General features: G+C 40.3%; 1 protein-coding gene and 1 long non-coding RNA gene across 3 annotated transcripts; both read left to right on the top strand.

Moving 5' to 3' along the window:
* The first annotated feature begins 30,549 nt into the window (after positions 1-30,549).
* On the top strand, positions 30,550-68,933 carry LOC103697790 (GATA transcription factor 19-like). Of its 2 annotated transcripts, XM_039118807.1 has the most exons (7): positions 30,552-30,915; positions 34,003-34,089; positions 34,162-34,277; positions 58,552-58,674; positions 58,832-58,937; positions 68,269-68,337; positions 68,442-68,933. In XM_039118807.1, exons 1-7 carry the CDS (start codon positions 30,679-30,681, stop codon positions 68,532-68,534), a joined length of 831 nt encoding a protein of 276 aa, XP_038974735.1. In that variant the 5' UTR covers positions 30,552-30,678; the 3' UTR covers positions 68,535-68,933. The 2 variants fall into 2 exon arrangements, with proteins under 2 accessions (XP_038974734.1, XP_038974735.1); XM_039118806.1 differs by having other exon boundaries at positions 30,550-30,915; positions 34,003-34,277.
* On the top strand, positions 38,157-42,554 carry LOC120105993. The gene is made up of 2 exons (XR_005508243.1): positions 38,157-39,120; positions 39,453-42,554. It is a non-coding gene; the product is annotated as an uncharacterized LOC120105993 (long non-coding RNA).
* Positions 68,934-72,089: the final 3,156 nt, after the last annotated feature.

The following is a 72,089-nucleotide window of genomic DNA, read 5'->3' as shown; positions in this document are numbered from 1 at the left end:
AACTTGCTATAGTTTTTAATTAATCATCCACAAAGTTTTAAATATTCAAATTATTTTAAAAACCCAATTCACCCCCCCCCTCTTGGGTTGTCTATCTGGGCAACAAGTGGTATCAGAGCCAAAAACTCTTCCACTCAAGAGTTAAAAGATCAAAATGACAACCCCATTTGGATCTTCTCACATTGAGGGTCAGTCCACCCAAAGACTCCCTTTCTTCAATGGATCTGACTACTCATACTGGAAGGCTAGGATGAGAATATTCATCCAAGCCCAAGACTATGAGATGTGGTCCATTGTAGTAAATGGGCCATACATCCCATCCATTTACGTAGATGGTGTTAAGGTACCTAAACTAGAAATGGACTGGGATGAACATGACATGAGGAAGGCACAATTAAACTCTAAAGCAATGAATGTCTTCTATTGTACCTTAGACCGTAATGAATTCAATAGGATTTCAACTTGTAATTCAGCAAAGGAAATTTGGGACAGACTTGAAGTGACCCATGAGGGCACGAATCAAGTCAAGGAATCCAAAATAAACATCTTGGTTCATAAATATGAACTATTTAAAATGGATTCAAATGAAACAATCACATGCATGTTCACTAGGTTTACTGATATTGTCAATGGCCTAAAAAGCCTTGGCAAGAACTATACTAACAGTGAACTTGTCAGGAAAATCCTTCGGTGTCTACCAAGGTCGTGGAAAGCTAAAGTGACGGCAATTCAAGAAGCCAAGGACTTGAACAAGTTACCACTTGAGGAGCTCCTTGGATCCCTTATGACGCACGAGCTCACCATGAAACAACACAACGAGGAAGAGTCCTCCCATAAGAAAAAGGTAATAGCTTTAAAATCTACTTCATCTAACAAAGATTTATCTTGTAGTAGCAGCAGTGAAGAAGAAGAAGATGAGGAAGATGGTGGTGAGGCACTTCTTGTGCGAAAGTTCAAGAAATTCATCAACCACAAGAAGTCCTATCATCAAAGGAGAGGCACCTCAAATTCCTACCGCAAGGACAAAGGTAAGGAAAGAGAAAGTGAGGGGATCGGGTGCTATGAGTGCAAGAAGCCGGGACACATCCGAGCTGAGTGTCCCTTACTAAAGAAGGGTAGCAAGTACAAGAAGAAGAAGAAAGCCCTTGTCACCATCCTATCGGACTCCGACGCATCATCTTCATCATCGGATGAAGAACAAGAAGAGAAGGCCAATTTCTGCTTCATGGCCAACGAAAACGAGGTAATTTCCGATACGCATTTTGATTTTACATTTGATGAACTTTATGATGCGTTCAATGAATTAATGATTGAGTATAAGAATATAAATGTTAAAAACAGAGAACTAAAAGTAACTAACCAAACTTATATTCATAAGCATGATTCATTATTTAAGGATAAAGATAATCTTACCAAAGAAAATCTAGAACTTAAGACAAGCAACCAACTCTTAATTAAGAAGACTAACACCTTAACGAAAGATAATGAAAAACTAACTAAGGAACTTTCAGATCTCAAAAACCATAAACAAGTCTTAAACAAGGATCTAACAAAAGAACTAAATGATCTAAAAGCCGAAAATCAAACATTAACTAAAGAACTAAACAAATACAAACCCTTAGTTGAAAAATTCACATATAGTTCTGAAAAGTTAAACATGATACTTAATAATCAACGAGCCGTATTTAATAAAGCGGGTTTAGGATATAAACCAAGAAATAAACAAAAACTTCTTAGTAATTTCTTTGTTAAAGCTGGAGAAACTAAAGTTAAGAAAATAACTTGCTTTTGTTGTGGAATAGTAGGACATAAAGCAAATGCATGTGACTATAGGAAAAGGAAAACTAAAAGAAAAATTAAAAGGGTATGGGTTCCAAAAGGAACCAACTTGACTAACCATGAAGGACCCAAGAAAACTTGGGTACCTAAGATGACATAATCTGCTTGTGTAGGAGTGTCTTGCAGCCAAGGTCAACAAGAACTGCTGGTATTTGGATAGTGGCTGCTCAAGGCACATGACGGGTGATAAAGACCAATTTTTCACCCTTGAAGCTAAGAAGGAAGGTGTTGTGACGTTTGGGGACAACAACCAAGGTCACATCATTGGTATTGGTAAGGTTCAAATCACCCCTTCTACTTTTATAGATAATGTTAGATATGTCGATGGTCTTAAGCATAACTTGTTAAGCATTAGTCAATTATGTGATAAAGGATATGATGTTATGTTTAAACCATCACTATGTATTATAATAAATCCTAATGATAATAGTTTAGTTTTTAAAGGGATTAGACGTGAAAATGGATATGTGGTAGACCTAGAAGATCTTGCAAAATATAACCAATGTTTAGTTGTTAATGAAACTAAAGATAATGATGCTAATTGGTTATGGCACCGCAAGTTAGGTCATGCAAGCATGGACACAATAACTAAACTTGTTAAAAGAGATTCCGTGATAGGTTTGCCAAAATTAAAATTTGAAAAGAACAAAATATGTGAAGCATGTCAATTTGGCAAACAATCTAGGAACTCTTTTAAATCCATAAAATGAGTCTCTACCTCTAGGCCACTAGAATTATTACACATGGACCTATTTGGTCCAACTAGAACAACAAGCCTAGGTGGAAATAAATATGGCCTAGTTATTGTAGATGATTACACTAGGTACACATGGGTCATGTTCCTAGCGCATAAGGACCAAGCATTTTCTATGTTTAAAAAGTTCCATAAGGAAGTAACAAATGCTAGAGAGTCTTCAGTCATAGCCATTAGAAGTGACCATGGTACCGAATTCGAAAATCAATTATTTGACGAATTTTGTAGTAAAAAGGGGATAACTCATAATTTTTCTGCACCTAGGACACCACAACAAAATGGAGTTGTGGAAAGGAAGAATAGAACACTAGAAGAAATGGCTAGGACTATGTTATGTGAAAGTAACCTCCCTAAGTACTTTTGGGGAGAAGCCATTAATACTTCTTGCCATATATTAAATAGAGTTCTATTAAGACCCATCATAAAGAAAACACCTTATGAACTGTGGAAAAACAGAAAACCAAAGGTTAACTATTTTCATGTTTTTGGATGTAGGTGTTTTGTACATAATAATGGGAAAGATAATCTAGGAAAATTTGACCCTAAATCTGATGAAGGAATATTCTTAGGTTATTCTACAACTAGTAAAGCCTATAGAGTCTTTAATAAAAGAACCCTAGTTATAGAAGAATCTATACATGTTGTATTTGATGACTCTAGTGACATCTCCTCTAGTAAGAAAGCTAATCTTGATGATGATATTGAAATACTTGAAGAAAAGATAGATGAGATGGGATTACAAGATGGTAATCAAAAGTTGATTGAAGGAGAATCATCAAACCAAGAGCCTATAGTGGATCATGGGCTAACTAAAGCTTGGAGGTATGCTCACGGGCATCCTAAGGAACTAATTCTAGATGATCCATCACAACCGGTTAGGACTAGAGCATCTCTTAGAAATTTGAATAACCATCTAGCTTTTGTTTCACACTTTGAGCCCAAACATATAGAAGAAGCCGAGAATGATGTAAATTGGATAAATGCAATGCAAGAAGAACTAAACCAATTTACTAGAAACAAAGTGTGGGATCTAGTAGAGAGACCTTCTGAATATCCAATTATAGGTACTAAATGGATATATAAAAATAAGCTAGATGAAAATGGAATTGTTATAAGGAATAAGGCAAGACTAGTAGCAAAGGGTTATAATCAAGAAGAAGGCATAGATTTTGATGAAACCTTTGCTCCCGTAGCTAGACTTGAGGCGATTAGACTTCTATTAGCTTATGCATGCTCTAAGGACTTCAAGCTATATCAAATGGATGTAAAAAGTACTTTTCTAAATGGGTTTATTAATGAGGAGGTGTATGTAGAACAACCTCCTGGTTTTGAAAATCATCAATACCCTAATCATGTGTATAAACTGAACAAAGCACTTTATGGACTAAAACAAGCACCTAGAGCATGGTATGAGAGACTTAGTAAATTCCTATTAGAACATGAATTCTTTAGGGGAAATGTAGATACAACTTTATTTCTGAAAAAGAAAAATAAGGATATGTTATTAGTACAGATTTATGTTGATGATATCATTTTCGGTGCTACTAACAATCGCCTCTGCGAAGAGTTTGCCGATTTGATGCAGAGTGAGTTTGAGATGAGCATGATGGGAGAGCTGAACTATTTCCTCGGGCTTCAAATCAAACAATCTGAAGGAGGCATCTTCATCAATCAAGCCAAATATATCAAGGAGATGCTCAAGAAGTTTGATATGGAGGGAAACAAATCAATCAGCACCCCCATGAGCTCATCGTGCAAGTTAGACCAAGATGAATCAGGTAAATCTGTAGATCAAAAACTTTATAGAGGTATGATAGGTTCTTTACTGTATCTTACTGCAAGTAGACCTGATATTATGTTTAGTGTGTGCATGTGTGCTAGATATCAGGCTAATCCTAAAGAATCACACCTAGCTGCAGTTAAAAAAATCTTTAAATACTTAATAGGAACTAAGAACATAGGACTGTGGTACTCTAAAGAATCTAGCCTAAACTTAATAGGGTACACAGATTCAGACTTCGCTGGATGTAAGCTTGATAGAAAAAGTACCAGCGGGTCTTGTCAATTTCTAGGAGAAAACCTAATCTCATGGTTTAGCAAGAAACAAAACTCGGTTGCATTATCCACTGCAGAAGCTGAATATGTTGCAGCCGGGAGTTGTTGTGCGCAAATCTTATGGATTAAACAACAATTAGAAGATTATGGCATTAAACAAGATAAAATCTCCATTAATTGTGATAACACAAGTGCCATAAATCTCACTAAAAATCCAATTCAACACTCAAGAACTAAACACATTGAGATAAGACATCACTTCATAAGAGATCATGTATTGAATGGTGATGTGTCACTCCAATTTGTGTGTACTGATAATCAATTAGCAGACATTTTTACAAAACCCCTAAGTGAAGAGAGGTTTAGTGTGCTTAGAAGGAGATTAGGAGTGATTGATCCATCCTAGTGGGAGTTTCCACTAGATTAATTGATTTTGATGATTAGAATGAGGTTAAAATAGAGTTTCTATGCAGTGATCATCAAATCAGTCCTTAATTAGGTGATTTTCCCTCATTTGGCACGATTATGGCATGGTTTTTAGGTGCGTGCCAACGTTAGAGACGACTCGAGTAAGTTTCAGAGCCGGCTCCTAAGGGGGAGTCGACTCGCGCATTTGCGGGAGTCGACTCGCAAAGTTGGCAGCTGAGGGGGAGTCGACTCGCACACTGTCGGGAGTCGACTCGAAGTCTACATGCGCTAACAGAGAGTCGACTCGCGCATATTCTGGAGTCGACTCGACCTCGAGTCGACTCGCGACTCAGGGGAGTCGACTCGCAGTCGGGATCCGACTTTTTAACCCTAGGTTTGTCGTTTCGCAAACACTTTTCCTCAAGCCGCCACTGTTCACAAAGCCCTAGAGCCGACTCCTAGGTCATCCCCGATCGTCTCCAAGCCCTTTTCCCGTCGATTCTTTGCCGGACATTGAGTTTCCGTCCGTTCCTAGGTCATTTCCGGTCCGTCCCGAGCTTCCTCTGTCGGTCCTTCACCGTCCTCTAGGTATTTTTCTTCCCGTTTAGGTCAAGATGCCTCGTAAGACCGTCGTTAGGAAGAGGTCCCGTCCCGAGGCCGGTCCCGAGCGGCGCTCCAAGGCGCGGCACGATCCCGCGAGGCAACCACCTCCGGATCGTTCCCCGCCTAGGGTGGTTCTCGTTAGGCCGTTGGCCGGGAAGGCCGTCACCTCCGGGAGGTTTGTCGATTTCGACTATCTCTCCCGGGAAGGGTTCACCATAGGCGATAGGCTTAGAGCCCAGGGCCTAGAGTACTTCCTCACCTTGGACCTTCCCACCTATCCTGGCCTAGTTCAAGAGTTTTACAGTACCGTCCATCGGGGAGATGGAGGTATTGAGGGCACGGTAGTAGGTGTCCCGTTGCGTGTCACAGAGGACCTCATTGCCCATATCCTCCACCTTCCATTAGTAGGGGTGGCTCCTGCACATCCTGAGGATAGGGTTGAGGCCCTTACAGTGCTAGCTCACTTCCTATTGAAGTGAGAATCCTTTTGAGCATTCTGTCCAGGTCCATCTTCCCTAAGACAGGGAGATTTGATTTTGTGAATGAGAGAGACTTAGCTATTATGTCTTATATCCTTCAGGACACCCCGATCAACTTCCCAAAGCTCATTTATAGGTATATGTGTAGCCCCTAGATAGACCTAGGCTCTCACTCCCATACGGGATGTTATTCACTCTTCTTTTTAGGCAGTACGAGATTTCCATTCCTGAGAGGGAACCCTCTCGTGCCTTGCGATGGACTGATCGCTTGTGTACGGGAACCATGCACAGGATGGAATTTCGGAAGAGAGAAGGGATCTGGGTTAGGAAGTCTACTCTCACTGCTCAGAACACCAGACCATCCAGATCTTCCGTCCACTCCTCCTGCTCCTACCACCTCTGCCGGACCTTCCTCCTCAGTTCCACCATCTATGGAGGTCCGTATTGATCCAGAGCAGCTCCGGGAGCTGCGGCAGGAGATCGTCCGAGATCTGAAGGACGAGCTGCTTCGGGAGATCCGAGGCTCGGTGCCTGCTCCCTCTTCTGCGCCCACTTCCTCTGCCCTGGTCCCATCCTTGACAGCCGTGACTGACATGACGGCTCATGTACGGAAAGAGATCTACAATATCCGGAGTTTGGTCCAGGCCCAGTTCCAAAGCATGAATGAGGTCACGAGCACCACTCGACAGATGCGAGAGGACATAGGTCGTGACATGCACACCACCACCGAGGGGGCTGAGCGCTTGTCGAATGTACTCATCGACAAGCTGGACGCACTACAGACATCGGTGACTGCGCTTCAGGCGTCGGTGACAGAGCTCTCCACTACACATAGCAGAGCCACCACGTCTATTATCACGCAGCTCGGACATGTGACAGATGCAGTCACCCTCCTCATGGAGCAGAGTCGATTGAGAGGAGGAGCACCATCCTCGAGAGGAGGTGCCACATCCTCGAGAGGAGGAGCCACACCCTCCAGAGGAGGAGATGCATCCTCGAGAGGGGGAGCCTCATCTTCGAGGAGGCCATAGATGTTTTTGTGTGATGTATTGTTTTACCTTACTTATTGTATGCTCAAATGTGTTCACATTCATATCAATACAATGAGTAGACATTTTATCTTCAATTATGTGCCATTTGATGTGCCATTTGTTGATTGTGCCATTGATTGTGTGTGATTACCTCCTTTTTGGTATGATGACAAAAAGGGGGAGAAATATGTATAAAATATGGTAAAATATGTAAAAGGGGAGAAATATTAAAAAAAAATATGTAAAAGAAATCAATGGAAATAAATAAAACGATAAACTCTTAAAAACACACACAAATTTGTTCTAAGTGGATTCGGTACCTCGAGGCTCATTATCTCTCTTTTGGGGCTCCTAATGGAGTAATCTCCAGAATCTATTCAAGAGATATTCGGAGATTAGCTGAATCCTACTCAAGAACAAATTGACAGATTTTTCCTCTAAAAACAAAAAATTCAGTTCAAAAACTTCAAAACATGAAAAGGAAATTCAGAAAATCAAAACATAGTTGAATGCATATGTTGAGGGGGAGAATCTGAATTTTAATCAAACTAAATCATTAATGACATATAAGCTAAACAATTGATTGAATAATATGAAGGCTTATATAATTCCAAATGAAAGGGGGAGCTTTAACTCCAAAATTTAATGTTTCACTCCTTTCAAACTTGGATAAATTAAATTATCAGACATTTGAATTCATTTATGGATTTTACTTCATTGTTTTATGAGCAATTCATTTTACATATACTCAAAGTTTTGTCATCATCAAAAAGGGGGAGATTGTGGAGTGATTGATTAAAACCCCATTTGATTTTGATGAGCTCAAAGCATTTGAGTATATCTTGTGATTACTAATGAATTCAATTGAGTGTTTCAGTGAAAATCCTGTCCAAGTGTCTCTAGACTTGGTTCATAGTATTTTGGTTAAGTTAAGAAGTCTGCTGAACCAAAGTCTGAGACTCGAGTCGACTCCCGAGTATCACGAGTCGACTCCAAGCGTATCAAGTTCACTTGCACGAGCTCGAGTCGACCCCAGATTAGTACGAGTCGACTCCGACTGAGAACAGAAAGAAGAACAGAAAGCCTCATCTCAGAACCTGTCAACGAGTCGACTCCTGGAGTGCGCGAGTCGATTCCAATGTTCACCGAGTCGACTCCAGGAAAGTAAGGGTCGACTCCAAGCAGTCACAGGCAGAAAAATCAGAGAGCAGTTTTCGAGTCTGAGATTCGAGTCGACTCCAGTGGAGCGCGAGTCGACTCCGATGGTTGGCAGGTCGACTCCAAAGAAGGTGAGAGTCGACTCTCAGAGGAACACAAGGAAAAAGTCAGAGAACGATTTTCGGACTCTGAGATTCGAGTCGACTCCCGCAGTATGCGAGTCGACTCCGAGACTGAGCGACCATCAACAGACAGAAGACCATGTTACTGCCTCTGAGATTCGAGTCGACTCACAGACAGCTCGAGCCGACTCCGAGACAAGCTTCACGTCAAAAGGCAGAAGATCAACTTTCGGAAACTGAGAGCCGAGTCGACTCCAAGGAAGTTCGAGTCGACTCCAAGACTGGATGAGCCAAAAGACAGAGAATCGGGAGTTCGGGCTCTGAGATTTGAGTCGACTCCCAGGACAGTCGAGTCGACTCGAGTGGACAAAATTCAAAATTGGATCCACGGACTTCAGTGGATGAGCCGACTCCAAAATTGCCAGGTCAGCTCCAGAAGTTGGCGAGTCGACTCCAGGTCAAGACGAGTCGACTCCCAATCGTGACGGCAACTTTAATTCAAATTTGGAACAGTTGCCGAGTCGACTCCGGAAAAGCGTGAGTCGACTCCTGCTACAGCCGAGTCGACTCCTGATCGCGCGAGTCGACTCCAACCCACCAACGGTCATATTGTCAGGCTGCGCAGAGTGTGCAGAACGGCCAGAAAAAGCAGAGTAACGGCTAGTTTCCGTGGGGGTTGGCTTAAATAGCCACAGAAGACTGTAGCAAGGCAGAGAACAGATATTCCACTCCAAGCATTCAAGTTTTCAAGCTCTCCAAGTGCTCTTAAACGAAAAAGGGGAGATCTGCATTTACTGCTCCAACAACTTCTTCCCAACAATCAAAGCTTCCTCCTCCTGCATTCAAGTCGACCACTCTTTCAAGAGGAGACCGGAGTTCCAAAAGCCATACCTCTTCACCAGCTTAAAAGCGTTTGAGGGCTTCTAACTCCTTTACGATTATATTGTTTTAAATCTGCTTTTTGAGAAGCTATTTTCTGTTTTCTTCTATCTCTTGTATTTACTTGATTCAATCGGGGGATTGAATCAAGGGGTTTAAGGTTGGTTGTGAGCCAAGTTAAAACCAACGTGTATAAGGGTTTGATTGTCAGCCCGGGAAAACAATCGGGGTTGGTTCTAGTCGGTGAGCCTGGGAAAACCGACCGAGTTCGTTGTGAGCTCGTAAAACAACAAGTTTGGTTGTGAGCTTGCAAAACAACCGGCTGTAATCCAAGGGGGTTATAGTGAAATTCCCAAGTGAGACTTGGGGAGTGGACGTAGGAGCAAGGGTTAGCTCCGAACCACTATAAAACTTTGTGTTTGTAGTGCATTGTCTCTCATCTTCTTCCCCGCACATTACTCACAGCACTAGGCCTCAGAAGATTCCGCTCGTTGGTCGGCCAAGGCTGGCGCAAGCCGAGGCGACCGGTCGGGGCTTCAGGCTAGTCTGCTCCCGGGATGATCATCGGGTTAGCCTGGCATCCGAGGGCCGAGCCTCGGGGAATTCCGCTCGTTGGTCGGCCAAGGCTGGCGCAAGCCAAGGCGACCGGTCGGGGCTTCAGGCTAGTCTGCTCCCGGGATGATCATCGGGTTAGCCTGGCATCCGAGGGCCGAGCCTCGGAGAATTCCGCTCGTTGGTCGGCCAAGGCTGGCGCAAGCCGAGGCGACCGGTCGGGGCTTCAGGCTAGTCTGCTCCCGGGATGATCATCGGGTTAGCCTGGCATCCGAGGGCCGAGCCTCGGGGAATTCCGCTCGTTGGTCGGCCAAGGCTGGCGCAAGCCAAGGCGACCGGTCCGGGCTTCAGGCTAGTCTGCTCCCGGGATGATCATCGGGTTAGCCTGGCATCCGAGGGCCGAGCCTCGGGGAATTTCGCTCGTTGGTCGGCCAAGGCTGGCGCAAGCCAAGGCGACCGGTCGGGGCTTCAGGCTAGTCTGCTCCCGGGATGATCATCAGGTTAGCCTGGCATCCGAGGGCCGAGCCTCGGGGAATTCCGCTCGTTGGTCGGCCAAGGCTGGCGCAAGCCAAGGCGACCAGTCGGAGCTTCAGGCTAGTCTGCTCACGGGATGATCATCGGGTTAGCCTGGCATCCGAGGGCCGAGCCTCAGGAAATTCCGCTCGTTGGTCGGCCAAGGCTGGCGCAAGCCGAGGCGACCGGTCGGGGCTTCAGGCTAATCTGCTCCCGGGATGGTCATCGGGTTAGCCTGGCATCTGAGGGTTGTCAGGCCTCAGGAGATTCCGCTCGTTGGTCGGCCAAGGCTGGCGCAAGCCGAGGCGACCGGTCGGGGCTTCAGGCTAATCTGCTCCCGGGATGGTCATCGGGTTAGCCTGTCATCTGAGGGTTGTCAGGCCTCAGGAGATTCCGCTCGTTGGTCGGCCAAGGCTGGCGCAAGCCGAGGCGACCGGTCGGGGCTTCAGGCTAGTCTGCTCCCGGGATGATCATCGGGTTAGCCTGGCATCCGAGGGCCGAGCCTCGGAAAATTCCGCTCGTTGGTCGGCCAAGGCTGGCGCAAGCCAAGGCGACCGGTCGGGGCTTCAGGCTAGTCTGCTCCCGGGATGATCATCGGGTTAGCCTGGCATCCGAGGGCCGAGCCTCGGGGAATTCCGCTCGTTGGTCGGCCAAGGCTGGCGCAAGCCGAGGCGACCGGTCGGGGCTTCAGGCTAGTCTGCTCCCGGGATGATCATCGGGTTAGCCTGGCATCCGAGGGCCGAGCCTCGGGGAATTCCGCTCGTTGGCCACGCGCCTGTCGCTTGCCGCTCGACGGGGTTTCTCCGTGACAAGCTGCGATCGTGTTTCTCCTCCTCTCCAAGCGTCGCCTGGGGAACACCAGAAGGGCATTAAATGCTAATTGAGGCGTTACCTGGGAAATCGGATCGCCAGTTGCTGCTTGCAAGGAATGTCAGTTAAGCGGCCGCGATACACGCGTTCTTCGAGGCGGATGCGACCTGGGCGCGAGCGGAGATACGTGAACTGAGAGATACATGCCGCCCAGAGTGTCCTGCACAAAGAATGCAATTAAGGAGAACGACGCTTAGGAAATCGCGGGAGGATACGCCTCGAGAGCTGGAACAGCTCCGGATTCGACGCGCCCGCATTTATTGGAGCCACCCGCATCGGGACGACCGGGGGGCCACAGTTCGGCTATAAATATAGGTGCAGGTACGGTGGAGCCTGCCAAGCCGGAGCTGTTCAGGTTGCCATGGATCGTGGACCTCCTCTCCGGTGCGTGGCTGAGAGACCCCTGCTGGAGGAACGGGAGGCGCGCCCCTCGCGACTTCCGCCAACTAGTCGTTTCATCTGGGATCAACAAGGAGGTTCTCCCCGGCGGAACTCCGCTCTAGGCGTTTCATCCGGGATCACGTCTCCCCTCCTTGAAGTTCAGCCTCCCGATTGAGCTCTGCGCCAGACGCTTGATCCGGGACCGCGCCTCCATATGCTCTTCTCCCTTGTATTCCTTCTCTCCCCCAACACTGGGGAGGACCGGAATATCCCTTGGAGGTGGCGTTCCCCTGGAGGCAGCGGGAGCTTCTTCTGCGGCGGCTCCTCGTCTTTTTCGTGAGGCGTGGATGGCGCCTCTGGGTAGGAGCAGTGTGGACTTCTCCTTCGTCCACTTCTTCTTCATCCGCGCCGGCTCTTCGTCTTTTTCGTGAGACGTCGATGGCGCCTCCGGTTGGAAGCACCCACTTCCGGCAGGATTGCAGCTGCTTCGGATGGAGGTTTCGGGATCCCAGATCTTCAGTTCCTCGGAGTCTCCACCTCTTCTTTACTTTCTTTACACCCTAATTCCCCTCTGGGAATTTCTTGTAATCACACGAGCACGCCATTGTAACCAGAAATTATTGAAATGAAAAGTGTTATACATTTTTGAACTGTCTTTCTGGCATTGTCGTTCTACTAGTAATACATCCGCAGGTTAGCGGAGTTCCAGCTCCTTGGAATTTCTCGACCATCTAGGGCCTCCAACTGGTAGGAGCCAGGTCGGTTTACCCAGTGAACCCTATACGGGCCTTCCCAATTTGGCGCTAGCTTCCCACCTTCCGCAGGTTGAGATGCTTTAGCTCGCCTTAGCACCAGATCTCCGATTCTGAAAAGCTTCGGTCGGACCTTGGAGTTGTAATATCGGGCCACCCTCCGCTGATACATCGCCATCCGAACTTGCGCCATTTCCCTCGCTTCTTCCAAGAGATCCAGGTTCCCTCGGAGTTGCTCCGAATTAGCCTCGGGTCGGTGCGCGGCCACCCGAGGTGAGGGGAGTCCGAGCTCCACGGGGACAACGGCTTCCGTGCCATAGGTTAGGCCGAAAGGCGTCTCCCTGGTAGGGGTCCGATGCGTGGTCCGATACGCCCAAAGGACATTCTCGAGTTCTTCGACCCAAGCTTGCCCCGTCCGACCGATTCGCGCTTTGATTCCTTGGAGGATTGTCCGATTTGTGACCTCGGCCTCGCCGTTGGTTTGGGGATGCGACACAGATGTGAACCGATGCTCGATCCCGAACTCCTCGCAGAAGTCACGGAAATGCTTGTTGTCGAACTGTCGACCATTATCCGAGATGAGGACCCGAGGTACCCCAAATCGGACGATGATGTTCTTCTTCACGAACTTCCGGACTTGCGCCTCCGTGATAGTGGCCAGCGGCTCTGCCTCCACCCACTTGGTGAAGTAGTCGATTGCAACAATCAAAAATTTCCGCTGAGCTGAAGCGACGGGGAATGGTCCGAGGATATCCATTTCCCACTGGGCGAAGGGCCAGGGTGCAGTGATTGGTGCCAAGGGGACAGAAGGGACTCTCTGGACGTTGGCGTGGCGCTGGCAGGCGTCGCATTTCCGTACATGATCCTTTGAGTCCTCCAACAAGGTAGGCCAATAATAGCCTTGCCTCATGATCTTGTGCGCCAAGGACCTAGCCCCCAAGTGTGTTCCGCAAACGCCTTCGTGGACTTCGCCGAGGGCGTAGGCCGCTTCCGAGGGGCGGAGGCACCTTAAGAGGGGGGCGGTGAACGAGGTCCGATACAGCCTCCCTTCATAGAGTACGTAGTGGGCGGACTTCTTGACAAGTCGCCGAGCTTGATCTTCGTCTTCAGGGAGGATCCCTTCGGCGAGGTAGGCGACGAGCGGGTCCATCCAAGACGGCTCCGGATCAATCGCCATCACCGCTCCAGCCTCACCGATGCTCGGGGCATCCAGGGTCTCCAGGTAGATTGCCCTCGACAAGTTGTGCGCGTCTGCGCCCACTAAGCGGGACAACCTGTCGGCCCTGGCATTTTCACTTCTTGGGACCTGCTGGATGTCGACACTGCCGAGGTCGGGAATGAGTGCTTGCACCTTCCGGACGTAATTCTGCATGGTCGGGTTCCGGGCCTCGAACTCCCCACGGACCTGCCCGACCACCAGCTGGGAGTCGGTGAAGACCTTCAGGCGCCTGATGCCGAGCTCCTTGGTGAGTTTGAGTCCTGTGACTAGGGCCTCGTACTCCGCCTCGTTGTTGGTCACCGGAAATCCAAACCTCAAGGCATACTCGGCTATCACTCCATCAGGGCTGGTAAGGACCAGCCCGGCCCCTCCACCTTCTGGGTTCGACGATCCATCGATGTGAAGCGTCCAGATCGGGAGGTCGAGGCTGGGCATTTCCGGCGGTCTAGGTTCCACCTCCTGCACCGTGCACTCAGCGAGGAAGTCTGCGAGCACCTGGGCCTTGATGGCGGGTCGAGGCTGGTAGCGGATGTCGAACTCACCAAGTTCTATTGCCCACTTCACCAGCCGTCCCGCATTCTCAGGATTGCTGAGGATCTGCCGTAGTGGTTGATCGGTTAAGATGGTGACAGAATGGGCCTGGAAATAGGGGCGAAGCCTCCTGGTCGCGGTCAGCAGCGCGAAGGCGATCTTTTCAGCCTTCGTATACCGCGTCTCGGCATCCCGTAGGACCCGGCTGATGTAGTACACAGGCTTCTGGAGCTTTGCCTCTTCCCGAACCAGTACCGCACTGACTGCGGTTGGAGAGACCGCCAGATAGAGGTAGAGCATCTCCCCTTCTTGCGGCTTGGACAGTAGGGGAGGAGACGCCAAGTATTCCTTGAGCTGGTCGAATGCTGCTTGACATTCGGCCGTCCAGAGGAAGTCTTTCGGGCATTTCAACACCTTGAAAAAAGGTTGGCAGCGTTCGGCCGATTTTGCCACAAATCGTCCGAGCGCGGCGACCCTCCCAGCGAGCTCCTGAACCTCCTTCACTTTGGTCGGAGGGGACATATCTTGGATGGCCTTGATTTTGTCCGGGTTGGCTTCGATCCCCCGCTGGTTGACAATGAAACCGAGGAACCTCCCGGCCGAAGCGCCAAAGGCGCACTTCGCTGGGTTCAACTTCATGCGAAACTTTCGCAAGGTGGCGAAAGTCTCCTCCAGATCCGCGATGTGCTGGTCTGCATGGCGGCTCTTCACCAGCATATCATCCACGTACACCTCCATGTTCCGGCCGATTTGCTCTTTGAAGATTTTGTTGACGAGGCGCTGGTAAGTGGCGCCAGCATTCTTCAGACCGAAGGGCATTACCTTGTAGCAGTACAGCCCCCGGTCTGTTATAAAGGCAGTTTTCTCCTCGTCCTGTGGAGCCATCATTATCTGGTTGTAGCCGGAGAAAGCGTCCATGAAAGACAGCAGCTGATATCCGGAAGTCGCGTCGACCAGTTAGGGCTTCCACGGGCTTCTTCCCTTTGAGAGTTGCTAGGAAACATTGCCGTGCGGTCGGTTGGTCACCTCGGACCTCTCCAATCCCGGCCGCCGTGGGGAACCGCATGAGCAAATGGTATGTAGAGACTAGGGGGGGCATTGTTTATTTACATCTATTCCAATGAGCCATCTACCGAATCTTCATCTGAGCTCCGTCTTCTCGTAGAATCCTCGCGCTTTAAGGGCAGGAGTGGCACTAAAGAGCATTGAACCGAATCGGCGGCCATTGATTCATTAGATAGAGGGACCATTTGACTACTGACTGCATGAATGGATGAATCCCTCCGGTCGACTTGCCAAGGAAGATAATTTGTCGAAAGGATCGGTGCCCCGGTATTGATTGATACAGGAAGGTCCAGACATGAATCGGAAACGGGAACCGTCAACCCTAGGAAAAAGGCTTATTAAAAATCTTTAGACCGACCGGCCTTCTTTCATCATTCCATTCATTCATCTGCCCTCTTCGCGATAAAGCTTTGCCTTACTTTGCTTGCTGGCTCTAAGCCCACCTCCTTTACTACACCCTCTCACCGCCACTATTCAGCCCGAAAGGCTTCTACCTTCCACGAAAAACACCCTTCTAAAGCCTGCTTGGGGCAAGATTAAGAACTTTATTTAGGGTCAGCGCCGCCTTTTATCCGCCTTTCTCTCATATGCTTACAACCTATCCATAGAAATTTCATTCTTTTCTTCGGAATAGTTTCGAGGAAAGCCTCAAGTCCAGCTAGAGGAATAGTTAAAAGTAGCAGACAGAGAGGCGCTCCCGCTTAGGCATTAGGCACGAGAAAGGACCCGTCCCTTCCTTCCCGGAAAAAGGCTCTCTTGCTTCTTTTGCTTTCCCACCCGAGCCAACAGCCTCTATTCTAGATTCAGCGTCTTCGGATGCATCAGTTTATTATGCTTATGCCTAATCTTAATACTGGCTAGTTACTTCAATTACCTTACCCCACTGCCCCTCCTTAAAAGCCGGTTTCAGAGCACCCAGTCACAGCTCGTCACAAGAAAGGATTGATGGTCGAGTCCCCGTGCATGAAGTCAGTGGATTCGAGTGAACTGACCGTACCACAAATCGACATACTTTAGGAAGCTTCTTACCAAACCAAAGAAAGGGCAGCTTCTGTTGTGTTGTCGATTCCCTTCTCCCGAGTGCTTTCACACTCTGGGATGGGAGCCCCTTCCAACACGTCGACCAAAAGCTTATCTTTTTCTAAAAAGTGTCACATTTTCCGAAACGCGGCTAGACCGAGGCAAAACAAGAGTGCAGCTTCAACCGATCCCCGATCTAGCGACATCTTTGGCGGCCGATTAAGGGCGTCTCAGCTATCTCACCTGGAGAGTGAGGAAAGAAAACGGTCTCGATAGCGGATAAAGCTCTGAAGGTTGAAGTTTCTCTTGGACCGTGCCTTCCGCCAACAGACGGGACGTGAGGAGAAATGGAGACTTCTCCCCATATCTGGTGTAATCAATACTATTATTGAAAGTCTCTAGTGGGTGCGAGCGGCTCCCGCACCGAGGCGGGTCTGTAGTCTGTCGTTTTGACCAAAAGATGAAGTTTGCTTAAGTCCTCCAAATGAGTCTATTCGCCTCGTTCACATAGGTCCTTTCCACGAGGGCCAAAGTGAACCCAAAGTCTTGTGTAGGCTTTTTTCTTTATATCCATGTGGCCAAAACTAGATATATAGCTGGGATACACTAGGCGCGATTCCAGCTTTCATACTTTGATCAGGTAGCTGAAGTCGTAGTGCTGATCGCGTGCTTTGCCTCCTCTCTCGCGGCCGTGTCTTGGTCAGCGTGGTATGGAGTAGCGGTTCCTCGGTAGTCTGACTGTCTCGATGCAGCATCTCCATCTTTCGGTACATCCCGGGAAGGTCTTTCCTATTCAGTATTGTGCTCAGGTACCCGTTTTAGAGTACTTCGTGCCTTGGGTAAGGTTTCATACCCCTTCGAGACCATTCACAAAATATATTGGATTAGATAGAGCCGATGAAGAAAAGGAAAGCAGGTCAGTTTCATCGGGTTATTTCCAGTCTAGTCTAGAATCAACACCAAACGAAGCTTCATCTTAACAACTACGTACACGGTACTAATGGGTAGCCCTTACCGTCTTTCTACAATCTCCGGTTGGAAATCCCTCATTACATTAGAACTGCACCTCAACCGACCGAGGTGACCAACCGACCGCACGGCAAGGTTTCATGTTCAACTTCATGCGAAACTTCCGCAAGGTTCGTCTCTGGCGTCAAGGGACTCGACACTTAGGGCTTCCACGGGCTTCTTTCCTTTGAGAGTTGCTAGGAAACATTGCCGTGCGGTCGGTTGGTCACCTCGGACCTCTCCAATCCCGGCCGCCGTGGGGAACCACATGAGCAAATGGTATGTAGAGACTACCGCGCGAAGGGCGTTCAGTCCGGGTCGTCCGAGGATAGCGTTGTAGGCCGAGGGAACACGGACGACCAAGAATCCGAGCCGCACCGTGGCTTCTGCGGGTGCAACACCCGCAGTCACAGGCAGCTCAACGACACCTTCGGCCGAGATAGCGTCTCCAGTGAATCCTATGAGGGGGGTGGATGTTTTGTGCAACAATTGTCGGGACAAGCTCATCTTTTGGAAGGCCTCGTAAAACAAAATATCAGCTGAGCTTCCACTATCCACAAGAACACGCCTTACATCATAGTTCGCCATAGTGAGGGAGATCACCATGGCGTCATCGTGGGGGGTCTGAACCCCCTTTATATCTTCATCACAAAAAGTGATTACATTTCCGACCCTCTGCCTCTTTGCGACGACTGTTGCTCCGGATGCCTCAGTCGAGCCCCCTGCATTCCTCTCGGGTCGGGGGCAGCCCCCAGTGATGGTGTGGATCACGCCCGCGACGGGTCGATTCTGCTCCCGAGGCTCCTGAGGGGCCGGGTCGGCCGGACGCGGGTCTGCGGGGGGACGTCGGTCGTTCACATATGGACCGAGACGCCCTCGGCGGATGAGAGCCTCGATCTCGTCCCGAAGCTGGAAGCAGTCTTCGGTGTCGTGGCCGTGGTCCCGGTGGTACTCACAGTACGCCCGAGAGGGCCTCCTCCCAGGGATCTTCTTCATCTATCTCGGGACCGGGAGGTCCTCCCGCCCCCTGATCTCCATGAGGATCTGGGCCCGGGGAGTCAGGAGAGGAGTGTACCGGTTGAAACGTCGGGGTGGAAAACGAGGCCGTGGGGCACCGTGGTTCCTCGCCGGCGACGGGCTTCTGCGCCGACGCTGGGGCGTCGGGCTCCTCCTCTGGGGTGCCTCTTTTCGCCTTTTCTTCCCGAGCTTTGGAGGGATCTCAGCGGCCTCCTTGCTCCGGTGGGCGGCCGCTTCCTCGGCGTCCGCATACTGGTTCGCCCGGGACAACAGCTCCGGGAAGCTCCGCGGCAGGCGTTTGTCCAGGAAGAAGGTGAGTCTGCCCTTTCGGAAGCCACGCTTTAGGGCTGAAAGAGCCACCTCCTGGCTCAGGTTCCGGACTTCCAGGGTAGCCTTGTTGAAGCGGGTAAGATAATCCCGCAGGCTTTCTCCCTCGTTTTGCCGGACATCAAAGAGGGAGTCAGAAACCAGTCGCCGCCGGCTACTGACGGCGAAATGGGTGATGAAGAGGCGAGTAAACTGGTCGAAGGACTGGATTGAGTTAGCCTCCAGGCCGGCGAACCACGCCCTTGCCGGGCCACGGAGGGTCGCCGGGAAGGCCTTGCAGAGGAGAGGATCTGATGCTCCGTGGAGGAGCATAAGGGTCCTGAAACTCTCGACGTGATCTCGCGGGTCCGCCGCCCCGTCGTAGGGCTCGATCGCCGGCATTTTGAACCCCGGCGGATTTGGGGTCCGCAGGATCCTCGAGGCAAGCGCCGGCTGGGAGGAGATCTCCAAGTCGGCGAAGGGATCTTTGGAGTGGCCCTTCAGGACCTGGAGTTGCCTGTGGAGATCGTCCACCCGCCGGTCCAGGGAGTGCGACCGGTGGGTGGGAGACAAGGAGCGGCGTGAGGGGGACCGACTGGAGTGCGGGCTCTTCGAGGACTGGGGGGTCTGGGAACGCGCCCGGGTCTGCCTCTCGTACCCCGCGCAGCTCCGATGAGAAGGTCCCGGCAGAATGGACCGTGCTCGAGAATCCTCCTCGCGCCGGCGCTCCTCCCCATGGGAGAGGAAGGAGCGCGGGTTGAGGAGAACCGGCGAGCGCTCGGGGAGCAGCGGCTCCTGAGCCCGCTGCGGCGCCCGAGACATCACACCCTGCAGATTCTGCACTGCCTCCGCGAGGGTGCGAACCTGCTGGGCTAACTGGTCGAACTGAGCGGCTTCGACCATCTGAATGGGAGGTGGAGCGGTGGAGTGTTGCTGAGAATGTGTTGGAGACGCAGCGGCCTCCCGGCCGGAGGCGCGAGAGGCCCCGCGACCGGAGGCATTGGAAGCTCCACGACCACCTCGCCGTGCCATTACGATCGCTCTGAGATTCGGCCCTCCTTCTAGCGCCAACTGTTGCTGGTGGTCCAAACCGAGAACGATTGGCACAGCGGTGTGAACGGGGTTCCGTTTGAGTTGCCTTGGTTGGTGTTGATTGCGCTCCACCTTCCGCCGAGAAACCTGCAAGCAAGCCTCGCACCACCACTGGGGTAGTGGGGGCCCTCCGACGATCAAGTCAGAGGAGATTGGAGGAGAAGGGGAGATAATAGTAGCAAGTAAGAGAATGCTCTGGGAGTTCTTGCTTTCCCTCCCCCTTCTCCCCCCAGCCGCATATATACCAAGCTGGGGGGTCTTTCTGGGGGGTTGGTCATCGTGTGGCACGATGGAGCTGCCACTGACACGGCCGTTACAGGGCGTCGTGGGGCAGCGCTGGGTACGGCCATGACAGGGCGTAGTGGAGCTCCGCTTTGTACGGCTGTTACAGGGGATCGTGGAGCAGCGCCAGATACAACCGTTGCAGGGAGTAGTGGAGCAGGAGGCCGCGGCGTGCCTCTGGGGAATAGCCTGTCGTTGTCGAGAGATGTCCGACTCGGGGTCGGATTGCTGGATCAGGGGGCAGCCCAACTCGGGGTCGGGCTGCGGAGCCGAAGATATCCGACTCGGGGTCGGATTACTGGATCAAGGGGCAGCCGACTCGGGGTCGGGCTGCGGGGCCGAAGATATCCGACTCGGGGTCGGGCTGCGGGGCCGAAGATGCCCGACTCGGGGTCGGATTGCTGGATCAAGGGGCTGCCGTAGTCTTCCTGGGCGCGCGTGCCGGTCACGTGGGGCATGGTGGCTAAGTTCCCCCGTAACAGCAATGATATAGGAGATTGAATTTTCTTATGTTTAAATTTAAAATATATGCGTAAAAATAATGATAAGTGCTATAAGTAAGATATTAATTTATGTATTATTTAGCACTTATCACACCCCCCAACTTACATTTTGCTAGTCCTCGAGCAAAATAATAGAAAAAACTAACTCACTTTCGCAGGAATCGCGATTGCATTTACCGTATGCAATAAGGCTTAAACCCCTAGGTGGCCCTAGTAGACGAGTTTTGTCTCGTGAGGGTTTCCGGCTCAGATACCCATAAACTGTGGTCTCTTTCCAATTTATTTTATCGTTACATAAAATCTAATTTCAAATGTATAAGTGCCAATAATTTCAAAAGCACACAAAGTTTTAATTACTAAGTCAGCCCAAATCCTATGTCAGTATGCAACTTAAGTTGAAATCTTTAAGTTTCCGTTAGGGAGTTGTAAGATTTATTTATACTTGGGTGCTCGGTGATATCCGGACCATACACAAGCTAAGGCTTTAGATTTCCCAAAATACTGCTAAAGCTGGTAGTTTTCAAGAATTGGTCAGATAAAACCTAATCCTGATTTAAAATCATCCTATCTTGCAGGATTCTGAGAGTTGTGGATGTTTACTTTAATACCTCATGGGCTTTATCTGTAATATTCCAGTTTACCCGAATTTTTACAACGATGGCTTTCACACTATCATCTTTTTCAAGGTCAATATTATTTTCTCTTTCTTTTTTTTTTATGCACTTTTACTCTTGTAATGATTCCTCCATGTAACGAGCATTCAGTCAACACTCCCACACCAGATGGCATAAGGTGTTGGGCATCAAGACTCCCCTACGGACCTATGCTCGGGTTCATCATCACAAGCCCGCTGACCTTTGACAATAGGTAGCCCTTTTCGATGTACCTGACTAAATTCACTCTTTCTTTTTTTCTTTTTTTCTTTTTATTTTTTTTGAGATAAAAGTGAATTAGATAAGTATGATTCATCAGGACTCAAGGTTGCTACCAGACTTAACAACATAATGTTGAACCTAACCCTTAGAAGTGTAGGCCAAGTGTGTTGTGAAATTCCAAAGTAAAAATTATCTTACAACTCGCTAAAAGAACTTTTAATAAAAAGAACTCAAATTGACTTACTCCTGACTAGTTATTGGGCTTTTTTAGATTTTATATACTTTGTATGTTTATCATTTCAGCACTAAAGCATAGAAATTAGTTTTTTTTTGAGATAAACTTATTTAAAAATACGAAAATGTGAAAAATTTCTTCAAAAATTCGAATCCTATACCCCCAACCTAGATCAGACATTGCCCTCAATATTTTTTTATAAAATATTATATTATATATATATATATATATTTTTATTATTTTTTTTTATTTTTATTTTTTTTAGTTTGGACGAAAATATGATGCAGATGGAGGATAGAAGCATTTTACCGTAGTTGCATCAGTAATATGAGGGATCCTGTTAAGAAAATAACAAAAAAAATACGATAAGAAAATATGCAAAAATAACCTACGAGAATTGGGTTGCCTCCCAACAAGCGCTAAGTTTAACGTCTTCAGCCAGACGCAGTGCATCCTTATCAAATCATACCGGGTTCATGCCGAGTTCTCCAAGGAAGAAAATTTGTGGGAAACTAATTGTCGGGCACAGAGTTGGCTGCTTCTATGGCCTTTTCTATAGCAACGTCAAAATGGATCAAGCATGTTTTTAGAGGGTCATCTTCTAAAATATAAGGAAGGGCTTTTTCTACAAGATCATCCATTTTGTTTATTAGGAAGCACTCAACTTTCCTCGCGGGTTGATCAGAGGCACGAAATATATTTAGTTTGACTTTCATGTTCCCAAAGGATATATCCATCACCCCAGTTCTACAGTTAATGCATGCGTTGGCTGTTGCTAAAAAGGGGCGCCCAAGGATCACGGAGATTTGTTTCTTAGGATTAGGCTCATGTTCCATATTAAGGACGATAAAATCTACTGAAAAATAGAATTTGTCTACCTTGACAAGAACATCTTCAATTATCCCACGTGGTGTTTTTACAGATCAATCAGCCAATTGAAGGGATACCGAGGTTGGTTTTAACTCACCTAACCCAAGTTTCTCATAAACTGAGTAAGGTAAAAGGTTGACACTTGCCCCTAGATCTAAGAGTGCTCGATCAATAAAATTATTTCCTAAGACACAGGAGATGGTGGGAGCACCAGGATCTTTGAATTTCGGAGGAGTGTTGTGTTGGAGAATAGAACTCACTTGCTCAGTTAGGAAGATCTTTTTAGGCACATGCGTCTTTTTAGGAACTCGGAGGGGTGATGAGCTCATGGGAGTGCCAATTGACTTGTTTCTATCCATATCAAATTTCTTTGGCATTTTCTTGATGTACTTAGCTTGATTGATGAAAATTCCTTTTTTAGATTGTTTGATTTGAAGTCCGAGAAAGTAATTCAATTCTTCCGTCATGCTCATCTCAAATTCACTCTGCATTAATTCAGCAAATTCTTCGCAAAAATGATTGTTAGTGGCACCAAAAATAATATCATCTACATAAATCTGCACTACTAACATATCTTTATTTTTCTTTTTCAAAAACAAGGTTGTATCAACATTCTCTCTAGAAAATTCATGGTCTAATAGAAATTTGCTAAGCCTTTCATACCATACTCTAGGAGCTTGTTTTAGACCATAAAGTGCTTTATTTAGTTTGTAAACATGATTGGAGTATTGATGATTTTCAAAATGAGGAGGTTGTTCTACATAAACCTCCTCATTGATATACGCATTCAAGAAAGCACTTTTTACATCCATTTGAAATAATTTGAAATCTTTAAAACATGCAAATGTTAGTAACAGTCTAATTGCTTCAAGTCTAGCCACAGGAGTAAAGGTCTCATCAAAATCTATACCTTCCTCTTGATTATACCCCTTTGCTACTAGTCTAGCCTTGTTCCTAACCACAACTCTATTTTCATCAAGCTTATTTTTGTACACCCATTTGGTTCCAATTGTTGAGTATTCAGACGGTCTTTCAACTAAGTTCCATACTTTATTTCTTGTAAATTGGTTTAGTTCCTCTTGCATAGCATTTATCCAATTTACATCATTTTCAGCTTCTTTAATGTTTTTTAGGTTCTAAATGTGAAACAAATGCAAGATGATTATTTAAATTTCTAAGAGAGGCTCTAGTTCTAACAGGTTGAGATGGATCATCTAAGATTAACTCTTTAGGATGACCGTGAGCATACCTCTAAGCCTTTGTAAGCCCATGTTCAGCAATTACCTCTTGGCTTGTTGAAGACTCTTCAATTTGCTTCGGTTCATCCTCTTGCAAGGTCATGTCATCCATCCTTTCCTCAAGTATCCCTGCATCATCATCAAAAGCTACTCTCTTGCTAGAGGAAGCATCATTAGTCTCATCAAAAACACATGAATAGATTCTTCAATAACAAGAGTTCTTTTGTTGAAAATTCTATATGCCTTACTTGATGTAGAATATTCCAAAAAGATACCTTCATCAGATTTGGAATCAAATTTACCTAAGTTATCTTTGCCATTATTATGAATGAAACACCTACAACCAAAAACATGAAAGTAGTTTACTTTGGACTTTCTATCTCTCCAAAGTTCATAAGATGTTTTCTTTATAATTGGTCTCAATAGAACTCTATTTAGAATATAACATGATGGATTAATAGCTTCACCCCAAAAATATTTTGGGAGATCACTTTCACACAACATAGTCCTAGCCATTTCCTCTAGGTTCTATTCTTTCTTTCCACCACTCCATTTTGTTGTGGAGTCCTAGGTGAAGAAAAATTATGAGTTATCCCCTTTTTACTACAAATTTTTTAAATAGATGATTTTCAAATTCTGTTCCATGATCACTTCTAATAGCTATAACTGAAGTATTTTTTGCATTAGTTACTTCCTTATAGAGTTTCTTAAACACTGAAAATGCTTCATCTTTATGAGCTAAAAACATGACCCATGTGTATCTAGAAAAATCATCTACTATGACAAGACCATACTTGTTCCACTAAGGCTTGTGGTCCTAGTTGGTCCAAAAAGGTCCATGTGAAGTAGCTCAAGGGTCTAGTAGTAGAGACACAATTTATAGACTTAAAAAAACTTCTAGATTGTTTGCCAAATTGACACGCTCTATAAATTTTATTTTTCTCAAATTTCAGCTTTGGTAAACCAATCACAGAATCTCTTTTAATTAATTTAGATAGTGTGTCCATGCTTGCGTGACCTAATTTACGATGCCATAACCAACTTACCTCATTGAGCTTAGTATCATTAGCTACTAAGCAGCGGCTGTTTTTAGCAAGATCATCAAGATGTACTACATAAACATTGCCACGTCTTAGTCTTTGAAAACTAAGCTATTGTCAATTGAATTGGTTATGATGCACATAGATGGCTTAAACAAAACATCAAAACCTTTATCGCATAATTGACTAACGCTAAGTAAGTTATGCTTGAGACCATCTACAAACCGAACATTATCAACAAAGGTTGAAGGTGAGATTTGTATTTTACTGATACCAATGATGTGATCTTGGTTATTGTCTCCAAAGTCACCGCACCTCCTTTCTTAGACTCTAGGGTGAAGAATTACTCCTTGTCATCCGTCATGTATCTTGAGCAGCCACTATCCAAGTACCAACAGTGTTTATTGAGCTTGGCTGCAAGACACTCCTACACAAGAAAATCATACCGTCTTAGGTACCCAAGTTTTCTTTGGTCCTTCAAGGTTAGTTATGTTAGTTTCTTTTGGAACCCAAACATTTTTAATCTTTCTTTTAGCCTTTATTTTTCTATGGTTACACATATTAGTTTTATGTCCTACTCTACCACAACAAAAACAGGTTACATCTTTAGCTTTACTTTCACCGACTTTTACAAAAAAGTTTTTAAGAAATTTTTGCTTGTTATTAGGCTTATACCCTAACCTGGCTCTATTAAACACAGCTCTTTGACTATTAAGGATCATTTCTAGTTTTTCAGAGCTATAAGTAAATTTTTCAACAATAGATTTATATTTTTCAATTTTTTAAGTTAATTTCAAGTTTTCTTCACTCAATGATTTAACATTAGTAATTGAATTATCTTTTAAAGTATGATTACTGTTTTTAAGTTCTGAAATTTTTTTAGTTAGTCTTTCTTTATCTTTAATTAAGGTATCAATTTTTTGAATTAGCAACTTGTTGCTTGTTTTAAGTTCTAAGTTTTCTTTGATAATAGAGTTTTTATCCTTAATCAATTTATCATTTTTATGAATGTAAGATTAATTAGTTAGCTTCAATTTTTTGTTTTTAAGGTTTATTGTCCTATACTCATCCATTAGTTCATTAAAGGCATCATACAATTCTTCAAAGATAAAATCTAAATGAGTTTCAGATATTACCTCATTTTCGTTTGCCATAAAGCAGAAATTGGCATTTTCCTCTTATTCCTCTTTCGATGAAGATGATGACTTATCGGAGTCAGTCTAGGTGGTGATAAGAGCTTTCTTCTTGTTGTACTTGTTGCCCTTATTCAACAAGGGACAGTCGGCTCTGAAATGACCCGGCTTCTTGCATTCATAGCATCTGATTTCCTCACTTTTCCTTTTCTTACCTTTATCCTTATTGAAGGAACTTGAAGGAAATCTCTTCTTATGGAAGGGCTTCTTCCGATTGATGAATCTTCTAAATTTTCGCACAAGGAGAGCCTCTTCTTCATCTTCCTTATTGTCTTCTTCTTTACTACTGCTACTACAAGAAAGATCTTTGTTAGAAGAGGTAGACTTGAGGGCAATTATCTTTTTCTTATGGAAGGATTCTTCTTCGCTGTGTTGTTTCATTGTGAGCTCATGCGTCATTAGAAATCCAAGGAGCTCCTCGAGTGGCAGCTTGTTCAAGTCTTTTGCTTCTTGGATTGCCGTGACCTTGGCTTTCCATGATCTTGGTAAAGAACGAAGAATTTTCCTGACAAGATCACTGTTAGTATAACTTTTGCCAAGGCTTTTTAAGCCGTTGACAATATCAGTAAATTTGGTGAACATGCAAGAGATGGTTTCATTAGATTCCATTTTAAATAGTTCATATTTATGAACTAGCATGTTGATTTTAGATTTCTTGACTTAATTTGTACCCTCGTGGGTCACTTCAAGTCTATCCCATATCTCTTTTGTAGAGTTACAAGTAGAAATTCTATTGAATTCATTAGGGTCCAAAGCACAATAAAGAACATTCATTGCTTTGACATTTAGTTGTGCCTTTCTTCTATCATTATCATCCCAATCTTTTTCAAGCTTGGGTATAGCAATGTTATCAACATAGATAGAAGGAATATACGGTCCATTAACTATGATGCTCCAAACATCATAATCTTGGGCTTGGATAAATATCCTCATTCTAGCCTTCCAATAGGTGTAGTTAGCTCCATTGAACAATGGAGGCCTATTGGTGGATTGCCCCTCACTAAGAGAAGATCCAAAAGAGATTGTCATCTTAATCTTTTACTCTTTTTAAGGATTGGAACACCAATCGATATGAGAGCACCTGCTCTGATACCACTTGTTGTCCAAGAAGACAACCCAAGAGGGGGAGGGTGAATTGGGTTTTAATTAATTATTGCTCAATTAAAAATAAGATGAGTGATTAACTAAATATATTGCAACTGAATTAGTTAGATCACTAGATGCAAGGAGTGAAGAGAGTGAAAGAGACAAGGTGCAATACAAACATAGAAAGATTTATAGTGGTTCGGAGCCAACTCTTGCTCCTACGTCCACTCCCCAAGCCGCACTTGGGAGTTCACTATAATTTCTAGGATTACAGCCGGTTGTTTTACAAGCTCACAACCCAACTTGTTGTTTTCACGAGGTCACAACGAACTCGGTCGGTTTTGACAGGCTTACCGACTAGAACCACCTAATTATTTTCTCGGGTTCACAATCAAACCCAGTTAGTTTTTTTCGGTTCACCAACCACAACCTTACACCGTTGGTTTTATCTTTGGCTCACCAACAAACCTTACAACCCTTGATTCAATCCCCTAATTGAATCAAGTATACAAAATAAGAGTTTAACAGTTCTCAATGAAAGCTTCTAAAAAGCAACTGTGAGACAATATAAACAAAGTTGAGTTGGAAGCCCTCAAACAGATTTTAGATGAGGGAGTGGGGGCTTTTCGATTTCTGAGTCTCCTCTTGAATGTGCCGAAGGATGGAGGACAGTAGTAGAGCCTTGAATGCGAAGGAAGCACTTTTCGGTTTGAGTTGAATGCACTTCTTCCTCCTTTTTCTTGGATTCACTCTACGGAAGCTCTTGGTGGTTGAAAAATGCTTTAATGCTCAGATGGAATAGCTCTCTTGTTGTCTACTACTGTTCACTCTGGCTATTTAAGTGGTTCCTTTCGAAAACTAGCCGTCAGAGAGAGATTTGGAGCTGTTCTGTCCTGTTTGCATATCCTGACAATGTATCTGTTGGGATCGGTGTCGACTCGTGCAATCTGGAGTCGACTCGTCTGTTACTGGAGTCGACTCGCGCTTTACTGGAGACGACTCGCCCGCTGTTCCAGATTTGAATTAAAGTACATCCCTCGTCCTGGGGTCGACTCGGACCAAACTGGAGTCGACTCGCCAACAGCTGGAGACGACTCGGGCACTTAGGGGTTGGCTCGTTCTCAGAGTTCCAGAAACTCAACTTTCTATTTTTCTTCCTCAAGTCAACTCGAGTTTACTTGGAGTCGACTCGGCTGACTTGAGAGGCGACTCGATATTCTCGGGAGACGACTCGTTCTCAGAGACCGAAAAATCGATTCTCTGTCTTTTGAACATTTCTGCCTTGGAGTCGACTCGGACCTTACTGGAGTCGACTCGACTAACTTGGGGGTCGACTCTGCAACACTTGGAGTCGACTCGTTTACAGGGTCTCCGAAGCTGATTCTCTGCCTTTTGATACTGCTTTCCTCTGAAAGTCGACTCGGACATACTGGGAGTCGACTCGCCAAGAATCGGAGTCGACTCGCAACCTTTTGGAGTCGACTCGGTAACAGGATCTAAAATTCATTCTTCTGTCTTTCTGTCTGTTACCCTTTGGAGTCGACTCGGCAAAACATCGGAGTAGACTCTCAACCTTTTGGAGTCGACTCGTTAACAGGGTCTAAAATCCATCGTTCTGTCTTTCTGTCTGTTCTCAGTCGGAGTCTATTCGAAGAGTTTCAAAGTCGACTCAAGCTTGTGTCAGAAACGTTAAACCACCCGAAGTCGACTCGCAAAGTTTCGGAGTCGACTCATGATGCAGACTTTGGTTCAAATTGAGTCCAACACTTAGCCAAATTACTTTGAACCAAAGCTCGAGGCACTTAAACAGAAATTCACACATATTTGCCTGAAACACTAGATTGAATTCATTAGTACAACATAAGATATACTCAAAATGCTTTGTGCTCATCAAAATCAATTAGGGAATACTCAATTACTCCACATTATTATTTTTTGTAGACATTACTATGAGAACATATAAAAGTAAATTCTTTATTTTTTTTAATATTTTCTATTATTAAGATTAAGATCATTATACTTCAATTTTTTTTTAATATTTTGTGCATTAAGAAAAACCATGCCTATCCATATCCTCTGCATCTAAATATTATAAAAATTTGTAAAATTTTTGAAATTGCAAAGCTCTAGGACAGGTCATGTATCTAAACTTTTAACTATTATATTTAATAGATATCAAAAGTATATATTCCAAGTTGAATATACCTAAAAATCAATGTGTAGGCTAAAAATGCCAGCTACTCCAACTATGTTCATGGCATAGTAATAGAAGACCATTCTCAAACCCTAAGAAGAAGCAATCAACAAAAAAAATAATTGAAAAATTGCTAAGCTTAAATCTGTATGACTTTCAGGTAAAATCCAAAATTCAATCTGATCATCTTTTTACCTCCACTATTTTTTTTTTGGGATCACCATGGGATTATATAATATTCAAAATGTTATAATGGATTAGTTATAATGTTTTGCTAGCCTCATAAAAGAATCCTAACAATCCTAACATTTTTTAAGAAGGTAAAATTTACATGTGAAGCAAATCTAAAAAGAATCAAACATCTTCTATGGTTACAAAACTTTCTATAATTGCGGGGCCATAGTAAAAACTTATAGGAATACTTTCTCGTGTAGCTAATGTGGTTGAAATAATCAATCTACAATACCATGGTAAAATCCCAACATTTTCTCTTTTGGTATTTTACATCAACAAAAAAATTATAAGTTGTTTACATTATACAAAACTAACTACCATATATCAAATGATATAAGGTATAAATAAAATGTATCTATTGTTCAAAGCTTTGTCATATTTGGCAAATACGCATTTAATAGATTCCCTCTTTCATATGTTATTGAAAAGATTCTCAATGGCACCGATATTTTTTTAGATCTCAATTAGTTACCAAAGCTTTAATAATAATACTTTTAACTTTCAGGTGACCAAAATTTTCTAAGAAGGTGAATCTCAATAGATCAAATAGTCACAATAACACTAGACTTTTTTTATCCTAAGTTCTAGAAGAAATAGCTATTCCAATCCCTCAAAGACACGATCAATCTGACCTTTTTCGGCATGATGCTCCAATAAAAGCATCGCCGACTACAACGTAGTATAATTTGATTACCACCATTTTCTTATCACTACACTCACATAGATTTATCATCGAAAAATTTATATTATTATAGTGCTCCTTCACCATCATAAACTGCTACAGCTTCCCATAACTGCATAGAAATCCATTCTCAATGCGTGTAAAAAAAAAATAAATCCGTACAAAATAATCTTTGGCCGATACTGTACCGTTATCTTTCTTATTTTGTTTATTACTAGTTTTCTTCTATCTATTTATGTACTTTTGTATCCATATGTTTTTTAATCTGGCAATAGTATAATAATATCTCTTTATTATTTATTTTTTTAACCCAGAAGCTGTAGGAGCGGGGGAATAGGACGAAGGTAATTTCCTAAATAGGAAAACTATAATTGTTGTTAGAGGTTTTCGGGGGGAAGATATTAACAAAATATTTTTTGATTACATTTCTGAGGAAAAATATTTGGTTAAAGCCCGCCGCGCAGCGCGGGTTACTTGCAAGTGTCATCTCATCCATATCGGAGAGAAACCAGCGGCCGTGATTCGGTCACCACGACTTGGGGGGTCCTCTGCAACCCCTTCTTTCTTCTCCTCCTCGCCACCGCTCCAGCCGATGCCGGAGACCGATCGGGGGGCCCATCCAACGGACGGCCAGAATGGGCCGCCGCCCAGCGACCCACCAGCGCGCGAGAAGCAGGAGATCTCCGACGGCACGGTGGCCGCCGACGCGCCGTCGGATCAGGACGACGGCGTTGACGCGGCGGTGCCTCTGGTGAGCCCTACCTCGAACCAGCTCACGCTCCTCTACCAGGGAGAGGCCTACGTCTTCGAATCCGTCTCCCCCGAAAAGGTTTCATTCTGTTCATTTGTTGGTATTATGTATCTATTTTCCCCAAACATTCTGTCTTTGGGAGTATTTTAATTAATTTTGTTTATGCATTTGGACGTCGCAATGGGTGGTTTTCAAGTTTCAACTTGAATTTAATGAGATAAGGTGAAAGGAAGTAACCAAAAACTATAAAAAGGGAACATGCTGAAGGATTTCTTGGACGCTTTACCAAAACCAGTCAGTTAGCTTTATTTGGGAACAACGATCCATCCATGTATTCAAATGCATGCATCCATGTCATCTATAGTAAGCACCAGGTGTACTGGTCAAGAAAAGGGGAGAAAGGCTAAATGGTAGTGAATCAATACTGGACCCTGTGCACTGACGGGATGCGGGGGGTTTTGCTTGCTTGTTAGCCTAACAAAATCAACACAAGAAACTTATGTGCTTCTATGGCATTACTATAATACTTCCAAGTATTGTTTGGAGGAGATGAGCAGCGCCTGAACAAAAAAATTCATTAACCTATTTTGCAAGAGGTGGCTACAGAGGGATTATCTGTAGGTTGCAAAGTCATAGAACTAGCCCTGGGAGTGTTGGAAGCTTGGAACTCAAACAAACAAGGGGAAAATTAAAATCAAGCAAAGTTTAGCAAAAGTCTCCATCTATATTCTTGTTGATAACAGCCATTAGCACAATAACTACCATTACAATGGTTCCAGAGACATTGTACTTTACCTGTATGCATAACGAGTACTAAAGAACAGTTGTTGTTTGTTCCTTTTCCTGTTTTAACTACTACTTTACTGCAGGAATAGCGGCTGTTCTACCTTTTCGCTGCTGTTTAAATTAGAAGTAGAATTTGACTAGCGCATTTTTTGGAGATGTATGACCCCCTGAGTAGAACTGCATGCACTGCTTGGGAGTTTCCTTTTTATAGTAGAATAGATTGTATAGTTTTAAATTCAAACTTTTAGGTTAGTTGAAAAACAATATTTAATTCTATAAGTATTGACATAATCACAATGCTCCACTATTTTCACATTGTTATCCCGTCAAAGGCTTGACCGGGCAAATAACCGCCAGAATAGCAGTGACCAGTTATTAGAAAATATTAGCATCAATTACATTTTGTTTATATGGATGGAATGGCAAAAAGTGCTCTTTGGCATTTTTGATAGCTCTTCAGTCAAATAGTTGTAATCCTGTCTAAACTCTAATTTGCACGATTCTTGAACTGTGGAAACCTTAGCAAGTCCTCTAGTGTATTTAGTTTTGGCTTCTAAATCATTAAGTTATTTAATTAATGATTAAATTTATTGTCTGTTGCTTTTCCTTAATGGTCTACAACTTCTAATGAACAACTAGGACTCTGAACCCACTTTCTAAACTTGTAAGGCAACTAAGGTAAGCTCTTTAAATGCATGTTATAAACTAAAATTGTTATGTTGCTTTAATTGCCAATCAGTTGCATATCTAGTTAGCCTTGCGATGCATCAAGGCCATTCTCAAGAGATATCTTCTAGCATGGCCATTAGATAATCAGGGGCATTAAGAGCTGCTACTGGGTAGGGTGACTCTTGTGCCATATCGGTATTAAAAAGTAGGATATTATAAGAATTGACAATTTAGCTCTTCCAAAGACAGAGAGGAGGTACTTTTCCATTGCATGCCAGTAGGTTCGTTGTACTACTGGTAGATCCCAAGATAGAAGCTCTCAACAGATATGGTAAAGTAATGTACATGGTCTGCCGTACCGGTCCGTACCGGCCGGTACGGGCCGATATGTACCGGTCCGGTCTGGGATCGATATCGGATCAGTGTGGAATCCGGTACCGGTAGTTTATTGTTGAAGAACTGGTACGGGACCGGTTCGGACCGGTATGCCACCGGTACGGACCGGTTCGGACCGGTACGGGACCGGTTCGGACCGGTACGGGACCGGTTTCGTACTGGTCCGGGCCGCCACCGGTACGCCGACCGGTACCGGTACGGCGGACCTTGGTAATGTATATGCTGCATGAATTCTGTTGCATGGTAGTGTTTGGTACGTGATGTGTTTGAAGGGCTTCTGGTAGTTAAAATCATTATAGGTAGTCAGGTACCATAGTTAGATATCCTTAAGTTGTTCAAGGGGAGTGTATGTCATAATCATAAACTCACTTTATCTTGATGATTTACGGCATCTGATATGTCTGCTGCATATAATTTATTGTTTTCTCACCTTGTAAGCTGATTATCCAATGTTAGATCCAATTTGGCAATTGGATTACTGGATCTTATATATCAGTCAATGCTCCATATGAACGAAATCATTGCAGTTGAAATTTGTTTAGAACAATTTATTTTATCTTCAGTTTAGCGATTCAAATCATATCCAGAGGAGAACTATCCATTATGACAATCTGTTCCAGTTTATACTTAATTTAGTATTAAAAAAAGTATTTTATGATAGTGTGAGCAAGCAAACTAGTAGTATATTTAATTCCTTGAAATAAAATTTTGTGCCAATTATTTTATTGTGATTACCTATGACTTTTTAATGTCATCTCATAAAATGGTTTAAAAAGGGTGCTGTTATTATTTCACCATTTAAGGACATAACAATTTAAGGACAGTCCAGTCATCCTTTATCATGTTGGCAGGACTTGACATAACAATAAGAAACTACACAACTAAGGGATAGTGAACTTGACACAACTAATGGATAGTGAACTCGAGTTTTTTTTTCCTCCTACTCTTTGTTCTTTCTTTCTTTCTTTCTTTTTTATGACGTTCAGATCTGTTTTTATAATTTTAAATATATATTAACACATTATTACTAACTTTAATAAGTATAGGCATTTTTTCCTAAAATCCTCTCATTAGAACTAGCATTGAGAACATTCTGTAGAGTGGAGACATTACGGATAGCTTAATCCTGTACTCTTTATGCTACTATCATTAATTTTCCACTTCAGATTTACTTTGAACCTTTTATTTGTGCATGATCTTGTATATTAATAATGTTCTGTGAGCTTACTGCCCCTAAATGGCAATTTATTCTGCCTGCCTTCAACTTGCAACATTTTGAACATGTGCTTCTTTAGTAACATTTTTATGCTGCAGGTGCAAGCTGTGTTGTTACTATTGGGAGGATGTGAAATGCCTTCTGGTACAGCTGGCATGGCACTATCCTGTCTGCAGGATGATAGGGTACTAGTATTTTGGTTGAATTGCATTATTTTGTTTGCTATTTCTAAATCAGTTTTGGATGATATTTTACAGTACACAACTATGCCAGCAAAGAGGATTGCTTCGCTAATTAGATTTCGAGAGAAGAGAAAGGAGAGATGTTTCGATAAGAAAATTCGATACAATGTCCGCAAGGAGGTAGCTCTCAGGTATCCACAGGGTTTCCTGCATTGAGCCTGTGCTTTCCTTTGTTCAGGTGTTCTATGTTTTCAGCTCATTTTTCTAATAGCTCACATCATGCTTTTTCTAGAAGGATTATTCCATAATTGTCTACGAGGGAAGGGAAAAAAAGGGACTTGCGTGCTGACTCTTTCCTGAAACATAAGTTCTGTTGTAAGGTTTGTAGTAATGCAACTATATCTCTTTGTGAAAACTGTCTCACTTATCAATGACATAAGAGGAAGTGAAAAGGGCTACCTAGAGAAGGTACACTGGAATAATGATAGCTTTTCTAGCATATAACTTGTCTAAACTAGGTTTATTATTTCAGTTTCACTAATCTAATTTGTTCTCTACAAACTGGCCTTGAAAATGCCTATTTGCTAGGTGAACGTATGGAAGAAACTTTGAGGAAACCAAGGTTATTGCCTAAGGAGAAGAATACAAGATCTGCAAAATTAAGGAATAAAAATCAGTCATCTTGGGCCTGTTTTAAGAAATTCTCCAAAGTGATTCTCATGGCTTACAATGTTTATGGTTTGTGATGCAATTAAGTTTGAAGGTTGAGCATCGATTTTGAGCAGAAGAAAAATTTGGGAGTAAAAAAATGCTAGGTTTCTATGTTGACTTTGGCATAATTTTAGTTAGTTCTCCTTTATCTTAGTTTGAACTTAAGGTGTCTAGAAAGGTTATTATGACTATTTTAGGAGTCCGGCTGAATGACCGTTGCTATTAGATCTCACTGCATTCCTTTTTATTTTTGTTTTATTTTGCTATTTCAGTAACTGCCTATTCCAATGCAGCAAGAGAGGGTCTAACCACCTAATTTTGGCTCCACCTTAAGAAAAGAAGGGACTCCTAAACTCCATATGGACGAACTACAGGGGATCTCCTGTTCCTCTTAGCTGTCTAAAACATAGGCATATAAATATAAAATAAGAAAAAGTAAAAATGGAATAGATGAGGAAAGAAAAGAAAGATGGATAAGGATGCTGGGAGGTCACCCCAAGCCATCCATCCATTCTTCTTTTTACATTCGGCTATTCAGGGCAATCCTTTTTTTCTTTTTCGCTCTCCACCGTAGGATTTATTAAGAGTCGTATTGTCCTTGAATTAGATCAGGGTTTCTTGTATTTTAAAAGGAGGAATGAAGTTGTATTGCTATTATTATTACATTAATGTAATAAAGTATCGGACTCTTTCTTGTTCCTCTTCCTCTTTAATTTCTTCTTATCAACTTTTGGCTGAGTGGCCTCAGTTAGGGCTTGTTCTTCTCCTCTGGAGCTTCTCTATGTTCCTTACAAGCAGATTTTCTGCAATTTATCCTGAAATTTCAGATTTTGTTTGAAATTCAGATTTGAACTGAAATTTCAGATCTTACAAATATTGTAGATCAGCCATTGCGGGACTAATATACTCCAATTTGTGACTCTTATTTATGAAATAGAGTGATATGCTCTAAATAATGATGGAGATATTGAGCAGCTAAGATTAGAACACTTTGTTTTTTGTTTTTTGGTAAAGATTAGATCATTAGAACGCTTTGTTGAAAGATGTTTTTGGACTTAGTTGGAATGAGTTTTGGGTGTTGAATAACTTTTTCTAAGGAATTGGTTTGTGTCAGCAGCAATGCCACTATGTGATGAATCATATGTTAGTGGTTAGGATAGTCTGCTTCAACATGTTGATTCTCTACTGGATCCTAAGTCAAAGCTTATGTTGGATTCACGAGAGCTTCTAAATGATCTGGTGACAAAAAAAGAAGAAGGTTAAATCATGGTTATCATCTTTTCTAGGTTTCTTTGTGAAAAAATATATTACACATAATGATATTTGGATAATTGAAAAATGAAAATGGAAGTAATTACATATTCATTAGCTTGTTCAGTAGAATTTATATAAAATTTTATTTTTATTGAGTTAATTGATAAAAGAATAAAGAAGTGGAAATATGAGTTTCCAATGATTACAATAGCTTTATTTTGTTTAGGTATATTCTTTTTGATTTGCATTAGGTACTTATTTCTCCTATGTGATTATTGTTTGGAGAAAAATTGTATAGTGAGTTATGACATGAATTAATATCTAAGTTTAAGAATTCTTATTCTCAGTAATCTTAATTCTAGGATCCTTTATCCTTTAGTGTTTGATGCAACAAGAAAAGAAAGAAAGGGAAATTTGATTGATGAGGTTGCACTTTGAAGATTAACTTGCAAATATAGGTAAATTGGATTGAAGAACCCTTTGGTTGGTGAAGGAAATTCTCTGAAATTTTTTTATTAATATGACAATAGGCTACCATTACAATGCATTAGATGCATATTTGTAGGATATGGTCCCCTAACCATAATTCAGGTATTAAACCTGAAACAGAATTATACTTGAAACAGGACTCGACAATAAGAAACATACTAGAGTTATTCTACTACAGATATGAAAATTAGCTAAAATTCAATGTTATCTCTAACAGAAAATCCATAAGAAAATCTGGCGAAAACCTCTGAATCCTCACTCACTGGATGGAAATAAATCAAATATTTGCTTATTAAAGTCTTCGCACGTGAATCCACTGGCTTTTGCAATGCTTGGCATGGTCTAGCTAGTCATAGTACCTGCTAATTGTACCCTGTGCTGCATTAGTGTTGCTCCTGTTTTGAACTCTGAAATCATATTTCCATGATTGTACTTGCTCTTGGATTGACTCTGTTGGATCTTCTCAACTCATTTAATTGAAAATCCATTTTATATTTTCATCATCCGCATCTACATTGAGTTATATTTAATGTAACTAGGTACAGTGCACCTGCAAATACACATGTATAATTGCAAATGAAGCAGCAGCTATTTTGTATAAAAGGCATCATGAAAACATTAAGGGATCGTTGTTCAATTTGAAATAAGTATAGTTAAAATACAAACTTTTTGTGCAAAACATTGAAGAGACCATTACATAACTCAGTCTTTTAAAAAGAAAATTGCTGAACAACCCTAGTTATAGTGTTAAAATTAGTCTACTTTGAGTATGGTAACAGTGGGCTTTTTCAGATGTATGGTTGCCAAATTGGTTAAATTAAGAACTTTGTATGTTGACTTTCTTATGTGGTGCCATAGGCCCTTGTTTATAGATTTTGAATTGTACATGGAGAAAGCTAATATTCAGTATTGGATTGTAGCTTTCATTTGTCCATTGCAAAATGTAATCAAAGAAATTCAGAAGACTTGGAGCTCATGGTTAAAGAAGTTGGAAAGTATATGTCTTTGCTGCTATGGTGCAGAGCTTTGGCACACAAAGATATATCTGCTTGATGTTTGAATGATATTGTGGGAAAACATGGTTTCTTCTTAATAAGGAAACTGTGTGTGTGTAATAATAGGAAATTAGGGAATCATTGTATTTATGGTGTAAATTGTTATGCTTTATTTAGGAAATTTTTGTAGTTATGACAATCCCTTAATTGTGGGGATCAATCTCTTAATTGTGGGGATTTAAGTTGAGATAGTTTCCTATTTTAGTTAGTCTCCCTAAGTGTATAAATTCAAAAACTGTACAGCATATTTGAATTAGAAGGAGAATAATTTTTTTTCAATTCTTCACATGGTATCAGAGCTTTGAGCTCTCTGGAAATTACCCATTTTTTTGCTTTCTTGGCCTTCATTGCCGCCTATTTTTAAATTCCATTTACAGCTGTTTTCTTTCTCTAATTTCCTCTCTTCCTCTCTTCGGCCACTCTTACTCTTGACCTAAACAGATCTCTTTCTTGATCTTCTCATCATCTCTAATCTCCAACAGCCATGGCAGAAATCATAGACAGCACCAACACTTCTGAGACACAGAATGTTGAAGCAAATTCTGCTCCTTTAGGAGATTTAATGGAAAGAATTACCTGAAATGGTCGCAGGTGGTCCGAACGTTCTTAAAAGGGAAAGGCAAATTGAGTCGCTTGGTACGGGAAGCAAGTGATCCTAGATTTGTTGCTTTGGATGAGGCGGACTCTATGGTGATGTCCTGGCTATGGTCTCAATGCTACCGGAGATCAGTGACACATGTATGTTCCTAACCACGGCGAAGGAGATATGGGATGCTGTTGGACAGACTTATTCCAAGGTTCGTGATGCTGCTTAGATTTATGAGATCAAGATCAAGATTTCAGCTACCAAGCAGGGAGAACATACTGTCACAGAATATGCCAACCTCTTGACAAATTTATGGCAAGAAATGGATCATTATCAATGCATTAAACTGAAATGCAGTGATGATGCAGCCATGGTGAAAAGACTCGTAGAGAAAGAGAAAGACAAGATTTATGATTTTCTTGTAGGTCTAAATACGGAGTTTGATCTGGTCAGAGTATAAGTTTTTGGAAAGGATGATTTACCCTCATTAAATGAGACTATTGTGATAATCTGAGCAGAAGAAGGACGGAGAGGAGTAATAGTGGAACTTCAGGCTGTTGAGGCATCGGCTATGGTCTCAAAAGGGGCAGGTTTTAAAAATCCCACCCCTAACCAACCGACTATGAGCATGAATGAGGGACCGAACCTGTCTAAAACCACAAGCAGGGATGCCTTATAGTGTACATACTGTAAAAAGCCTTGCCACACGAGAGAGCGCTGCTGGAAGCTTCATGGAAAGCCACAATTGCCCAACAATCATTGGACCATGAAGAATGGACAGCAAAGGGGGCAGGCTCATATGACTTACACAGCCCAGAAAGGAGGACATGCCACAAGAGCAAGGAGAATTCAATAAAAGTGAGATGGAGAAGCTGAGGAATTTGTTGGGGTCCTTGGAAAAGCCTACTACTACAGGTGCTTGTTCCGTAGCACTCTTAGGTAAGGATCCTTCCCCTTGTGTCCTTAGTGTCTCAAGCATAATCTCTTTTTTGGGTTCCTGAGTCATTGATTCAGGGGCCATAGACCATATGACTCATTCATCACACAAATTCATCTCTTACAGTCCATGTCCTAGCAATAAGAAGATAGCCACAGCCGATGGTACATTAATAACAGTTACTGGCCAAGGAAGTGTTTTAATAAACCAGGCTTTGAAACTTGACAGTGTTCTTCATGTTTCAAAACTGTCCACTAACCTCTTGTCCATACATAGGCTCATAAAAGATTTGAATTGCAGCATTACTTTCTTTCCCTCACATTGTGTATTTCAGGACTAAGGAATTGGGAAGATGATTGGACGTGCTAGGAAGGAAGATGGACTTCACTATCTTGAAGAATCAAGCGGGCAAAATAGATCTAAGAATAATTTATCTTTGTCATTGCTTTCTGAGTTTTCATTTTCAAATAAAGACAAGATTTGGCTTTATCATCTTCGTCTAGGACATCCTTCATTTGGCATTCTTAAAGTTATGTTTCCATTGTTATTTAAAGGGATTAATGAAAAACTTCTTCATTGTGATATTTGTGAACTTGCAAAGCACAAACATGCTTCTTTTCCTATAAGCAATAAAATAACATCTATTCCTTTTTCACTCATCCATAATGATATCTGGGCTTCCTGAGCCGAACTTGGGTGGCTTAAGCTGCCACGTTGTTCCAAGCGGAAACAGTTATAGGAGCTCTTTAATATGTTGCGTGCGCGCATCCTTCCGAGGCGTTGCTGGACGGGATGGAGGCGGGGACAATCATTAATGTCCCGTCCTCTGAAGCGTGTTGCATGATGGAACGCGAGGGGTCAGTTGTTAATACCCCATTCTCCGACGAGCCTTTCACGATGGTCAGCCTTTAGTGCCGCGATCCGAAAAGATTTGCTAAGGGAGCTTCTGAGCTTGCCACGCGGCGAGACCCGGCTGCTTGATCGCTTAGGTTGGCCGATCAGAGCCGTTGGAGTAGGCTATATAAGGCCTAAAAGGGGCCCTAGGGTCCTCATTGGACCTCTTTTGCCTCCGCTCTTCTTCTTTCCGGCTACCATTGTAGCTGTGTTCGAGCTTTTCTTTGGGTATGTTCGGAGCTCCCCGGCGTTCTTCGCGGTGAGATTTGCTCTTGATTCATGGCGGTCCTCCTTTTCTCGGTTATCTCCTTCGGTGAACCCTCAGAGAGGTATTTTATCCTCCTGGCGACTTATCGCCTAGTCCCTGCGCAGCTTGCTCCGAACTCGTGGAGGATGATCATCGGGTTCCTCGTTGTGTGCCTTGCCTAGAGATTCCCTACCTCGATGAATGTCTTTCGGAGCTACTTCGTACTGAAGACCTGCTCTGCGGATAAAGGGTGGTGGTATTTCTCTCCTCGGAGAGACTGCGTACTTTTTCGAGGTGCTCCTTTCTCCATTCATGGATGGAAGGAGTTCTTTCTTTCCTCTGAGCCATCATGGGGGTTCGACCCGACCTAGGGCTCGCCGCAGGCCTCGGCAAATAATAAGTCTCCTGAGTTGTCGCGATCCGAGCAGGAGACTTTGGACAAGCTGCTCGATTTTGGAGAGACTCTGAAGCTTCCCGATTTGCTCAACGAGGAAGCTTTGTTGAATGTGGGCCTGAGCTCGGCTCATCCTGAGGGTAAGAGTTACAAATTTACAACACAGTTTTTTCACAGACCAAAAATATTTAGAGGGCACGGACAACTTTGGAGTTTCGGCAGTTGTCGTAAGAAAAGTATGAATCCAGGTATATCATACATTAGGAGGATATTTACCTAGTATTAGATGGTTACTAATATGGTACTATCTTATATATAATTTTTTTCAATATGTTTGTAGCTGATGGTGGATTCATTTTGGTTTGTCTATGAAAAATCTTAAGTGGTTAGCTATCCGAATTCTCTCCTAAACGGTCTTCTCGAGTAGCTGTGAACGTAATCGGTCCACCTTTGTCCTCATCCACAACAAGCAGAGGAACCGTTTGATGCAGAAGCGCTTCAACGACCTTGTATATATTCACTACAATCTGAGGTTGAGGCTGAAATGTATTCAAAAGAAAGTGGAGCTAAAGTACACAGATTCAATCCATAGTGCTTTTGTTGATGATGAGGATGATTTTATAATCGGATAGCTTGATGAGCGAGGATTGCCTCCACGACCGACAAGTTTCGTAGCTAGCGAGGCTAGGATCGACGCAGGACAATGGGCAGAAAGCAATATTTCACGCATCCTTCCAACTAATCAGCCAGAATCATATTAGAGCAGGTCACTATATGACTCCTTGTCCGAGATATCCTCTCGGAGATATGATTGAGCGATGCTTAGACAAGGCCACTACGCTACTCGGTCGACTCGATTAGAAGGGCGACATACATTCTGCCAATATAGCCAGGCAGAGAGGGGCACGAAGGTAAGCAGGCAGCGAGTAGCATGAAGGGTAAAAAGACAGCTGCTCAGCACATCAAAAAAGAAAAACAAAAGGCAGCTGTAGCCTCAATAGAGAGTATGGAGGAGTCAGTTTACTCAGATTTAGAAACCAGGGGCACCAGTTCTGGTGGTCATAGATCTGCTGACCAACAAGTGGAGGATATGAGATCACTGTTTATGAGACAGCTGCAGGATGGTTTTTGATTTATTAATGAGTTCCAGTTTATGCATGCTACACAGGATAGGGACCATGATGCACGATCTGATTGAGCCCGTGAGGATCCGATTGCATATAGAAGACGGGCTCCTCGAGGTCATTCAGGAGGACACGATGCTGCTACAGATGACTTCGCACGTGGAATAGGATCTATAGACATATCAGATTTCGAGTCGTATACTGGATCTTATTATCTATAGCCACAGGCAGCCTATGGCTCATACGGATACAGATATGGATATGGTGTGTTTGAGGCATTTTATGGATCGAATTTTGTTGTCAATTTATTCGGATGGCCCCCTTCATAGCCGTTTTATCAACTAGTATATTAGCTAGCGGACACCTCTCAGAGCTAGAGCTTCAGCGAGAGATCCGAGAGTGTTTATAATCTGGAGCACATTCTTTATGGGATGAACATATAAGACTACAATGTCATTTAGTTAGAGGGGTAGGCTGATGTGCCTCCTAATTATGTTAATAATCCGGATATCTATAAGAAGCATCGCTACTCGACGAGATTGTAGATATCGATATCTATGTTGTACTTTAAATATATACAATTGATTGTATTATTTTATATTTTTTACTTCATTACTTGATTTGAGGATATTTCATGTTGCTTTTTATAGCATGCAAAATTTTATTAATTATTTTATGTTTTGTATTATTTTAAACTAATAAGATGCATTATTTAGGTTAAATCGAGACTATTGAATCATCAAAAAATATTAAAAAAATATCAAATTAGACTTAAAATTATTGAAAAAGTTTAAAAATATTGATTACTGATTAAATCAACTTGAAAAACTTTATTGCCGGAATCGTTTCGGTCCGCTGCCGGTGCGGCTCGGTATGCCTTGAATCGCCTTGTTTGGGACGGTTCCGTCGACCTTGTTCAAGACCTTCGCCTCCTCCTGTGCTCGGACCTCAACGATGAGAGGCATCGAAGGTACGCGCCCTTCCGCCACCCCCACCCCCCATCCCCCTTCTCTCTCTCTCTCACACACACATGCGAGGTGACGATTATGGTTTTGAGCTCCCCACCCCCAATGACAAGGGCTTTCGAGCCCTCTCTTTCTCCTTCCACTCTCTCTCCCTCTCCCTCCCTCTCCCTCCCTTCCTACCCATCACCCTCCCCTCCTCTCTCTCCCTCCCTTCCTATCCCTCTCCCTTGCTTCCTCTCTCTCTCCCTCTCCTCCCTCATGCTCTTCATTTCAGAACAGGGGAGAGTGGTTTCAAATCTTTTTTTAATTTTCGAATTTTGAATTGAAGTCGACACATCCTTTGTTGACTTTAGTTCAAGATCTATACCGTACCATGCCGGTCATCGATCGACATGGGTCCCGATATTGATTCTGGGAACCTTGGTTTGAAGAATTCATTTTAACATCATAACTAGAACATAATAGAAGTAATAACATATATTGTTATTATGTTAAGTTTTATAGGTAGCCATGTGTTGCCCAAGGTGACAACCCAAGAGGGGGGGTGAATTGGGTTTTCTAAAAATTATGTTCCCTAATTTTTACTTTGAATTGAATGCAGCGGAATGATAAGATGTTATTTACTTAAGCTCTAGGCAATTACAAGTAAAGTAGTGGAAAATTAAGCTAGAGCAATTATACTATGGCCTTAGGGTGCAATTGATCTAAAATTAACTTATAGTTGTATGTTCAATTTTAATCTATGTGTATGGTAAGAATGGAGAGGAAGCTAAGCAAATTCTAAACAATCACTTATAACTCTATAGAAAACAAAGCTAGAGATATTACACAATCAAGAATGAATGTAAGGCATGAAATACAAGAGATAAGGCATCACAAACACAAAGATGTATAGTGGTTCGGTGCACCCCAGCACCTACATCCACTCCCCAAGACCTCTTGGGAATTTCACTATAATCCCTCAGATTACAGCCGGTTGTTTTACAAGCTCACAACCCAACTTGTTGTTTTGCGAGATCACAACGAACTCGGTCGGTTTTCACAGGTTCACCGACTAGAACCAACCGATTGTTTTTCCGGGTTCACAATCAAACCCAGTTGGTTTTCCCAAAGGCTCACCAACCACAACCTTACAACGATTGTTTTCCGGGTTCACAATCAACCCAGTTGGTTTTCCCAAAGGCTCACCAACCACAACCTTGCAACGTTGGTTTTCCCTTTGGCTCACCAACAAACCTTAACCCCTTGATTAAATCCCTTGATTGAATCAAGTTACAAGATATTAGAACAAGAGTTTAAATCAAATACAAGCTTCTCAAATAAGCAAATATAGCAAATATAAACAAGCAAAGTAAAGAGAAGAAGCCCTCAAACAAATTTGTAGATGAAGGAACTCGGCTTCTTCTTTACTTGACCCTCTTCTGATTTTGCACGAAGTAGAGGATCACCGAGGCAGCACACAGTTGGAGAGGAAGCTTTGGGATTCACTTGGATGCTCTTCTTCTCTCTCTTTTACTTTGAATGGCCCTTTTGTGCTTTTGGAAGATTTCTCTTGTAATCTCTTTGAAATCTCTTTCCTAAATGTTCTCTCCCACTTCCATACCTTCTTTCCTAGCTCTCCTCTTGTTTTTATAGCTTTAGAGGGAGTGGAAACAAAAATCTAGCCGTTAGAGACAAAAATAGAGCCGTTGGAATCAAGAAAAAACTAGCCGTTATGCCTCCCAGCGTGCTGGAGTCGACTCGGCTGAAGTAGGAGTCGACTCGGCTGAAACAGGAGTCACTTGTGAATAGTAGTCTGTCGGCACTGTAGCTGGGAGTCGACTCCGCACTGTAGCGCTGAAGTAGGAGTCGACTCGAGCACTGTAGTGCTGAAGTAGGAGTCGACTCGAGCACTGTAGCGCTGAAAATCAACTCTCTGTCTTTTTGTTTGTTCTCAGTCGGAGTCGACTCGTAGAGTATCGGAGTCGACTCGAGCACTGTTTCTTGAAACTCCAGAGTGCCAGAGTCGACTCTAAACTTCCAGGAGTCGACTCGAGGACTATTCTTTTGAATCTTTCTTTGAATTTGCTCCTCTAACTTGAATCATTTGAACTTGAAACTTGGGTCAATAAAGTGTAGCTTTCTTCCAACTTTTCTTGAGAGCTTTTGAGGCCTTCTTGTATTTTTCCAACTTGCCATGTTCCTTGCAAAACAAATTATCTTTCTTCTTGCAACACAAACATTAGTATTTATACTTCAAGGTTTTGTGATCATCAAAATCAATCTTTAAATCAATCTTTGGGTCATCAGTCTCCCCCTTTTTGATGATGACAAAACTTGGAGTATATGCAATATAAAATATATTGTGTTCTAGAAGTAATGCATAGCTAAGTTGTTTGAAGTAGAAAATATATATCTTTAAAATATACTTCATGATAATGCTTTAGATTTAATCAACTTAACATAATCAACACATAAAGCATTATGAGCATATACTTAGATATTTCTCCCCCTTTTTGACAACATCAAAAAGATAGTGAGACATTAAGCACAAAGAGAAGAATACTCAAATATTTCTTTTTCTTTTTGTACTCTGATTTGCATGTCAAATTATTGCAAGAATATGAATCATATAACTCAAGACAATAATGTTAGAAAAAGATTAATGAGCATAGACCAGAGCCAATTAAGATAATTTCAGAGGAGAACACATCGAATGTGATTCCAAAGATAGTTTTCAAATCAAGTGTAGGTGGAATCTTTCTTAAGTTAATTCAAGAAGTACCACAAATGATATTCAAGAAAAGCACGAATGGAAATCTAACCTCTCTTCAATAATAAGTATGAAAGCTTGTTCATTTAAGATCTTTTGCCCAATATATTAAGTATTTTATCAACATGAGAGCAATTTAATTAATTTTCAGAGTATAAGATCAAAACTTATATACTTGAAAAATATATCATCATGTTGGATCATTAATTCTTAATGACTTCAAAGTTCTTTTATGGTAATAAGAGCATTGGGCACAAATACCAAAATATGGATTCATGCAATTTTTGATACATCTTAGAGCTCTTTTAAAGACTTTCTTTTATTCCTTTAGAAAATAAGCACAATTTGATACATAAAAATATGAATTGGCACAAAATTGAAGTTCTAAAGAGCAAGCCAATTTGGACTCATTAGTGAATTTCAAAATAGATTTTCTAAGAGATACTCAAGAAAATTCAACACATTATTCTCCCCCTTTTTCATTAAATTAGAGGCTCTTAAGATCAACTATTTGAATTGCAATTTGGTTCATGATTGATGCATAAGATATACTAACCAAATAACAAGCCTCAAGGTGTATCGTAAAGATTTTCAGATTAAATTTCAGATGATACATATTGGAGAGTATTAGGATCACTTTTCATTTAGTATTCTTTCTCTCTCCTTTAGTTATGGATTTATGCGATTAAGTTCCATATGATCTTTCCTTCTGAAATTTTCTTTCTCCCCCTTAATTGATCGTTCCTATTTAAGAGTTTAGAATTTAAAGATAATGTTCAATAAAATTGTCAATCTCGAAAATATATTTTCTATAAGTTTCAGCATATTTTCATAAGACTCAAGGTTTGAGATAAGACAACCTTTATAGAACTCAACTCAAGGCAAGCAATGGCAACACAAGGAGGTTTATCAAAATCAATCCATAAAACATTCAAGATATTCATCAAATGGATGTAACCTTTTGCATTTAGATTGAATATCTAAAGCTCCCCCTCAAAAGATGCATTTTTCTTTAATCATTCTTTTCTTTGTTGAATTTCAGATTTTGATGATAAGCGTGAATAGAACTGAAATTCTATGATATCGAGAATGTAGAGTGATCTAGAATTATTCAAAATTTGTATCAATTACTCTTTCTAATCCTTCAAGAACAAGTTATGCTTTCTCTTAATCTTAGAGAAAATGTATAGAAATATTAATCAGAAAATGATTCATTTGAAGCTCAATTTCTTTCAAAAGCATTTACATTTTCTTTCTTTTAAGAATCATTTGAGTGAGCTGAAATATTTCTAGCTTTAAGATCATTCACTCTCTATATATATTTTGATGGAAGTCTTTAAGAATGTAGGAGAGATAAATATATAGATGATCATTGAGGTATATATATTTATAGAACTCAATTTCTTAATCATAGTTTTTCAGCAATGTATACATGAAGCACAATAACTCTTTTTAATATCAAAATAAAATAATATATTTAAAAATATTTGTTTGCAATCAAGATCATCGAAAGACACATCATTTAGACCAATATTAGTACACTTTAAAGATAAGAAATGATATGTTTCAGATGCGTATCGGGGCAAACAATCAAGGCATCAGAATTATTCTATTTTTCTTAAACTGTAGTTTTTATCTAGAAATCATATTGAGTTTAAGCTTCTATACAAAATCAGATTCTGAATTTTATAAAGATTTTCAATAGAGGCTTTCAAAATCATAATTTGAGATATGTATCTTCCACATTGTAGCTCATCTTAAATCATTACGATTGAAAACACATATTTCAAACATATTAGAGCATATTCAGAATCTTTGTATTTAATGTTGAGTTTTGGTATGAATTAGAACATTATATACCAAATTTAGGCAAGTTGAAGGATAAAACAAAATCAATTCATTTTGTCTAAATAGAGATATCCTTCTCTTCTCCTTTTTACAAATTTATTCAACTTTCAGATTTTAAAGATGATTGTGAACGACAAATCTGAAATTTCTTTTCAATAATACCAAAAAAAAATTTTATGTAGTATTTCAAACATTCAATCAAATTGTCCAAGCATGGAGCATTACAAAATATTGAGAACCCATAATTCAAGACATCATGCCACATGCAAAATATATTATGTGTTAAGTCATGCATTAAAATATTAAGAACAAGCATGTCAATGATCAAAATCAATTCTTTTCAAATAAACTTCCCCTATTTAAATATAATCTTGCATTGATTTCATCCTTAAAGTGTGTTTTCAAGTGATTAAAAATTTGACTTGATTCTTCTTATATACTTTCATTTACTTTGTCTTTCATTTTTACTTTCTTATGCTATACTCTATTTGCTCCCTATCCGGTGGAGTTGGAAGGGGCACGAGGTACTACCACTAGCCTCCCTCTTGTGCCGTCCCTAATATACCCTACACCGAATAGTTGGGTCAAATAGTGCCGGGTACTACCACTAGCCTCCCCATTGGCACCATCCCTATGATGAGCAATATAGAAAGGTTAAAATGTTCACTTCAAACTCTCCCTGTTTAAGTGTAATTAATTACGGATTTTATCCCTTCCAAAAGAATGCTCACACAAGTCTCACAAATGTGCCGAATATATTATGCTTGTTTTGCTTTTCCTTAAGATTGGAGTATTTGCCTTTACTTAGATTTTACTTCTCTTGAATAATATCCATTTTCTTTTCTTTATCTCTCTCTCTTTTTGTTATTCTCAAGTAATTTACATGAAAGAGCAGAATAAAGAAATAATCTTATGTATCATATAGATGTATATCATGCAAACAACATTTTCATTATGCTCAAGAATTCATAGCTTCTCACAAGTCATTTTAAATCAGCATTTTAAGCATATACTTGTGTATTTCATGGTTATGATATAGGCAAAGGAATATTTTAGTTTGAGCAAACCATGAATCAATTTCTAAAAGCATAAGTCAATTAATACATATATAGACATGATATCAAGAAATTAATAATTAAAGATTTTAACCATGCCACAATAAGATTTAAGTTATTGACTTTGCTCAGCTAATTTATGAGAGAGGTATCTAAAATTACCGATTCATTCTGCATTCTTCAAGTCAAATACCTACTAGATTTCTTATGTGTAACCTTTTGGCTGAAGAAAGTCCTCTCTCTTGTTTGCATGTGAATGTTTATTGTACCTTTCATGGAGGTGTCCTTCAAGTTGAAATTTCTTATTTCTTGCTCATAGATCCTGCATTATCAACAAAATCCTTTTCTTTTTTGAAAGAAAGTCATTAGTTTCTTCGAGATACAAAACATTCATATAGCATATTTCTTAACTAGGTGACTCAACATAAGATATGATAATAATTGAATGTTGAGTCACTTTACTCAAGAGATTGCCTGAATATAAGCAAACATATGTCACTTGAACTAAAGAGATAGTTTCATTAACCAAGATGGTTCAAGGACAAGCATGTGAAGCAATAGGAAGATTCATCAAGGTCAAATCAATTTCTTATTTTCAAAATCAATTTAGTTTAGATTTTATTTGCTTAAGATAATTATCAATAAGACACGCTAGCTAAGTTTTAATCAACTTATCTTAAACAGTTGTTTCTATCAAAATTCAGATTATGATTTATTTGTTATCAATAAAATATGATTCATTAGAGTTAGATTGAAGTCTTGCACAAGGGCACATAATGAGCATATAATCTGGTCTACTAGCTGTACGATAAAATACTTATTCTATCATGCTTCAATATAGCTTTAAAACAATAGATCTACTTTGCTCATCCTTTTCAAATTCTACAAGATGGGGTCATAGACATACCTTCTTCATGCCAATCTTCTATAAGAGTTTTCTTGTGGACTAACTTTGGTCAATGAAGATCCCCTTTCTTGTTTGTCTTAATTTGGAGTTCAAGAAAAAATGTTAATTCATTCATTATACATATTTCAAACTCACTTTGCATGAGCTTAGTAAAATCTCCATATAAATCTTCATTAGTAGAACCAAAAAGGATGCCATCAATGTATGCTTTGAGCAAGCAAGATATCACAAATTCTTCTTTTTAATGTATAGATTTATTACTTTTTATCAAAAAGTTACTCAAGCTTTTATATCATGCTTTTGATGCTTGTTCCAAATCATATATTGCTTTATCATATTTGTAATGAGTGTTTTCAAATAAGGTGGTTATTCTATATAGACCCTTTTTTTAATGAAATAACCACATAGGAGTGCATTCTACACATTCATTTGACAAAATATAAAGCTCATAAAGTAAGCAAATGATAATGGTGATCTTAACTTCTAATCATGCAAGAATTTCATCAAGATCTATTTCATCTTTTCTTGATTTAGTCCTTTAGTAGTCATCAATTTTTCTTTATTAAGTGCATTTCTGAAAAATCCAATTTGGTTCTAATTATTAACAAGTTTTCAGATTGTTATATGTAAAAGATTAACCATATACATATATAATTTGATTTCAGTATCTTGATACTAAATCATTAGTCTCATAAAGAATAAAATGAATTGATATTTCTACAACTAGAATCTTTTCATTGAATGTTCTATATGCATTGCTTGATGAATGATATCCAAAGATAGAAATATCTTTATCAGATTTGGCATTATTTTCAAGAAACCATATCAAGCATAACATATACTACTGAAAAATATGACAGATATGCAATAGATCATTTTTTATTTTTCAGAAGATCAAATGGAGTTTTCATCAAAAAATAGATCTAATAGAAACCATATAGATGACAAGCAATGATGATAGCTTTTAGATGACCATCATACAACATTGCCTTTTTCATTTCTTCAAGGATTCTATTAATCCTATTTTACTCATGGTATTCTTGGTGCAGAAACAATTGTATTCATTATTATTTTCTGTGCACGGCTTAATACAAAATTGGTTTTCAAAACTATGCCATGATACTTCTTTATTTTTATAGTTTGCAAACCTTTTTCATTTGAACCCTTTTTGTGAGTTTGTGCCAATGTAGAAAATATTTCAATTTGAGTGCCAAGAACAAAACTAATGTAAGCTTTTGAAAACTTAGTAATGGAAACATCTTTAGATTTAGAAATTGATTTTTGGTTGTTTCCTTAGTTAACATGCATAGCAAACTTTGACCTTTCAGAAGATAATCTAAGTAAGCCAATGGCAAGGTCTTTTGAGATTAAGTACATACTAGCATGAGTTGATTTTATATGCCAAAGATGGTTTCTTTAATTTTGGTATTCATAGTGCATATATTCAAAGGCATACCAAGTACACATTTTCATATCTATGATCGATAAACAATAATGCCATGGATAAAAACTCTCAATCAAGCATATAGAGAATTCATAGAGTTATTCTTAATAAATTGATTAATCATTTAGCAACTTATCCAATAGTGAGTAAAGCATACTATAAAATGAAGTGATTTGATTATATTTCCAAAAGTATTTTTTATATCACAAAATTGATCAATACTTGCAATTCATATTGTAATCAAATACTAAAGCAAAAATAATGATGAGATGCAAGGGTTACTGATTTCATTATTATTATTTTTTAATTACTTTTCATAAGTATATTTTAAGTTTCATTTTTTGACGTGTGTCTAGAACACCCATTTGTATGAAAGTTCTATTTGTTCCATGGGTATCTTGGCAACCTACATCTACATCCTCATATTTTCATTTTGGGTACCCAAGCTTGCTTGGGTCCTTGAGAGTTAGGACATATAGTTCCTTTTGGAACCCAAATTTGTTTAATTGTAATAACTTTACCATTTGATTTAATTATGTTAGAACGATAGGTAAAGTTGTTATGTCCATTCTTTTCATGTTTAAAATAAGTTATCTTATTTAATGGTTTGCTTGGTGAATTGATAACCTTTTTCTCTAGAGATTTATTGTTAAGTAAAGGTGTCAAGCCAAGTTTTGATTTATCATAAGCAACATATTGGCTTTCAAACATCATTTTTAATCTTTCTGAACTTACAGTGAATTTGTTAATAAAAGATTTTAATTGGTTAATTTCTTTACTTAAGTTTTGATTTTCTTTAATTAAACTCTGATTTTTTTGAATTAATTGTTCTAAATTTAATCTTAAGCTTTCATTTTCAGAATTTAGTTTATCTTGTATTTCATCACTAGAATTTCTTTCTTTTGAAATTTTCAGATTTAGTTTCTTAAGATTTTTATTCTTCATAGCTAATTTTCTACATTCACCATACAAATCATGAAAAGCATTTAATAATTCATCATAAGGGAATTCTTCTTGAAAATCATTTGATGTAAAGGTAGATTCAGATTTTACCTTATCTTCTTGTGCCATGAAGCACAAGTTAGTTACCTCTTGTAGTTCTTTGGAGCTAATATCATCATTATTGCTCCTAGCTTTCATTTTCTTGTTTGACTCTTTTTTTCTTTCATCTAGCTTCCTCTTCTTCTGTCTTTAGGAAGCTTTTGAATTTTTTTGTTGTTCTTTCTTCCTCGAGTCGACTCGGGTTTACTTGGAGTCGACTCGACTGACTTGAGAGTCGACTCGAGATCTTCGGGAGACGTCTCGCTCTCAGAGGCCTAAAAGATGATTCTCTGTCTTTTGAACTGTTCTGCCTCGGAGTCGACTCGGGCCTTGTTGGAGTCGACTCGGCTAACTTGGGAGTCGACTCTGAAATACTTGGAGTCGACTCGTTCACAGGATCTCCAAGACTGAGTCTCTGCCTTTCAGACTGTTTTTCTCTAGGAGTCGACTCGGACAAACTGGGAGTCGACTCGGCTAATGTGGAAGATTCTGCAGTCTCATTGTTAGTATGCAATTGAAGCACATGTGAGCTAATCTGAGATTTATCATAAATATTTCTTAAAGTATCCCAGATTTCTTTAGCAGATAAGCATGCAGAAATCTTATGAAATATAGATTCATGGATAGCACAATATAGAATGTTCATAGCATTAGTATTCAATTGTGCTAAGTCTTTTTCATTGACAGCTTGAGAGAGTGTGTGAGGGCCATTTATAATGATATTCCATATTTTATAGTTTTGTGATTGAACAAAAATTTTCATTCTAGCTTTCCATTGAATATAGTAAGTTCCATCAAAAGGTGGAGGTCTGTTTATGGAAAGTCCCTCGGCAAATAATGTATTATGTGGGGTTGTCATAATCTTTAGCTCTAGTCGGTTAAGACTATAATTAATAGAAGAGCACCTGCTCTGATACCACTTGTTGCCCAAGGTGACAACCCAAGAGGGGGGGTGAATTGGGTTTTCTAAAAATTATGTTCCCTAATTTTTACTTTGAATTGAATGCAGCGGAATGATAAGATGTTATTTACTTAAGCTCTAGGCAATTACAAGTAAAGTAGTGGAAAATTAAGCTAGAGCAATTATACTATGGACTTAGGGTGCAATTGATCTAAAATTAACTTATAGTTGTATGATCAATTTTAATCTATGTGTATGGTAAGAATGGAGAGGAAGCTAAGCAAATTCTAAACAATCACTTATAACTCTATAGAAAACAAAGCTAGAGATATTACACAATCAAGAATGAATGTAAGGCATGAAATACAAGAGATAAGGCATCACAAACACAAAGATGTATAGTGGTTCGGTGCACCCCAGCACCTACATCCACTCCCCAAGACCTCTTGGGAATTTCACTATAATCCCTCAGATTACAGCCGGTTGTTTTACAAGCTCACAACCCAACTTGTTGTTTTGCGAGATCACAACGAACTCGGTCGGTTTTCATAGGCTCACCGACTAGAACCAACCGATTGTTTTCCCGGGTTCACAATCAAACCCAGTTGGTTTTTCCAAAGGCTCACCAACCACAACCTTACAACGATTGTTTTCCGGGTTCACAATCAACCCAGTTGGTTTTCCCAAAGGCTCACCAACCACAACCTTGCAACGTTGGTTTTCCCTTTGGCTCACCAACAAACCTTAACCCCTTGATTCAATCCCTTGATTGAATCAAGTTACAATATATTAGAACAAGAGTTTAAATCAAATACAAGCTTCTCAAATAAGCAAATATAGCAAATATAAACAAGCAAAGTAAAGAGAAGAAGCCCTCAAACAAATTTGTAGATGAAGGAACTCGGCTTCTTCTTTACTTGACCCTCTTCTGATTTTGCACGAAGTAGAGGATCACCGAGGCAGCACACAGTTGGAGAGGAAGCTTTGGGATTCACTTGGATGCTCTTCTTCTCTCTCTTTTACTTTGAATGGCCCTTTTGTGCTTTTGGAAGATTTCTCTTGTAATCTCTTTGAAATCTCTTTCCTAAATGTTCTCTCCCACTTCCATACCTTCTTTCCTAGCTCTCCTCTTGTTTTTATAGCTTTAGAGGGAGTGGAAACAAAAATCTAGCCGTTAGAGACAAAAATAGAGCCGTTGGAATCAAGAAAAAACTAGCCGTTATGCCTCCCAGCGTGCTGGAGTCGACTCGGCTGAAGTAGGAGTCGACTCGGCTGAAACAGGAGTCACTTGTGAATAGTAGTCTGTCGGCACTGTAGCTGGGAGTCGACTCCGCACTGTAGCGCTGAAGTAGGAGTCGACTCGAGCATTGTAGCACTGAAGTAGGAGTCGACTCGAGCACTGTAGTGCTGAAGTAGGAGTCGACTCGAGCACTGTAGCGCTGAAAATCAACTCTCTGTCTTTTTGTTTGTTCTCAGTCGGAGTCGACTCGTAGAGTATCGGAGTCGACTCGAGCACTGTTTCTTGAAACTCCAGAGTGCCAGAGTCGACTCTAAACTTCCAGGAGTCGACTCGAGGACTATTCTTTTGAATCTTTCTTTGAATTTGCTCCTCTAACTTGAATCATTTGAACTTGAAACTTGGGCAATAAAGTGTAGCTTTCTTCCAACTTTTCTTGAGAGCTTTTGAGGCCTTCTTGTATTTTTCCAACTTGCTATGTTCCTTGCAAAACAAATTATCTTTCTTCTTGCAACACAAACATTAGTATTTATACTTCAAGGTTTTGTGATCATCAAAATCAATCTTTAAATCAATCTTTGGGTCATCACCATGGTTCCTTTGTTGTCATTTGCAGGAGGATAGGTTCTGATCTATATTTTTGAATGATTGTTCTTTTGTTATCCACTATTAATGCTTAAGTTTTTTTTCTAAATACAATTTGCTTTCTCCTTATTCTCCAATTTGTTGTAGCTTGCTCCCCTATTAGCACATCAATCTGGCTAGGCACCTGGACAGTCCCTTTCCCTAGCCACCTGATTCTTTCCAAGCAGATCGATGGTACCTAGGCAAGTGCTTGGCCACCTACCAATCCTTTTGTTACTAGGTAGGCACCTATTGCTAATAATGTTGAACACATTAAATTTCAGCCATTGTTCTGCATATATTTATGAAGTATAGTTATTGTCTGGTAATTTGGGGTAATTAATGTCTTACAATTTATGTACAAAAGCAGTTTAGGAGTACTTAAAGATGACAACCATTCATCTTGGGTCCTCCCTCATCTATCTGATGATGGCCATCCATCAAGCTGCTCTCTCTTAACTTTGAACCCCCAACCCCCCCACCCCCCCCCCCCCTTCTCTCTCTCTTGCAGGTGGCAAGAGAAGAGGGTTTAGGGAAGCAAAGGAGCAAACTAGGAGGTTAGGGTTATCATATTTGTGATAGTTTGATTAAATAGGGCTACTGTACTAATTTTATTAAATTTGGGAATTTTTCTCATAAAGTGCACCTGGCTGCCTAGCTATTCTGTTCAGGCATTTAAGGGGCTCACTGCGTGGGACTGTCTTAGTGCTTTAACAACTTCGGAACCCATATATGATTTATGAAAAGAGAATATACAAGACGTGCATTCAAAGCACATGCATATGAATGTATGTTTGGATGTCTATGCAATACATACGCACGTCCAGGCTTATGTATACCACCTATATCTATGTTTATGTATATAAATATGTACCACTTAAATATCCACATGTATATGTATATGATGTACACATGTATTTATTTCTACATATAACTATATACAGTATGTGCATATATCGTTCTATATCTTATACATAGATAAATTAAACACACTTTTGTATGGATATTGTATCGTGGTCCAAGTTTAGGGGTCTAGGTCATGGTTTTTATTCTGTAACAGGCCCCATACTGGTAGCTTATTTGTGTGTCTGGGCTCAGTTAGGTAAAACCCCTCACTGGCACATTGTACGCTGTGGTGGGCAAGACGAGTTGTACCATGTCTCAGTATGGTAATGTACTTATACCCTAACTGTTGGTATAGGATATGCACTGCATTGGCTGTTATGGGCATCAGGGTAAACCGCAGTCTAGGCAACATAAGGCTTGTCTATTACCAGGCAATCACCCATCAAAGTAATGGCTATAATTAGTATCAAAGCTGAAATAGTAGTATTTTTCTGGAGCATAGGCAATTGCTTGTAACAATAATGACTATAATGCAATTAAGTTTTGAATTGGAAAGTGGTGATGGTATGAAAAGATATTAATATGCAAATTAAATGATTGCAGTCTTCGTCGCAAATTGTTTGCGGTGAAGGACAACGCCATGGCTATCCAATAATATGCTGATCAACAATAAGGAATATACAGAAGTCATAAGTAGCCTGCAACTGAGCTGGGTTACCTCCCAACCATTCTTCTTTCAGATCGTGATTTTAAGACTCAAACCCAATCCATTGACAAACTGGATAGGGTCCATGAAAGTTTTTTCTGGACCCACTGGGTCATTCAGTATGGGTTGGGTTTAAGTAAAACCCAAATCAACCTGATACATTCAGGCCTGCCTTGGGTGGGTCTAGCTTTGGGTCTCATGCAAGATATAAGAAATAGATTGTCTGTTATATTGTTAGGAGGAAAATTAATAATGACAAGGATAACAAGTAGAAAAAATTAAAAAAAGAGTGGTAATGTGGATCTGTACTGTTATTGCCTTTGAGAAGAACTGGTACTGAACCTACAACATAGTCTTGAGCACCCAACCAACAAAACTAATTATGAAAATTGGATGAATGATAGTGGTTTGAAGATTCTAAAGCGATGGATTTTTTAGCTTGAGTTGGATTGAGCCAAACCTGGTCAGCGCAGGTCATCTAATATTTGATCCATTTTAGATTTAGTTAATACATAGATCAGGTCAGATCTTGTTCAGGTGGAAAAGATATGATCAAGACTCGATCTGATTTGCGTAATAGGTCATCTTTCTGACAATACCTGACCCAGCGGTTTGAAAAATCGAGTTTGGCCAGGACTAACTGGTTAAAACTATGTCATGTCATGGGTGGACCTATTTGAACCCTTGTCATAAGAACTAGATCTACCAAAATAAAGAATAATAATCAAGATTATATGGGTCAAATGGTTAAAAGTAAAGGGGAATTTTACAGAAAATATGAATCTATTTTGTTTCTGCGCAGATTTAAGCCATGTGTTCCTCCCTAAGAAGGGTGTACTTCGAAATTTTCGAACCTTTTGCCTCTAATTCCACAGATACACCTTGGTCTCTGAACATGCATTGTATGACAAGCAGATAAATGCATTGAGTTATTATAAATATGTGCATTCACTATCAAAATATGGGCATTTACTACAAAGAAATATGTGAACTCAGCTCTGCTTAAAACATATGGCTGGGGTTAGGGTAAGTGCATCCAAAAGTTTTAAAACTGTGCCATAATGCCATTATTGCAAAAATGTGTGGTCTAAATATGGCGAATGGAAAATAAAGTGGGTCCAAATAAATCTTCGAATGGCAGTAAAAGGACATGTAGAGCGAGTGAATAAGTGATGTAGGAAATTAGGTAATTGCTGTGTGAGACATTTTTGATATGTGAATTAACTAGTACTATGCCCGCAAGATTAGTATGTCATCTTGATGGTGGCAAATGATGGGCTAAACCCTAGGAAGCCTGGGATGACAAACTTGAAAGTCAGTATGCCGTCTGGGTTGCACATAATGATATGTGGGGTCCACAAGTCAAAACTCAAAAGAGTAGCTAATGATGACAAAATAATTAGCTAATTGAAGGTGTAAATACCACCTAATTGTGAGAATTGAAATTAGTTTTAGATGAAGATAATGATGGCCTGAAGGCCATCAGGGAGGAGAAGAGGCTATATGTGTCTTAATATCTGCAGTCCAGAGGAATAGAAATGTTTGAATTAGAAACTCTTCATTTTTCATTTAAAGGGAGAAGATGGAGTGATTGGTCAAGTTTCTAATATCCTTTCGTAAATCCATGACTTGGTTCAAGCTTCTTGAAGGATTGAGTTAAAACCCTGGAATCTGAAAACTTTTGTAGTGCATAGCAAGGTTTAAATTGTCGTATACTAGGAGCGATAGCTCATTGGTGTGGTTTGATGATGAAGAGGATGTTGTGATGATTCAGTGCAACAATGATGATGTAAACAGGACAAGCTAGCCACTGATAAAAACGTAAAAGGAAGAAAGGCCTTGCAAGAGGTTTTTGATGCTTCCTTCATTTCATGTAAATTCCAAAATTTTGTTGCGTGCGTGCAATTACAAAGGATTCATAGTTTCATACCCTTTTGAGTGTGACGTCATCTTCGTGCATGTATGCTATAGAGTTATACGTAGATCACCTAATCATGTTTAGTGATAGTGGTCTAGAGATGACACAACTGATGGTGCCACATAACAATGGATTATGTCTTGTTGAATAGGGTCCCTGTAAAGGAATTTCTAGATTTTAAATAGTATGTCCATTTGGATACCATCGGAAAATCCTATCACACTAGGCTCTCTTTGTTATACAACATGCATGCCAAATCCTTGAGTTTTAAAGATCTAAAAAAGCAATTCATACTCTTTCATGCTTTAATCTTGAACTTGGAGCTGCCTTCTTGCACAGTTTATTGGACTTATTCAGTGATTCTGTAATGCATTCTTAAAACGGATGCAAAAAATGCACAGAGAGCATGCTATAATGTTCAAAACTCACAAGGCATAAGTTACAGGCTTTGAAACTAGCATTTTCTGATGACTTCGTTCATCTTCCCCTTCCTGGCCATTTTATATTTATCATTGATAAATTCTTGTCAGAATGAAGCGCCGGAAGGGGCAATTTGCTGGGAAGGCCAATCCTGAGGATGAGGCATCAGTCTCTTCAAGTTGTGATCCTGCCCAAAGCTCTAGCCATGATGATAATCCTCGAGAAATGAAAATGTGAGTTTTCCCCCATATTTCTTTTATGCATGTACGGTAACTTTTTCTTGATAGTATTCCTCCTAGTGAATCCACATGAAAGAATCTAATGGCTTTGGCTCTGATTAATTCTTGCTTTATTGTAGTTTTCTGCTTGATGTTTTTGTGGTTTTTGCAGCTGCCAAAACTGTGGCATCAGTGAGAAACTGACTCCAGCAATGCGTCGTGGACCAGCTGGTCCAAGGTCTCTTTGCAATGCTTGTGGATTGATGTGGGCAAACAAGGTTTGCACAAAATCATATCAGATTGGCTTTATCTTGATTTAAAGTCTTTTACCTCCATCACGTGGCTGACTGCATGGCCTTGGGTGTATTGTTATTAAACACAAACAAATTTCTATTAGTCAACATGTTTCAAACTCAGCTTAGGTGAGGACCATGTCAACCAAATTGGTGGATTACGCATATCATGTATCACTATCCTTGAACAAGTTGATGGTACATGCATCCTTTGTTCCTCCTTATGATGTTTCTTAATTGACTAAAACTGTGAATAGTGACCTATTTTTCCTAAGGGCTTGTTTGGATATTTATATAGGAATATCTTTCAGGAATTGGGCCTGCTGGCCCACTTAGCCCTGCATCTTTTAAAGGCCCACCCAACACCAATCCAAAATCCTAGCTTGTAGGCCTGTGGGTCTACAAGAAAGGAAAAACAAAGACCAATTGGGGATTCTTTTCCATTCCAATCCACGAATCCAGCAGAAGTTCAGCCCAAATCTTGCTAGATTACCCAAACAAGCCCTAAGTAGTGTTATTGGTTTTTGGGCATCATCATATCTTATCATTTTGTTTGATTTCACTAACTTCTTATCTATCAAAGCCACCAATTATGTGTCATTATTTGATCACCTTATATTAGTTATAGCACTTTTCTTTTTATTTTTGATTGCCCCCATGGTGTTACCACGGAGATTTGTACTATCTCCAGGATGTCTCGTATGGTTTAGCATTCAACTTGGTTTGAAAAATCAACGTAATATCAGTAACCTTTTAATCATTACAATTAGAGCAATCATCATGTTGACTACCTTTTATTTTTCTAGTTCTTTATTTGAAAGCATAGAATGTATATGTGAAGATGGATGACTATCATTAACTGGACAAAGCAACCCATCTATTTGGTAGGTGGCCTGAATTGGGGCTGAACTGAGTGGAATCGCCTAAGTTTAGGGCTGTTTGGCCACTTACCACCCCGATTATTAAAAGGGGGTGGCAGAGAACTAGAAAGCCTCTTGAACAAAAATTCTAGATGAAAGATGAGGCAATAAAGGGATTTCTTGTCGGATTTGACGCTAAATCCCACAAAAATCAGGTATAATCCCCCATTATTCCCTTTGCTTTTTTCTTTTCTTTTCATGCCCAATAAAAGCAAAAATGAGGGGATATTATTCAAAATTTTTATATTTTGGCATGATTTCATGACATGCTGTAGATCTAAAATGATCTATACATTAAAATAGAAATCATAAATTTTTGTTGATGTTGTAATTTTTATATCAAAAGTGTATTTTTGGATTAGAAAATAATAATAAACTATAAAATAATTTTTAAAAATCTGAAAAAATTGTTAGCATGCTCCTGCTATCTTATCTTGATAGCAATTTATTTAAATAATGGTTATGGATACTCAAACCTAAGCCCAAATTGAAAGAAATTTCAAGAGTAAGTGGTGATTAATGCATATGGGTTGAAAAAATATATGTAATATTCCTGGTAGGGTTCTATATCAATCCAAATTAAATTAATTTTTTACATATTATATAATTAAGTATTAGTTTGTTATTTAAAAATTAATTTTAAAATATTTAAAAAATATAAAGATTATGAATATTAGTATGATTTATAGATAACACAAACATATTTCTTGATGTAGTTCTACATTTTTGTGCAATATAATGTAAATTATCTAATTTTAAGCATTTTATTAATTAAATATTATTAATTCAGATAAAAATTATAAAAATTGGTTATATGTATTGCTAATTAGAGCATGATTTATGGGACGAGCATAGATTTTACATAATTTATAAAATATCACATATTTTAAGTGAAATTATATTATAAGGTCATTAATTTTTCTAAAAAATATAAAAATATTATTTTAAAATTTTGTAGATTCAATTTACATAATTTATGGTGATGATTGAGGTAGTTTATGGTGTGTGTTCGTTAAACTTGCAGAAATAGATCCAGAAAGGGAGACTAACATAGGTTGGGAGCATGGTCTAATGATTTTGGATCAATAGTACTGGAGGCGCAAGTGGTGTGATGCAAAGTGGAAGTGGGGAGGGTGATGAGATTAAAGCAACACCAAGCTAGTGGTTACTCTGATGTAGCTACTTGTAAGAAATGCCTGCAAAAGGTTCAAAGTAGGGACTCTGGACATATGTGGATTAGAATCGATTATCGATCCTATTCTACATAAGTGGAATAGTACATGTATAGATATCCAACATTTGAGATAGTATTTGAGTGGCTACTACCCTCCACAATCTCAACCAAATTATGGGTCAGCTTTCGCTGTCTCACTCTTCTCCCAAATAGGATGGCCAACGCAGTGCCAGACATGATAATCAGTATCAGGATGGCTATTTAGGAGTCTTTGATTATGGGATGCAGGGATGCGCATATTATCTGGGTTGGAGTCAGATTTTGTGCTGAGATTATAATCAGGATCACAATATCTATGAGTAACATAGACATTCCACGAGAAACTAGACATATTTTGCGTCGCGTTAAATGTTGTGGCATTTAATGCCACTCTCTGTGGCATTAAATGCCCTACATGGGGAACCGAGCGCGGGCGTGCTGCCCAGGGCACATGTATCGGTGCGAACTGGTTGGTTTGTACTGGTGCGAACCGGTCTGGTTCGCACGAGTACCGGGCTTCTACCGCTCGGTCGACTGGTCAAGGACCAGACCGATCCAGTACGGGCTGAACGGGCCGGTTCAGCATACCATACATAAAGCCACATCAAAATAGCATTAATATCATAATTCAAACCACAAACATTTAAATAATCACTCCAAACAAAAAAAAGCAAAAAAAATGTGTATTGATACCAAACTAGTATACCTGATAGGGTAGGTACTGGTACCACACCATACAAGTCACTAATCAGTACAACACCTGGCACTTATTCGGCAGACCTTGCATGCATCCATTAAATACGAACCTCAAAATAAGGTTCAATAGCATTTAAATTAAATAGGACTCTCTTAATTCTTGAATAAAGGAAGTTGTTGTTTGGTTTATGAGTACACCTGGTTATGATACATATTTTGATGCAAGGCATCTAGGGATTTAAGGAAGTTGCAGTATTGAATTTTATATATCTTGAATAAGGACTAGTTTATCTCCATTTACAAACACATCAAGAGGACTTAGGGATTCAAGGATGAGGACTAGTTAAACTCCACCTAGAAAAATGTCAAGAGAAATAGGTATTTAAGGGTGGGTATGATATTATATCAAGATTGGGATGGGTAGGGGTGTTATCTTTCTGAATAGGCTAGATGATCTAGAGGTTATTCTAAGGGGTAGTCCAAACCCATATGGGTCCATCTCATCTCCAATATTTGCAAATAGTGGCTAGAGCTAAAGAATAACCTTCTTGATGTAATTCCAATTTAGGAGAGATTATTTAGATTAAATTACATCTATAGCCAAACAAGATGCTAGGGTAAGCATCATCAGAAATTCTTGTATATGGGTATTAGATTGTCTTAGGGATTTGGATATAAATCAGTTTAGATCCAGTTCAAATCGGATACAGATAGAAATCCTTGTATCTGATCGGATTCGGATAAAGTTCTAGATATATGCTTATAAGTTTGCCAGTTAATGGATACGAATTTGGATACGGATCTGGATATATGTTTACTATTTAGCTGGATATCGGTTATGGATTTGGATATTAAGGTTTTTTTTCCAAATGTAGATTTGGACATCCAGTTAAAAAAGTCCACAAGCATCTATAATAGGGAAAAATTTTATGTGTCCATAAAAGGGATCAAACCCTTGTATAATGAAACCTTTTTGCTTTTTCAAATTGTTTGTAAAATGTCTAGATCTTTAGGTAGCAAAGATCTATTGCTTTTGAAAAGAGTGAAAATAAAATCAAGGAGCAGCAGAAGTTTTGTGCAAATCGTATCTACAACATAAATCTCTATATGATATTTCAATAATTCGTAGAGAAACAAAAATACAAAAACAACAATATCAAACAAGCCAAGGTCCGTCGTGGCTGGCGGGCAGATCGGTACGATATTAGTTCACTACTGTACTGAGATGGTACGCTTGGGCGTGCCGGTTCGACCAAACAGGCCAAGGTCCACAGAACCGATTCTGAAACCCATACCAGTCTGCAGGTGGGTCGGCATGTGTACGGGTTCAGTACCGTACCAACACATGGTACACTTCCGTACCGTACTGACACATGGTACACTCGGGCATGCTGATTTTGAATTGACATGCCACAGAACCATCATGCCAATTTTTTTATCTTTTCATGTTTGATTAATTGGTAATTAATTTTTTTATTTTTTTAATGATTTTAAGTGTAATTTGATATTTTCTGATGTTTCTATAATTTCGGTATAATCTAAATGATGCATCTTGTTATTTTAAAGTGATATAAAACATAAAATAATAAGTGAGATATTGTATGTTACATGAAGCAATATGAAATATCCTAAAATCAACTAATAAGATAAGAAAATATAAAATTATACAATTAATTACATTATTTAAAGTACAATATACCGATATCAAAAATTTCGTCGAGTGGCAATGCTTATTGTAGATATCCAGATCATTAGTATAGTCAGGAGGCACATCAGCCCACCCTTCTAAGTGGCAGCGTATTTTTTGTACGTTCATCCCATAAGTAACGCGCTTTGGGTTATAAGCACTCTCAAATTTCTCGCTGAAGCTTTGGCTCTGAGAACTTCTCTAGCTTATAATACAACTGTGGATGAGCCCATCTGAATATGGTAGTAGTAAAATTCAATCCGTAAGATATTTTGGGCTGCATAGGGTAGTAGCTATTGGAAGACGATGCCTCAGACACACCATATCCATATCCATATGGGTCATAGGCTGCCTGTGGTTGCAGGTAATAAAATTCAGTATACAACTCGGAACCAGATATGTCTATGGATCCTACTTCACGTGCGAGGTCATCTGCGGTTGCATTGTGTCCTCTTGAATGATCTCGAGAGCTCGTCACTTATATGCAATCTTAGACTCACGGGCTCTACTAGATCATGCGCTGTAGTCTCTATCCTATGTAGCATGCATAAATTGGTACTCGCCAGTTAATCGAAAACCATTCGATGGCTCTCATAAATGGTGGTCTTATGTTCACTCTGGCTAGCAGAGCCATGATCACTCGAACTGTTATCATTGCTGCTCTTGGTCTCTGAATCTGAGTGAACTGACGAATCCTCTATACTCCATTGGGGTTGCAATTGCCTTTCTTTTTTGTTTTTGCTGTGCTGAGCAGCTGCCTGCTTACCCTTCATGCCCCTCTTTGCCTGGCTACATTGGGAGGATGGATGTCGCTCTCCTGACGGAGTCGACCAGGTAGCTTGGTGGCCTCCTCTAAGCAACTCTCGATCATCTCTAAGAGGATGTCTCGGACAAGGAGTCATGTAATGACTGGCCTACAGTAACTTCTGTGGCTATGGTTGATTAGCTGGAAGCATGCGTGGAATGTTGCGATTTGCCCATTGCCTTACATTGATTCTAGCCTCGCTGGCTATGAAACTGGCTGAACATGGAGGTAATCTGGCTCATCAAGCTCCAGCTCATACTGGCCTACAAGCCATTCGATCACAGGATCATTGTCATCTTCAACGAAAGCATTATGATTGGGTCTGTGTACATTAGGTTCACTTCCTCTTGAACACAGTTTAACCCAACCTCAGATTGTAGTAAACATATACAAGGTTGTTAAGGCGCTTCTATGTTAGACGATTCCTCTGCTTGCTGTGGATGAGGGCGAAGGTAGACCAATTGTGCTCACAGCCACTTAAGGAGACCGTCCGGAAGAGGATTCAGATAGCTAGACACTTAAGATTTCTCTCGGACAAACCAAAATGAATCCACCATTCAGCTACAAAAATATTGAAAAAATTATATATAAGATAGTATTATATTAGTAACCAGCTAATGTCAGGTAATAGTTATTGTTGATATGTAATATACTAAGATTCATACTTTTCTTACGATAGCTACCAAGACTCTAAAGCTGTTGGTGCCCTCTCTAAATATTTTGGTCTCTTAAAAGGAAACGTATTGTAATATATTAATAATTGAAGATACCAATTAACTTACGTATGTCATTTAAGTTAACTTACTTCTTCTAGATATAGGATCGCGACTTCTAGATCAAGCTCCATCTTATAAATTATATTACGTAGAGCGATCAGAAGTTCGTCATTCATATTGATTTCAGATACGGTGTACTGAAATCTTGGGTTCAGGTAGTAAACTGCAGATAGGGTTCGTAATTGTTTTAGTAAAATTGTACAAGTACAATAGTCTAATTGTCAATGTTCTTGCTTACCTGCTAAATACAAGTTTTTATCCCTTTGGTAGTCTCACCGCTGCTCAATGATGTCGATGTACTCCTGCATATGTCTCGGATCTACCTCCCTAATCTGATTCTTTACTCTCCATCATATGATACAAGAAGCCCATCTAGGGGTACCTCTCATTGTCCACAGTCCGAAGAACTTCGTACAATGGCTTGATAGTCTTTACTATCTTCTTGACCTGCTGCCAGAATATTTGCCTCGTCACCAAGTCCTCGACATTGCTCCCCTTAGTGTCGGTCCTCGCAAATCTATTTTTCTGCTATTCGGGACTGACAAACATCTGGCATAGGACCGCTTTTCTCTTAAGAAGGCTATCAAGTACAGTGTAGTTGGTAGCAAACTCTGTGACTTCTGGTTTCAAGATCTCTCTTCCTGCATCCTCCTTATCAATGAAAGGACCCATATATAGTTATAAATATATCTGGTAATGGTTTGGGCTGTCTTCACTATCTGCTACACCATATGAATCTTATAATGTCCATTAACATGAGATCGATACATGTGCAGCACATGGGTTCAAAAAATATGTGGTCGCCATTTAATCAAGATCTCTCCGACGGTCTTATATTGTGACCCATTATTAGTGATGACTTACGCAACATTCTTCTTTCTACTTGGTCAATCACCTTCTCAATCAATTAAAGGATATACATGGGGTCGTGCACCTGATCGGAGGTATGAACTGACTTATGGAAGAAAGTCTTCATATCACAATATGTCAAGAAGTTGATGATGTTCCATTTGGTAGGACTGGTCCACCATCACACATTACTATCAGTCCATATGTAGGCTACTTATATGAGGCAATCTACTTCTCTAGCTCCTCATTATTGTCAAGAAGCTTATCATAGATGTCCTTCGGTCCTAGAGGATTTACATCGGGACTTGATAGCTTGTATGGAGTTAATAACATACCTATAGCACGTATTGTCTGTCGCATTCGCTGGGATGTGACTAAAGTGGGAACCAGGATCCAATAGCTCACCATATAACCCTTTTCTTATCCTTTCTTAGCATTGTGTCAACCCACTGTTGCTTTGAATTCTTACTGGGGAAGGCATGTGGATCTAGATCATGGATGGTGCTCCTGGTGGAATCTCTCTAGAGGACTTCTTTCTGCTACCAAAAGCCCCCAGCATAAATGCAACACGGCCACCGCCTCTGCTGAAACGACCTCCCTAACTGAGGAGGTTCTCTTAAACTCTGGATCTTCTCTGCTGCTTGCAGAACCGGAGTCCGACTCATAGTGTGAGGGCCCAAATGGAGCTCCATGCCTAACTATCTCATTCTGCTGTCACTGATCATCCAGGCTCGTCTGAATGTCAGTCTGGATCTGTGCTTCATCATTTGGAGTAGATGCTTCCTTTGACTTCTAGGAATGATAGAAAGGTGGTTTTGCTGCTCGACGGTCCACCTCTGCCTTTTTCTTGGCAATCTTTTTATTCACTGCTCGAAAATCAGTGAAGTATTTCATTATTAGCTGTCGGACCTCCTGTGGGCATTTTCGACACATAGAAAGGTGGTTTTTTTCTCTCCCTTTGAACTCTGTGTTGCACTAATTGTACTTCGAGTAGTGCCGACTCAAGAGCATATGCCCATGATCTCAACTAATGTCATGCTCTACATTCTTTTTTTATTGATGGTTTTATTCCTGCAGGTTTATCAAGTACATCGGTTTATTAATTATTTAAAAATAGCAAAATTTTATTATGAGTAGAAAAATATTTTTTACTTCAAAAAATTCATCTAAGTTATCTAATACATAGTACTATTTTTTATATTTTTTAATTATTTTATATAATTTTAAAAATTTTAAATTTAAAAATATGTTTAAATACCATAAATTCAGAGAAATATGATTTTTACTTCAAAATATATTTATGAAATATGTAATACGTACTAATTTTTCATAATTTTTGGTATTAATTATATATTTTTAATCATTTTTAAATTAAAAAATAATTTTTAAATCTAAATATTTTAAAAAATTAATTTGATCTCAGATTTATGTAGAATCCTACCATAGATACTACATATGTTTTTGTAGGCTTATAGGAATGCATCAAAGGCTATTTATTTTTTAATTTTTTAAAAAATTTAGGCCTAGGCTACCATGCGCATGATTGCATCAAAACTTTAATAAATGGATAGCAAATTTTTTTGGAGAGTAGATTGCATGCCTCTAAATACGCTTCTGATTGTACAGTTTTTTTTGAATTTTGTTTTATTTTTTTATTTTTTTATCCAAAAAATATTTTTTAATTTTAAAAATTATATATAATTTGAAAATTGTATAGATCATCTATAAATCTATAATATATCATGAAATCTTGACAAAATAAGAAAATATGACATGATCTTCCCTCATTTTGCGAATTTCGAGGTTTTTTCGGTGTCCTAAAAAAAAAAGAGAAAATGAGGTAAGGGAGAGGAAGCATACATTATTTTGGGTTGGATCCTTCTTTAATTGTGCTGAATCGGCGTATTTTTAGCCCTGAGGGTGGGAGGGGGGTCTTCGGATATGTTGGAAAGGCCTAAATAACTTCTCAGGCCTTTCCCAAACTTTCTTTAAAAGCAAAAAAGAGGGAGGGGAGGGGGATCGGTTTGAAATCGGTCCGACTTGGTTGCAAACGGACCGGTTTTGCATGAAACTGGTCGATTCAGACCGAGTCTGTGTAGTCCAAGATCGGTTCTGGCCAGTTAGGAGCCGGTTCCGAAAAATGTGGATGAACCGAACCAGGCGGTTCGGCTCGGTTCAGCAAACATTGAAATTTTTTATGCTGTGATTAAATTAATTTATTTTCATCCAACCTACTAATAGAATCTACATCATATTCAAATTCTTTAATTATGCCTACAAAATAGTTTCAGTTTTCAAATTTCATATTTAGTGAACAGTTGATCTGTTTGTCCTGACTTGAGACATTCACTTGATTTGTTGCATCTGCAGGGTACTTTGAGAAGTGTCGCTACAACCTCCAAAATGGGCATCCAGAATCCTGCCAATCCTAATGAGATGGTGGGTAATTTGCAGCAATACCAGGAAATTCTACAAAGCAGCATAAATGTGGATGTTTAAATTCACTGATACTGACATGGTTCCCATGTTTCTTCCTCACGCAGGTAGGATCTGTTGGATCAGAAATGAAGAGTGACACCAAGGCACTTCTTACCTCAAATAATCATGATTCAGTTGTGACCAGCGCCGAGATGTGAGTGCAAGAAGCGCATAAATATCCACAAACTGATTTGATATGAAATTGTAGCTGTATATACTTCTTTGCTTTGTTGAGAGCAGCACGAGTACTACTGGCAGATGTGCAGCATGAAATGAAGACATGGACACATTTGCCGGAGTATTTAAACAGTTTTATACTAAATAATTTGTGGGCTTCCCCGATCTGCAGAAAATGCCAATACTTGAAATGACGATGTTGGGGATGGCGGAATTTCCAATGTCTAAGCATACCTGATCGATGGCAGCACAAGAGTGCCATGCTTAACCTGTTTGTACTGAAACCTGTATGAGCTGGCTGGGACTCGATGCATATCTCTAGAACTTAAGATATCCTTGATTTTTCCTAAAGGAATCATATGATTTTCGCTAAAAATTACAAGTTATAATGAAATCTGGTAGTGTTGTGGAAAGATGTCAAATGTTTTGAACAATCTGGCTCAAGAAGTGGATTTAGAAAACCTACTGATACATAGTTTGCATTTAAGAAGTGCAGGGACGCTTGAAAGTATGGTAGGCACCTAGACATCTTGTTCGTATACATGGGAGATGTAGAAGGGTGTGAGAACAATGGGCATGTACCTGTTAATCAAAATTTTTAGATGGCTCATGTTATACACATTTTGGTTGGATTTGGCCATCCACAAAAAAAGGGTAGGATAAGGTATTCGGAAAATAATTAGTGGTCTAATCACCATAAAAGTAAACCACAACTTAAAACCTAGCGGTGCATTCTAACGCGTTAGCTGATGATTATAATGAAACTAAAAGAACAGAAAGGCATATAAGGGCAAAACTCTGAAGGTAAGAAACTGAAAAATGAAAGTAACCATATAGCCTTTTCCTGACCAGGCTCAAGAAAAACAAAGTGCACTTGATCAAGAAATTTAAACTTGAAATTCCAGAGCCTTTTTACTCCAAATTGTGTAGGTGTTCTTAACATTTTCTTTTCTTGGAGTAGAGCCTTGAGCTGCCCCCTCTTTCTTTTTCACTCTCAAGTATGTTTCTCACATGCCACAAGTCGCCAAGATCTCCTATAAATAGAAGCACTAGTTAGTAGCCAATTTCAACTAGGAAATCTTTCCAAGGATATATTTGGTTAGGGAGATGTTGACCTCTGAAATAGGAATGAGAATTAGTGATTTTCACTCCAACTATTTAGTTGGACGAAGTTCTATTCCCATTCTTATTCTAAGCTCCAAAATCCAATTCTGGCTCTTTCCTAATATTCAAATCCTATTTTGTCAAGTTTATTTTAAAAAATTAATTTTCCAAAAACATTCCTCTATTTAATTGATTTTCCGAAAGATACCTCTCTATTTAATTGATTTTCCGATTTCAAGTCCAGTCACGAACCAAATGCATCAGGGAATATGACTATTCCAATTTCTATTCCAATCCATTCTATTTTCAAATCCAATCGCGAACTAAATGCACCCTTAGTGTTTAGTCAAACTAGGAGGCATCTCTTGCTTAGGAACCAAAGGAGCTTCCCATATAGGGAGGAGGGAAGGGTGGAGCACCTAGCTGCTCCGTCTTCTAACCCTAGTCTAACTATGATTGGACTTGGTAATAGGCCAAGTCTTCTTAATTGGACTTGACCTAATCTAATTGAGCTTATCTTGACCCAACTTTGAGGCTTAGTTGTTCCAATTAATTAGTAACTAAAAAATAATTAATTAGAATATAATTCTAACTAATAGTTGTAGATTTGTTGCAAGAGCCATACACAATAGTAGCATAGGTCAACACAAGTTCTCGCATCACCAAAAGCCTACTCCATGTCTGCAATGCCATGCATTAATAACGTGGGCCGGCATTGTAGATGCCCTACTTTTAACGTACTAAAGAAAGATTAAAAGTGTCATTAATCATGACGCCTCTAGAGGCAACAACCCAAGATTAATATCCTAGTCATGCCACATCACCTACCACATGCATTCAAACCTTGATTTTGTAGGGGTTTTACTTTAATCGATCAAAACTCTAGTACTAGTTTATCCCTTCATCATCATTAGCTAACTGGTGACATACAAGTAACAGTCAATTGACTCAACTAGCTAGAGCTAATGGCAGACTGCTCAAACTCAGTTGGCTTCTGATGCCAAACTAACTAGTATCGGTTGCCTTCCAACGGCAGCACCATTACTGTTGAGAAGGGATCCAGAGAACATTCAGGCTAAAACTCTCTTAAATTGTTTTTTACTTGATTTTGACTAATTGTCACATGATTTTTAATATTCCTTTTAGCCCCACATTGGATATGTAAACTCAGCCCTCTCCTAAGATCCCTATATATAAGCCCCCAAGGCCCTCACACCAAAATCCATCCTAGAATCCTACAAGAAAACTACTGAAGGAGCTCTGAGCCTTACAAGAACAAACTAAGAGAAACTAAGGCTACCCTATCTTAAGCGGCCAATATCTAGTTTTTTCGATAGTCTAGTGGGTGTGGATGACTCAAAAGGGTGTTTGCAGGAAAGCTGGGCGAAGCTTTGCACATCTCAGGAAGTCCGTTAGTCATTCTCTTGAATATTCGTATTCATATAGCTTAGTCATATTGCATTAGCCTAGTTGCTTTATTTTCTTTTTGCGCTTTTAAAAGAAGGCAAGGTACTCCAGTATTTCACCTTCCCCACTAAATTCCCATTTAGTATAATTGCATTTATTTTCTCTTTAGTTCTAAATTTAGTTACTTGAACCCACTAATTATGTTATGGAAGTGACTTCATATGATTATTTACAAATCATTCATAATGCTTCTTGGAGTAAAGTGATTAAAACATACGACTTCACATCATCTTTTAGTAAACCCACAATAAATCAATGGATTTGAAGCATGTCTCTCGAGTATTTATGATTATTTCCATTTATTTACTTTCAATGTCTCAACTGATCATTGTATATTATCATTTGAGTAGATGTATCCACAAAGATAATTTCCTATGATATCCATATCCATTTAGATCAAATATGGATGTAAAAAATATCCATTTAGAAATCAACTCTTAACTCTTATATAAATTTTGCATAAAAAATCTATAAGATTATTGATTTTGCAAGAAAAAATGGATTTACATTTTCTAGGATGATACATATGTAGAAACCCCCTAGTCCATCTTGTCCTTAAATAATTTAACTAGGTCATAAAAAATGTAAACGAATATTTCCGATTTTGAGGTCCTAAGAAGTAGAAGTTTGAGAATGGGAATGGGGCAACAAGGCATTCCCTTTGACTGTAGGGCATCATGCTAGTAAAGAAGAGGGATGGCGAGTAGAGGTGGCAATGCTTAACCGTTAAACATTCTCTTTAAATTAATTCAACCCATTGTAAGTTAAATTAAGTTACCTATTTAATAAAATGATTAGGTTTCGATTTGAATTTTTGATCTATTCAATAAACAAGCCAAATTTGGGTTGACAAATTTTTGATATATTATATATTTGATTGGATCCATATTTAGTCTAACCTGCCCAAATTGCCACCCGTAATGGTGAGTTTCCCAACAATCTTAAGAAGGCAAGCTGCTACTAGC

Source organism: Phoenix dactylifera, unplaced genomic scaffold, assembly GCF_009389715.1.
Source record: "Phoenix dactylifera cultivar Barhee BC4 unplaced genomic scaffold, palm_55x_up_171113_PBpolish2nd_filt_p 000415F, whole genome shotgun sequence".
NCBI lineage: Eukaryota > Viridiplantae > Streptophyta > Magnoliopsida > Arecales > Arecaceae > Phoenix > Phoenix dactylifera.
Note: the sequence above shows the minus strand (reverse complement) of the source record. Positions and strands in the feature narration are given on the sequence as shown.

Excerpts from the sequence above, each read along its gene's own strand:
- LOC103697790 (XM_039118806.1), top strand. The coding sequence starts at position 30,679 with ATGCCGGAGACCGATCGGGGGGCCCATCCAACGGACGGCCAGAATGGG. Across the intron at positions 34,278-58,551 it reads CGCAAGGAGGTAGCTCTCAG|AATGAAGCGCCGGAAGGGGC; the intron begins GTATCCACAGGG and ends AATTCTTGTCAG. Across the intron at positions 68,338-68,441 it reads CTGCCAATCCTAATGAGATG|GTAGGATCTGTTGGATCAGA; the intron begins GTGGGTAATTTG and ends TTCCTCACGCAG.